This window comes from Bemisia tabaci, chromosome 3, assembly GCF_918797505.1.
Source record: "Bemisia tabaci chromosome 3, PGI_BMITA_v3".
NCBI lineage: Eukaryota > Metazoa > Arthropoda > Insecta > Hemiptera > Aleyrodidae > Bemisia > Bemisia tabaci.
In genome coordinates this window covers 15239131-15294292 of record NC_092795.1, presented here as the reverse complement: position 1 = coordinate 15294292, position 55162 = coordinate 15239131, and the positions used below count along the sequence as shown (strand labels likewise).

The window sequence follows — 55162 nt, the reverse complement described above, 5'->3', positions numbered from 1 at the left end:
GAAGTTACCTTTAACTGGTAGTTCGTCAACTAGCAGTTGAGACCCGATTTGACAGGAACGGCCCTTAGTGGGCCATATTCTGCTGCATCAGCAGGAGGATCATCTGAACCGTTTCCGAGGCTTAGTAACAATATTTCTTTGAAAAATCAACAAATTTCAATTTTTTTGAAATTTATTTGGGCCTTGTGAAATTTCATGAAATTTCACGTGAAATTTCATGAAATTTCAAAACGTGAAATTTCACTTTCCATCTCTGCAGACATCGCAGGATTCCTGATCCTTTTCCCTCAATATCGTTCATTCGGGTGCACTCGTTTCGGCCTCCATGGCCAGCCAAGGCCGGCTGCCAGTCAGCTGATAATCGAGTTGTCTTAACTCTGGGTATAAAGGGACTCTACACCACACCAACTAACTGCACTAATACACTTTAGTTCACTGCAAGCAGCCCAGATGTTTTCTAACCTCCAAATGAATCTTCAGAGGTATAGTCTGGTCGGTCTTGGAGGTATTGTTTACATCCCAAATTGTAAAATGGCGACGAATAACAGTTAAAGCAGCGAGTGGAACAACGTCAAATTTTAATGTAACTTAATTACCAAGCGAACTTTTCTTTAGTTATGCTTTCGAGTGCTTAATAAGTGCAGTAATCCACTTAATTAATTATCCTATCAGGATGGATGTCACCGAGACGATGAAAGAAGCCGGGTAATGTTATCATTTGCTCTGTACCATCTTCGACTCTTTTCAGTCGCTTTTTTTGTATCTATACATCATTTTTACCTCAGTCACAACTGGATTGAATCCAATAGAAAGGAACCAAGTCACATCTTGAAAAGGAAGTGAGTCAAGGCGGATGAAGAATGGTGGTCGCATTTCGTACCCTCTTGTTATCACATGGCATCCTGCATTCGGCACGTTTCGGGTACATCCTGCTCGCATGGCAAAGCATGTACCCTCTGGGCGTCATAGCCTTTAAAATGGCGGCTCAACTCGAAATGCCACAACCTTACTTCATCTGCCTTGGAAGCGAGTTATGAACAGTTCTAAGCTTATAGTGTGTTCACACGTCTTGCGGAACTGCTCATCAGGCCGTCTGACGAGTAGCTTGACGAGCCCTCCATCGTAGCGCTTTCTATCATCAGTGTGATATGGATCAACACTTCGTATCAAATACAATTAGTAAGAATAAATAGCAGAATAAATATTCTTTCTCTTGGTCCATGACTGTAGAGCACCTTTGGCAGAGGAGTCTTGAGCGGTTAGCCAAGTGAACGCGCCTAATGATGTTTCGTCCTGAATTCTGGCGTGGTTAAATTGGTGTGTGATATAATGCATCAATCAAAGAAAAAACAGATCATGACAGATTTTGACCTCCTGAGGGTTTTTTTTTATTGCGGAACAGGGTGGTACGAAATGGAATGGAATCCTGAGCGATCCGAACCGATATCAAGTGTTCCAAGTGAAAAAAAATTCAAACTTGGTGGTAGGTTTCATTTGTTAAGGACGGAAAATTTTATAAGTAGGTTAGGATCACATTGGAACATGATCTCAACCCAATTCGGAAGAGCGATCCATCCGTTCCATCCCAATCCACTGGAACGCTTGGATCGCAGCTGAGGAACGGTATATGAAAATACCAATGTTCATCGCGTTCCACTGTGTTCTGGATAAGGAAAAAGCCCTTTAGTCAACAAAAGGATGAGCTGCGCATGAGCCTGACAAATCATTCTCAACCAATAAATTCGGAGCAATGAAAGCAGAAACTTTTTTTTCGAAAAAACCTTGCACTTGAGACAATAACCAACTTCTGTAATGAATGCAAATTTTTCTTTTTCAAACAGAATCATGACTTTATCTTTCTGAATATTGCATTTTTCAAGTGAAGATGATTCTCTTAGCTCTTGTGCAGGGGCTATCGACCTCATGAATCTTCTCAACTAACACCCTAGTGTCCCTGTTCAAAAATTTGTAATCCAGAAAAAATATTTTGCATGTACATACGCACTGAAAGCAAAAATTGAACCCTTTTAGTCTCTAAAAACCTTTGAGAAATAAAACTTTCAACCTCTTCTTTTCGGTTCAATCCTCATGTGACATGGTATCTCTCCATTAAACTTAGTTGAAATACTGTTCATAAGAAGAGGCTGAAAATTGATTATTGCATCCTTTACAATAGCCTTAGTGAAGAAAAAACCACTCGACCATGTTGACAATACCCATGTTCACTTGAGCGTTTCAAACCTAGTTGAATACTTACTATTAGTATCAAGAGATGCACATTGAAAACTTCCAAGTGAACACTTTTGAAACATGCGTATTTAACTCCAAACAACTTTGATACAATTGTAGAAACAAACATGTATAAACAAAATAGGGCAACGCTCTTCTCCCATGGAGCATCATGTATTTTATGAACAGCCCCCAATGAAAAGTTTTCCAATACAAAGCATATTCATGATGTAGTCATTTTAGAATTTCAGAGCTCGTGTGTTTTCATTCCTCTATTTTCATGCATTTATTTTGTTCTTTTAATTTTATATCGTCACAGCTCGGAAAATGACACAGTTCGAAAATCTGAAAGGAAGCCAGTGAAAAAGAAATTTGACGATTTTGAGATTGACGTAAGAAAAAAAGCTAGACTCGAAAATGATGAAGGGAATGACAGCAGCATGATAGAATATCAAAATGTGGACAAAGAGCAGGAAATTTCATCAGAAAATCAATTTGACATTGATCCAACTCAAAATGAAAGTATTGTTTTCACCATTGAGGAACGGATTGGGGAGAGTAATATATTAGAAAAGTTGAAGACTTTGGAATCTTCAGAGTCAGACAATAATAATCACTGCAGCGAACCCAGAAGACTAACGGTGAAAGAATTACTGGAAATAGTTGAACCGAAAATGTCCGTCAGTGAGTTCCAGAATCTGGTTCAGTCGAAATCATTGAATGACTCTCCTGTGAAGAAACCCCCAAGCACCAAACGATTTCGCAACGAGTGGCTAAAGATGAGTGAATTTAAAGAATGGCTACAACCGCATTCATTACGTGACAAAGCTTTTTGTACCATTTGTAATAAAGTTCTGAACGCAGGAAAGAGTGAGTTAGAAAAACATGGAGCCACACGGAAACATTATACTCTATTGGAACAGTGGCGGAGCTCATCAAATGATTTTCTTGAAAGACCTAGATCATCAATCACCGGTAGTCCCGTTTCGAACAGTATGTTCAATGCTGTACCTTTTCGTCGGAAACATTCTAGTGAATCATCAAACGATGGTGGACCTGCTATTCAGGTGCCTGATTCTCGACCCCAACTTGAGATTGTTATTCCTTCAGGTTGGTCTAGCATTTACGTTCATGGAACAAAATGTTTGCTCCTTGGTTTTCTTAAGCTGAGCTCACTGCTGAATTAACTGTCTTTCAATCCTTAGTTTTATTGTACCTAATTCAGGTGAAGAGAAAGAAAAGTAATTATCCTAGGTAAGTTGTCAAAATAAGTAAAAGGCCATCTATTTTCTTGTCTTGTAGGGTAAAATAATGTTCGGTTTTTTGTGTATTTTTTTTGTTTTGTTTTTTTACATAGGAATTTTTTCCATATCCCTCCTCTTTGAACTGGGTTGCAAGTTTCATTTTGCTCCTGGGTATGGAAAAGTTTGAGCATATTTCTGTCAAATTAAACAATTGTATAATACAACTTCATGGATTGTAGTTTTCGGTGTATCCGGGAATTCAAGTGGTGTGAATCCGTTGATCCTTTTCTCACATTCCTTGGAATCCCTCAGATGCCTCCTCCACCAATTTTTCGTATGACGAAACTTTTTTGCCAGCTTTGGTTTTTCTTCTCTTGTCACCCACTTTACCTCGGAAATCTTCCCTTTAAATTGTTTTTTTAGAAAAAAGCAATGTCTTTTATATCCATTGGATTGGATCTGTGGCTTTTTAATCATCGCGCGTGTTGACTCATTATTAATTTCTTGTCTTGTCATCACTCTCGGCAGGTCTGAAAATTCAACTTAGCTGATTAGATTTGGCAAAACGCTAAACATTTGCAAGACAATTTAACTAGCAGAGGCAAATGTCAAATGCTTCTCGGACTATTTTGGAGTGTCCTTAGTCGAAGCAGCTCTTTATTCTTCAAACCCTTATATAAACGTGTAAATATTTACTGCACACCATGGATGAGGATAGATTGTTTCATATGAAGTTCAAGCCCTCCACACAATCTTTACCGACAGTGCGTAAATTAATGAAAATTGACCATGTGGGTGCCTCGGGCAAGCAACTGGCAGAACTGCAAGAAGACAATTTCAAGTTAACTCCGAATATTTTGCAGCGTGCTACTGCAGCCATCAATTCACCCTCGGATAGCACAGCTAGTAATCAAGACAATTTAAAGTTAACTCCGAATATTTTGTACCGTGCTAATGCAGCCATCAATTCACCCTTGGATGTAAATGACAAACGAAGTAACTTTGTCGTTGTGCAGTTGCCAAAATTACCCACCTCTAAGAAATCTAAAGAGCCTGCTGTGCCTGTTTCTGAGGCAGCTGCTGTTCAGATTTCCTCAGAAGGAGAAGAAATGAAGGTCATCATCGATGCTGAGGATGGGACTGAACAACAGTATATGACAATCCTCAGTGAGGAAGAGTTACCTGGTTAGTCTATTCTCTCCCCTCACCCGGTCAGAGCCTTTGTATTTTCAACTCTCGTAGCCTCCTAACCATCTCAATCCTAAACTTAATTTTTTTCTCGGATTTTCAAATAGCCCATTGAGCTAACCCTTACACCCTGACAGATAATTTTATAAGGTATAGATAGAGAAGAGGCAATTTTGCACCAAATGGGTCAGTAATTACTATGGGGAGTCCGGAATAGTGTTATTTTTGTTCAAAAATTCTAAAACTTCGAAATAAGTCTTCTTAAAGAGGAGCTGTAATAAGTAGGTACTCTTTGAAAATTAGTTTAACTCAACTTTCTTCTTTCTTTTTAAGTAAATGCCAAGATATTTTGTAACTAGGAAAGGCAGTAATTATTTTATTCTATGATTCAGGCTTTTGGTCACCTTTGAAGAGAGTGCTGAACAAGACATGAATGCACCCAGAAGAAGTTATAATATCATTCAAACTCCTATCAATACAGTAGACTTGAGCTCTATTAATGCAATTTCCTCAAGCCCCGAGGCAAAAGTGAGCAGTAAAAGAAGAACACAAAAGTATCGCAAAGCTTGGGAAGACTTACCTGAATGTCGTGGTTGGTTAGAGCCACTAGATGATAATGTGTATAAAGCAAAGTGTATTGCCTGTGACAAAGAAATGATGGCTGACGTAACAGTGATAAGAAATCATGCTCAAGCCAAGAAGCACCTTAAAAATTGCGAAAATATGCAAGATGAGAAATTAAGCGCCGTCTGTAAAAAATCGTTTGAAGCAGCCAAGAAAAGCAGAAAAGCGACTGGAAAAGCAGCCTCTTGGTCAACCTCAGACGCAAAAGTTAGCACTGACAATGATGATATTCAGATAATAGATTTCGACTCATTATCAATTAAAGGTACTTGGATTTTTTGTTTCAAATCAGCCTGTTTCCTAGATTTTATTTCTCTCTGTTTGCCTACCAAGTACCTAATGGCTTCTCAAACATCACCTTTCGTTTCATTATCTTTTCTTTGCCATTTTTGTCTCTAGAATATTTTCCCAACTTTCCTCTAACCACCAAAAAATCGGTCAGAGCTACATGTGTACAAAATTATTAGCTTTTTGTAATATTTTTAAAATCAATTCGTCATGTTTGTATGTCCCTGTCTAAGTCTTTCGAAACCACTAAGATATGGAATTCAATTCATGCAAAATTTCACTCTCTGTTTATATTTGTCGATTATTGGAGATACTTACCTCTAGGTAACACATTGCTCTCAAAAAAAAGGAGTAAAAAAGAGAAACCTAAAGGAACTTTCTTTAATTTTAAGAAGTATCCCTAACTTCCGTTTATTCCTGCCATTGTTTCCACTTTGGTTTTTTTCTTGTTACAACTTTTTAAACTTCAACTGTTCTTGAATAAAAATATTAAGTCTAGTAGTCATTCCTGCTCAATGAGTGTCATTTTTTTTGACATGTCCTTTTATCTTTACAAAAATTTCAAATTCTATTCAAATTAGATGGATTAATGGACTAATAAATTATTTGTCTTGATTTCAACTGTGAAACTACAAAATATTTAGAACTGCATCCATCGGTGTGTAAACTACTCCAATGCTGTGAGCCCATCTCCATGCGAGAGAGGAAAAATAATCGCCTAGATTTTGTATGAGTGTTTAAATTGGAAATTTAATATTTTAAGGTATCTAGGTACTCTGCTCAAGAAAAGACATAAGTTTCTCTTGCGCAGATGGAAACAATGACCATCATTTTCTTTCATATTGAGCTGGGCAAGCTGTGGGTGGAATTTACAAGAGTACTCCTTTGAATAAGAATCTCTCGAAAATCTTCTTAAAAGAAGCATTTCAGTGTGATGATTTGACACTGAAAGTCCATTAGTAAAATTCTGAAAGTGTGTGTATGTCATAAATTATCAGACAGTCTTTACCTACCAACTCTTTGGACGTACCTACCTATCATAGCAACGAAATGTATACTTGTTATGGTAGTTCCCTTGGAAATTCAATATTTTCGAAGTGAAAGGAATCATTTCTCTTCTCAGAACTCTATTTTCAAATTAGATGACCTGAAAGCTGAGGTTTTTTCCTCGTCACCTATTTTTTTTTTCAATTTCTCTGCATTCAACAAAGTTTTTTTTTATTTTGGGGTACAAGAATTGGTTGACATGCTGCTCTTCGTTTCTAGTAATCTTCTCTTGTCCATAAATAAGTTATTGCGAACAAAACAAAAAATCCTTCTTGCCACATTTCTCCCTCCTTATTTCTCCAATGATCCCGCATGAGAGACTGCCTCATTTCTTCTTGGTAAAATAAGGTTGGGTTGATTATAATTTTTGACTATTCCTTAGGTATGATACTTCTAGGTCAATATGGTGCTGATTTTCATTACAAAAGGCCTCGAAAAGAATAAAGAGTTTTTTTCCTTTCTTTCTTAGGTTGAAGGACAGTTTCTTATCAGCTTGAGTTAAAAATTTTACTAAAAATCGGTCAGGGTCTCTCTCCGAAATTTATTGTTCCTCCATTTTCTGTTCATTCTCAACCCTCTGACTCAAGGCACTTTCTCAAACCATATCCTAAAAAATTCAGTCAATAACTCAGAATTTGGAAGGAAATATTGTTTTATTTTATTTTTTATTAAATATCCTTAAGTTTGAACACATTTTTATTATCGTTTTTCATAATTCCTTTTTCTCTACTGTTTCATAGTTGGAATAATTTTTCACAGTGCAGCTCTCACCGATTTAAGTTCCTCAATTTACTCATTTTTTAAGTATGTAGGTAACACCTGCCGTCATCATTGTTTGAGTATTTGTGTGAATTCTTGTTATACAAAAAATACCTGTATTTTTGTCCATTTTTTTCTTCTTTTTTTCTTAAAAAACGAAAGACAATTCAAGGATTCAAAAGTATTTTTGAAGCAAAAAATCTTATTACCTTCTCATTTCTCTTAGATCTGCTTAGAAGTTCAAGACCGAAAACAATGAATTCATGTAAGGAACAAATCTCAGGGCATTTCTAGAGCACAAGTAATTTTATATCTGCCTCTTTTGATCTTCTCACCTCACATTCCCCCTCCCCCATGTTTACTGCCGTAAAGAATGGACTAGTGATCATTCATTCCATTTTACCCATTGTTGAAATACTCGTGGCTCTGACCGATTTTTACTTTTAATTCTAAGTTTAACTTTATCAATTCATGGTATTTTTTCAACTTGACAAAGTTTTGAGAAAGAAGCAGACTTTGCTCTACTATCCCAGAGGGTAAAAAATGAGGTGTTTGCATTTTGGGCATCTCGGATGTTTTTGATGACATCGATATGGACAGTTTTTACCATCGATTTTCTTGGAAATGGTGTACTTAGTTTATGGAAAAAATTCATTCTATATCAAGTGTTTGAAATTACATCATGAGTTGATTCAAGCAAAAAAAATTGGACGTTATGGTCCATTTTTAATACTTCGAATTCCGGATTTTGCTCTAGTACCTGCACCAACCTACGTCACGGAGTAAACAATCCTCAAGATGCAAACACCTCCTTTTTTTCCCTACCCTACTATTCATGTCAAGTCTTGTACTATTCATGCATAGAACTTTTTAAAAATCAAATCTCCGGCGTATGTTCTGGTGAAAAATATCCAAGTTTTAGTATACATTTTTAAGTCCAATGCCCGTCTCATTATATTTCTTGGAAATTTCAGTGTAACCCTATGTGGCCAACTGGCCAATTTCTGGATCAAAATTTTGTCTCGCTATTGCTTTCATTTTCGTATCTCTAATTACGAAAATTACATTTATTGCAAAAAATCCATTATTTTTCCTAATAAGTATGTAAAGACAATGGCCCTTCTTTAGAAATTACTATCAGAAACACCAAAAGTCTGAAATAACTTTTAATGCAGGAGCAATTTCAGAAGATTTTACCTCTAAAACTCTTGTAGCAATGCACCCTTTTTAGTACGTGTCCTAGTTTTTTGTTCAACTTTGGCCTTTATTGTTTAAAAAAGTAAGCAAATTCTGAAGAACCAGCCTGCCAAAAAAAGCCAGAGAAGTGAGGAATAAATGAACTCTGCTCCCTCATATTCCAAATGATCTTCAGGAATAAAATGTTTTTGGACTGACATGGTATCATTTGGACACAATACACCCTGCATAAAATGTAAAAAATTTACAGCTGGTCCAGATAAAAATGTATTTTCACCCTTAAATGGCGTTTTTAAGGTCTCTCATTCTAACATAATGCTTTTGATTCTAAAATTCAATATTTATAATAAATCATTTGATCTTAAAACTCTCATTGAATATTACGCTATGCTATTGCTTTTACCTAGCTAATATTTCTTGCTATTGCGGCTTTTTTATCTCGCTAAAAAACTTTCATTTCTCTTTTCGACAGGCGATGAAGAAACAGAAGAGTATGACTATGAATTAGAAGAAAATGATGGGAAACGCTATTCAAATCATAGCTTTGCGCAACCTGTTAAACATAAGGAAAAAGATAACAGTTCCCAATCTAAAGCGGCGGGTAAGTGTTCATCTTCATGTATTCCTTTAAACAGAATGTTTTCGAAAAAACTGTATAATTTGAATTGTTAGGTAAGAGACCACTTATTCGTTTGGAGAAAATGCTATAGAGTTTTCCTAGTCCCACCTGAAGTTTGCTGAACTCCTTTTTGTGCATTTTCTTAGTTGACCTGGCAAGCTCAAGCCTAATCCATTCCATTCTCCGGCTGAGGTCATGTTCAGTTTTCTGCTACATCCCTAAAATAATTCTCAACGGTAGCTTCTCGAGGGTGAAACTCCCAAACCATGTATCTCTGTTTGCGACGTTGCAGACTTTATGTCATATTTTATTTTTCCAATAAAGAACTACTCAAAGTCAATGCTTAAAAACCTCCGTGATTTTTTTTCCTCTCCATGAGCAGCAAATTCTGAAAAAACTTCAAGGAATCATGTTGATTTGTTCTTTCTTAAATAAATAAAATTGGAGCGGTAATTTTTGAACACCGCAAATAAGGTATATGATTTGGGAGTTTCACCATCGTTCTACAGATCGTCTCAATTTTGATTCAGTGGTAGGCTAGGCCTCTCTCTTGTTGCAGTTCATGAGTTCTCTGTCAAAAGATTTGAGAAGGTGCTCTCAGTTCTTTAAAACCGGTTTTCATTGTTCATTTTTTTGGAGATATGAAAAGACTGAGAAATGCTCATATTACACTAGCAATCCGTTTTTCGTTGTAATCTTGCAAGAACTGTTTTGAAATTGTAATGGGGGGGGGTATGAAATGATCCAAAAGCCATCAGTTTCGCAAGTGCAGGCTCGGGCGAGCATGTTGATGTTCAGAGCATCTATCTTGTAGCGCCGATCACCTCGCAATCACGCCTCCGACGTCATAGCTCGGTCGGACGTTACAAGATATATCGACTGTGTAAGTCAGCAATCACATAACTCGGTTTGCGACGTCGCAGACTTCCTGTCATACTTTATTTTTTTAAACGGGAAACTACTCTACAGCAACTCTTTAAAACTGCCTTGATTTTTCTTCTGGGTGCGAAGAAAATTCTGCAATAACTTCAAGGAATGATGTCAATTTGTTTTCCTTTTAAAAAATAACATAGAGGTGGAGATTATCAGACAATGCCAACGAGTTATGTGATTGCCGACTTACACCGTCGATATACTCTCGATCCTCGCGGCGCGCCGTCGTATCTTCGAGGCAGCGATTAGAGGTGTCGCCTAGCCAGTGTATCTAGTGTATATAGTTTGTATTTCATCGAGATATAGATCAGTCTCTACCATTTGACTACGTGCGTTGGATCTTTTCATCCCCCCCATTACAAAATTATATCCAGAAACCAATTTTTCCTCTCATGAATTGGAAGACTGTAGTTGTGAAGGAAAGATGTAACGTACTCTTTTTTCTTTTCTTCAACATCCTCGATATGTCCTTTGTTGCAAATTTCTCCTCTAAAAAGGAATTTTTGTCTTTTTTTCCAAGCAGTGTCCAAGGCCGCGCCATTTTGGAAAGCCAGTGCTATTGTAAACGGTCATGTAACCGAATTGAAACTGTCAGACTACAAAGGTCGTTATATTGTTCTCATTTTCTACCCTCAAGACTTGTAAGTAGCACATCATTCCATTTTGTCTTTAGTTTGATCTAGTGTTAATGAATACGTACTATAATAATTTTTTTTCTATGATGCCGCATCAAATTAGGTTGGATGTCATTTCAGCGATAAACCTTAGAATTCCGGTCAAAGAATACAGCTGAAAGAAAAGAAATGCTTTAGCTTACCTGTGAATGCTCTTGCAAAATTGCATCCACTGGCCCACTCCTTCAATCTATTAATGAAATACTAGATGCAGTATGTGCTCCCTCAGAATTCTTTTAAGTCAATGACTCTAGCTGGGAATAGCTGACAGTGAGCCATAATGCGCTTAAACACAGCGACCTTTGACCTCTCAAAGCCATTCTGGCTCACCGTCAGTTTTTCCCAGCTAGAGTCATTGACTTAAAATAATTTCTGAAGGAGCACACATTGCAAATAGTATTTCATGAAGAAGTTGAAGGAATAGGCAAAAAAATGCAATTTTGAAGGCGTTTACTATAAAACTAAATGCATTTTGATCCAACAGAACGTACAAGTCAAACAGTGTACTACAAAGACTAAGTAAATAAAGTTAGAGTAAGATATAGTCAGCTGAGGAACCATGTTAAGTTAATTAAGTAATGTGAAAACAACATCAAAGCATAAAGAGCCATTAGTCGAGAATGTAAAATGATCAAAATTAGGTCAGGTAAATTGGAAATGAACAAGGAAGAATCAACTATCGATGCTGCCACAAACAGTGGCGTGGCGTGAATTGCGATATATCGATCGTTATGCCATTTAAACCTATGAAAAAAGATCGATTATCAGGGTGTTCGCAGCGAAGACCTCAGTAATCGATTCTTTACCATAGCTTCAAATGGCGAGATATCAATAATCGATTATTCACGCCACGCCACTGGCCACAAACATTAATATTTGGTGTGGTGTCAAAGATCAAATCCACTTTCTTGCTTACCAAGTTGATATTATTGCAAGCTGCTTTTCTGATTTCAAAAGATTCAAGAATTTTCATTTGCTTTTTCTTTGTGGACTGAAGCAAGGTTTCTATATTTTTCTCAGCATCATGAATTTTGTGATTACTACTGGTAAGATGTTGATGCACATTTTAATTAGGATCTTTGTGGTGCTCGAGATTTGCTTGAAATTTCTTCCAGTTTTCTCAGTGTATACAGGATCACAATATTTGCCTTTAATCTATAACACTCCAGATTGATTTTATCAGTTGAAATGCTACTGTTTTAATGGGTGAAACTTTATTTATTTATTTTTTTCCTTTTAATGTGTTTTTCTTAACTGGTGTTACTTCATTTTTAAACCCTCATTCTTATAAATTTGCAGCTCTAGAGTTTGTCAATCGGAGCTCCTTGCAATAAGTGATCGTATCTCAGAATTTAGAGCATTGAATGCAGAAGTTGTTGCGTGTTCAGTGGACTCCTTCCTTGCTCATCAGGTTTGGTGTCGAACTCCACGTTCAGAAGGAGGGCTTGCCAATCCCAAGATAGCACTTCTGTCTGATCCTACGCATTCCATATCAAAGGACTATGGTTGTTTCATGCCTGAACTAGGTCATACATTAAGGTAATGATAATTAACTATCTATCATTAAAGGATCTGGTTCATGTTCACTTCATATGTGTATATCCCAATAATATGTCAAATGTGCCAGTCATAGAATCAAGTTCTGATAATTTCGGGCTTTTGGTCAGTGAGAAATGATAAGATCTGGCCGAACGCCTAGTTTCTACAACCAGTATGAACAGGAATATGTATTTCCTTCCAAAAACATAGTTAATGACATTATCCACTGCAGTAGTACGTACCATGCCACAGAACTGTCCTTTTCTATGTATTCATCAGTCAGTGATCCACACATTTGCACTGGTTACCCAACAAGAAGCATGAATGAAAAAAGGTGGAAGAAACCATGGTGTGCACCACCGCAAAAGATGACGTCATAAACCATGTTTTCAGAAGGGCGATACATACCTCTGTTAATATTGGTTCTGGAAACTAAGCAGGTAACAGATCCTCTTATTTTTTGCCGTTCAGTGGTCTGAAATTATCAAGAAACGATTCTGTGACTAGCTTAACTGACCCTGGGTCAGTTTTGAATATGTGGTTTCACGACATTCTATCAACGATTTTTTGTCCGCACACCTCTTTTGTCCAGAATTTTACGTCTATGCATAAAATAAGCAACAGTGTCTTGGTCCAAGCATTATATTTTAGTCAGTATGTAAAATTATATTGACTATATCAAAATGAGAGAATTGAGGGAGAAGGTGTTCTTATGGTAACTCATTTTTTAAATGAAATGTTACTTTCTTCTTTTGATTTATCTTTTCGAATTGTCACTGGTGAATATTTGGTTTTATTTCTATCCTTAAAATTTTCGAAGTAAAATATACCTTATATATATGTAGATTTTATTTTGTAAATGAAAATAATACTTCATTTTAAAAACATTTACGTTTTTAAAACGTTGCAAATATTTGGAAAACCTTTTCCAAGCGATGGTAATGCTATTAATTACGCTGAGCCTTAGTTATGTTGAAAAAAACTACAAAAATGAATAAAAGAGGTAAAAAACCAAGAAGCTTGCAATCTTTGGTTTAAATCAATTCGTTCATCGATCTTATAGAGTCAAATACCCCTAATTTTGAGCATTTGGTTGCACATACATCACGCTGCAGCATAGTAAAAGCAAAATATAAAAGAAAAAATAAAAAAACTTTGGAAATCATTTAATTTGACATGGAACCACTTTAATATTTACAAAATACACACTATTCCTTTAACACATAGTTTTTCCCATCAATTTAAATGGGAATAATCCATGCAGAGTGTGCAAACATTTCAAAATCATGGGATGAAAAATGCTGACTCCACAAGTTTAAATATTAGAACCTAACACAGAGCTGAGTGGGATGCTGCCAGCACGAAACGTACCGTGGTGCCTGCAAACCTAACAGGAATACTTCACGCATTGCGCAATGCGTGAAGTATCCCTGTTAGGTTCGTAGGCGCCAATGCGCGTTTCGCGCTGGCCGCCCGCCCGCCGCGCCGCAGTGTAACACGGCGACGCCTCAAGCAACTATTTCACAACAGAGGTGTTGCACAGTATCCTACGAAATTGAAGGCGCTCCAACATATTAAGAATGACAGGCATCCTTGAAGAGTGCGGAGCTTTCCTTGCAAAATAAATCAAAATACTACAGCACAAAAAGAGAGCGGTAGTCCAAATACTCACTAAATTCTAGCATCCGTATTCAATAACGCGTGCGCCGCGGCACGCCGGCACCGTCGCGGTAATGAAAACTTATTTGTCTTCAAAAAATTGGTGTAACTTTAACTCATCGATTTTTTTTACTAAAAGAACTCATCTCAGGCTCATTTGTGAGCTAAGAATTTAGACCACAGCCTCCTGCAAGCTGCGTTTGGAATAGCCCTTTGCATGTGCATGCATCCATGCCAAATTGTGTTTGTCGTTTTAATAATTCTCATCATTATTAACCACCTGTCTCTCTTTTGTTTCTTGGCAGAGCTTACTACATAATTGATCACCGGGGTATCATTAGGCAAATCACAATCAATGATATTTCTGTTGGTCGCAGTACAGACGAACTTCTGCGGTTGGTCGAAGCTTTCCAGCAAACTGACGAAACAGAAGCATCTGCTCCTGCTGATTGGAAATCAGGCCAGCCACTGTATTCCTAAAAAAAAAACAAAAAAAAAACATGATATTAGTCCTTAAATTAAGGGCCTGTACGTCTGATGTTCTTTCATGATCGATAATGCATGATGTATGTATTTGTTATTTTTTTTTGTTTACCAGTAAGGATCAAATTAATTTGTAAATAGGTACAAAATGTTTAATTTTTGTATACAGTTATCCTCTTGTAATTCACAGACTTGTCCAGATTCCTGAAGTTTGAAGTCTAAGAAAAAATTAAAATACTTGAATCGGCTCTGATTCACAGTATCCAAATTTTATTTTTCCTTTTTTTATTATTGCATCATCATTCACTAGTTCTAGCTTTTGTTAATGCTTTTAGTTTTTGTTATCTCTATTGCAGGCATGCTTCTCTAAAAGAAGAGAAATATCACTAAAGCCTGTTAAAGTTACTTGTTGGTGATCTGTATCTTCTTCTCTATGACTTGATGCACCGCACTAAAGTCCCATGCAGTTTATGTCCTACCAATAAATTGCAATAGCAAGCTGTATTTTTAAAGTCAGAGATTACCAGTGCGGGTATAGTAACTCCTGGCCAATCCTGACCATACACCAAAAAACTAAGCTGGACTTGTAAAAGTGTTTTGGTTAGAAACGGATGGTCATCATTGAGATGACAGGTCAAAGGTGATCTATTGAGATCACCTTTGACCTTTCAAATTGATCTCCTGTATTCCTCTTGATTTAACAGTGGTTTAAAATTTAGGGCTGAAAAATTCATTTTTTATGATTTATTTCCTACCTCAGTTTTAAACTTCCATTCTAGAATAGAAAAACGTAAGATTGCATTGCTAGACAAGGTACGAATTTAAGCATCTTGATGTATGTACCTTCGTAATCTCTCCTGGATTTCATGTAAAATACGATTCACCCAACGACAATTCTCTCATGTACTCAAGTATTTTACATGCAAGATCTCCAGGACAAAAATCATCATTTAAAATAACAATGTTGACAAATGTCTGAAGATCCTCTCCTAGAACAATCCCTTTCCCAAAAATCTAAGGAAATTATAAATTTTCATTATTGTGATAGTCAGAATTCTGATATAAGCATACCTACATAATGAACAACTGTTCCATTTTTCTTCAGTTTTTTTTTTTTTTTTATTTGATCCTTTTGTTTTTGTATGGAATAAATTGTAAGAATATTTTGCCAATACTGGTTGTATTACATCATTCTCTGCCTGCAACACTTTAAATCGCTCAAATCTGTGAAAACGGTTATCGTTGAAAAGAATAATCATTACGCCTTCAGCCCATTTTAAAAGATCTGTATGAACATGATTTTTGTACTAAAACGTTTAAGTTAGTTTTTACCCCTTAAGGTGAATCCAGGCTTCAAACTTCGCGATTTGGCCACCACGTTGCGCTGCTCAGAATTGCCATATATATTTGCCAAAATAATAAAAACCGTAATACTTGTTCAAGATTGGGGATCCAGGGGATAAAGCAACCTACCTAAGGAACACTCAGTAAAAAAATCTTCTCAAAATTCCCAAGAATAAAGTCGATACTACGGCGGGAAGTAATTCTCATTATGGCAATTGGGGAGAGAGACAGAACATGAGGTTCAGTTGCGCGCTCACCGGCCGCCGCTGAGCCGAAAGTTTCAGCTGTACTTTCTCTGCGCTTGTAATTCTAATTGCCAATATTTTTGGCTCAAAAAATCAAGCAAAAAATAATCTATATCTTGTGGATCTGCTTTTTGTAATTTGAACATTATTTCAGTGATCGTTGAAGGAAAGTGAGATTCTCAGTGGTGACTGGTGGCGCTATCTCTAATCTTGAATTATCCTTAATTGAACCCTGGATTCACCTTAAGCATGATCAAGAAAATACATTTTTTTCCCGATCGTGAGTGCAGCAGTAACTTTGTTTCAGAACTATAGAAAGAGGTGTGTAGAAATAATCCCAACAAAAAATGTAGAAAATGGAGTAACATACAGTTTATTGCGTAAAAATGATAGAGAACAATACAGGTAACATTCGCTACACTCAACATAGAAAGAAATAATAACAAAAGCAGGAACTTCTAAAATTTAAAGTTCGTCTCAATCTGATGATTTGAACCTAAGAGACACACATCTGTTGAATTACTGTTTGCATAATTAAAGTGACATTAAACACTGAATGAGAATACACATTGAGCACAGAAAAGCTGATGGTTTGGAAAAAGCATTGAAGCAGCATAATCAATGGTCTATTACCTATGTTATTGATGTGATGGTTTCTCAAGAGTATGGACGTTTTTAATATTCTCTTGATGAATATCAGGTATAAGAAATAAAAGTAACTATTATTACAATGGAATAAGGAATGAAAAAATTGGACAAGAATTTACAGAAATATGTTGTAAAAATTGAAAGTCTGAAGTGCTGATTCGGTTTTTTTAATTAATCTAAATTTGCGTATTCTGAGAAAAAGATATCTGAAAGATGAAAAGATGTTGTCGAAGTAAACTTTTCCAATACCGTTTGGTTCCTCTGTTCACAAAATGCAACTCAACAATCTCATCAACCTCCGGAGATGGTTGAGCATTTGATAGAGACATTGGATAATACATTGCATGACAGATGTAAAAACTCAGGTCATCAGGAAAATCAAACTGAGTTAAGAAACGCCGACTGTCGTACATCAGGTGATTTCATTTCCAAACGATTCCGAACAGTTTACTTCAACAACGCACCTTAGATGAATTTGACCAATCTATCTCTAAAAGTAAATGAGTTTTCAGGAGTTAAACTAAGAACTTTATCAATTCTGATCATTGCACATCTCGATTTTACACAATCCTATAAAACGGTATGTTGTCACTTAAGTAAAAAATCACTATCCTAGGGGTTAATCCAAATGGATGACAAGATTTTTGTTGGATAGATGCAGTTATCTGGATCAATCCAGCATCCACAGGAAAGTCAAAAATTAAATCCTATCGAAAAAAAGTCAATTCTCGTTTCATTACTATAGCACCTACAGACATCAAGCATCACAAAGGGAATTTAATAATCAGACAAAAAATATGAATATGCATCAAATAATTTAAAAGATAGCCTCTTTAGCCTTTCATGGTGCAAAGTACTTTTTTAGAGTAAGAATAAAACCAAGTTAAACCCTAAATTATTACGATTCAAAAATGGGAACACAGTTCCAACTATGATATGCTCAACTTTCGGATTCTGATAAGGCTCAAAAATCACATTAGAAAAAAGGTCGGAGAATGCGCTTTATCAGAATAGGGCATTCGAAAGACAAAAATTTCACTTTAAATGTATCTCTCATTGCAAAGAAGGTCTCACTCATAGAGGCCCATAAATGTATAATAAAGGTTCATTTCAGCAGAGAAACGTAAGACTTTAATTTTAACTTTGGATAACAATTGCTGCAGCAAAACTGACCACTTAATGAATACCAGAGAAATTATAGTACAAAAATGATAGCACTGAGGTTGAGAGCCCTTATAGAAGTGCAAAAATATCACTAAATCTAACTAAATAAAGGTTTAACTAAAGCAGGATTTTAACATTAAGTTTCAAACTAAAACTTACAGAAACTTATGAATTTACACAGAACAACAAACTTTTTGAGGAAACATTCTACATAATAACATTGTGCACAAAGGAAAATTATGTGTATGCACAATTGCACAAAGCATGATAAACTAAGGAAATGAAAGCATTTAAAAAAAAATTAAGGACATAATTTGAAAAAAGTAAAATTAGGGCAGTGAGGACATACTATTAATTAGCTTTGCAATGTGTTCGGTTGAGGCTAATTATGTCATATGAGACTACTATCAGATGCAAACAGGATTTATCTTCCATGTAACTTCTGTTGGAAGTTTGTTTTTTCTTTCATCAATCACAATTTCCCCTGTTTTTGATTCATGTTAACTTAAAAGTTTTCAGCAATAAATTCAACTAGACGAATATGAAGTGACGAAAATTGTGTACCAGAAATGTTGCCCACATAGAAATTCACACTGTGCCTCATTACCACGGCTTCTGAGGGTAGATTATAACAATAATTTCTCCCAAACCCATCATCAACTACAATTTTTTCTATTTCAATGCAGAGAAATGAATTAAAATGCATAATTAAATACAACTTGGACAAGTTATACACATTAAAATCAAAGCATTTTTCAGTCTCTGATGAGCTAGAATGCATTAGGTTTATTGCTCGGTACATGGAGATTTCTTGAAGAATGATTAGTAGATGGTGTCGAAATTCTCAATTAATTTCAGGTTAATAGATTTTTCCCACAAAAATGATTGGACCCCATCGATTTTTCAGAGATGGATATTTTGAGGGAGTTAAAAGATTTTCAAACCGTATCAAGCAACACCTACACACAATAATCTCACCTAAATTTGGAGGAATGCAGATTTTATAGCTTTATAAAACTGCCCAGAAAAAATTGGCCATTTTGGAGAAAATTCCGAACAAAGGCATCGGAAATGCGGGAAATTTTAAAACTGTTGGCTAAACTTATAGCAAACTTCATTAGTTACAGTCTGTCAAGAGGGATTTGACAAAGGAGCACTAATTTCACACTAAATTTTATATTTGGCTCAAATACTAATCGTCATTATATATACCGAATCAGGATTATGGAAAATGGCAGAACCATTTGACCATCCAACACCACAAAATGCTTGGCGTTTCAAAATACAGGACAATATTTCCCATCTTAAAGTTCCATGAGGCAGAACTCACAAGGGAGCGGATGAAATGAGATCAAATTAAAGATTGCATCGTCTCTTCTGACAATGGCTTGGAAGCTCAACTGGACTGCTGATTTTGAGTAAGAAGACAAAAAAACTTGTTGTGAGGAACCAGTTGACTTTATCGACTCCTTCCAAATGTTTGATAGTTCTGGCTAAGCCGTATGATCGATTCGTGCGCTAGAGGATGCATCAGCCAATTTCTGAAGAAGTCCATGATTTCCCATCGTATTTACTACAATGTATTTAATTTAATTGCAGAAGAGTACGGAGAAAATGAGGCTGGAACAATATTTATGACCATGGTTAATCCAATGATAAAAAGTTCCATACATTCGAAATAAGAACTCATTAAGAGGTTCAGGATTTTTTGGATTGAGTAACAGTAAATATGTTACAGTAACTTTTATTATATTTGCGTTCATTCCCCTTTATACCTATAACTTCGTAGGAAAAGACTAGAGAGAATATCCATTTTACTGATTACCTACATCATCTCAAATTTCTTTTTGGGTGAGTGTTCAATGCAACGCAACGTGAAATTCTCCAAGTTTTATTATTTGATGAGTCAATTTTCGACCAGCAGGCTGATTGTTGAAATGGACTAAGAAGAAAAGGATTCCAAAGATAAAAAGGAGCAATCCTATTGGTGGAAACGTATGGTTGCAATGGGCAAAGGAGGTAAGTAATAAACTACGCGATGGGACCCCACCAGAGACCCTGTGGTTAGTCCATCATTTTCCCCCTTAATGTCTGACGCTTTGTCTGTAAATTTCAACTATTAGCCTCCTGGAAGTCCAGTAAATCAAATAAACAAAATCTCGGCACATGATGGGTTGAAAGTAAGTGTTAGGCATGAAGAGTAATGTTTGACGTAATTGTACATAAAGAAGTACTTTCTTTTAATTGGTTTTGAAGCAGACTTCTCAGGGTAAAATGTTTTTACAGCTTTGACCGCGTTTTCCTCGAAATTACGATTTTTTCATCCCACACTCTGAAATGCTCAAGAAAAGCCAATTTTTGGAATTTTTGGGTGTTCTCCTAGCTTATGGAGTGGAATTGTCCACTCTAAGCAGTGGTTTACTCATCTCAAATTTTGTCTTATTCACATCACATCACGTCCCTGTTCCTGTGCCTCATCGCTTATCGTTGTCTCCCGCACGAAAGATCGTTTCTTGTCTGCACAGTTTTAGTATTTTTTCAGTCAGAACATTCCATTCTTCATAGGAGAACTTTTGCAGGAATCAGTATGAAAATTTCAAAGTCTTTTCTCGTGAGGATAAAGAAAAGGCAATAGAAATTTGTGGAAAATTCATACGACTTCTCCTACAAACGAATAAAATGTAAGAAAGAAATATTGCAAAGGCGCAATTGGCACAGCTGCTTTGGGTGGGAAACGACAATAAAAGCAATAATATTGTTTCTTGACTGATCATATGCAAAAATGCATGAGACTGTGTCGCAAAGTCAAAAAAAGGAGGCAAGATCCTAAGACTATTTTTTTATATTGACTTTTTTCTTTTCTCCTCAAACTGGAACAATGGAGATCAGGTCCAATTGACCCAAACTCAGAGGGTCACACAAAAACAAGTCTTTAAGACTGTTGAAACTGTTGAGGAAAAGTTCAAATTAGGGTGAATATATCACTCCAATGAAAGAAATGCTCTTACTTACCTGCAAATATACTGTGTTTAAACTGAGGAACTACTTCAATCTTTGAGTTTTATTAGCTAAAGCTACTGCAAAAGCTTGAACAGCGGAGAAAGGATACTGAAAATCTAACGTAAAAGCATTTCCATCAATCCTTCCAAATTGCAAGACCTGAAAGAAGAAATGTAATGTGTTATCTGGAGAGACAAGAGAGTTTTCCATACTTATGTTGCTGTTGGACTGTTCCCAAAGAAAACTTCTTGGAGCTTCATCATTATTTAAGTATACCTAAATTACTTCTTATCTCTTCTTTAGTATCCTTACTTAGGAGAATATTCCTAAAATATCCTTACTTGTTAATTTGATAAGAAATAAGAATTGATGTGATAGTCCACACGTCCTCGCTATTATCAATTTGCCAAGTAGCTTTCATTTTGATGTGGGCAGTGTTTTTCGAGAGAAAACGGAGTGACATCAGCTGTTGCCAAATTTCAGTATATAATTCAGTTCTTTACAAAAGAAGGATAGTACCGATCTGTTTAAAAGTTTTGAGAAATTTCTAAAACTTTCCGGAGAATCCGTGCAATTTTTCACACTCGATAAGTTATAAAAGCATAGTAAAAAAGGACTCATCAGTGGCCAAAGAAGCTGACTTACGAATTAAAGTAAATTGAAGGTGCATACCTGTTTACCGCGAAATTCCACCTGGAAATTTTTGGCCGATTCTTGAGTCACTCGACCACCAAAATCCAGCTGATACACTTGACTATTTTCATTCCAAAATGGTGCTTTATTATACATGATAAATTCCCTTCTCTTGGAGGCAATTTCAATCTGAAAATAAAAAAGTTAGAGGATTACAAACGTTTACATATTAGAGAGCATTCTAGAAATTAGGTTTTAATATTTAATCTTCCTTCAAACACTAAATTCTCAGCAAAAACACAAAGAAATCCAATAGTGAAAAAATAAAACGGTAAAGTCGGGTTGACAAAATTCCTAACTGTGATGCAAATACTAAGATTCACTTATTTCTGCTTTGCACGTAAGAGATGCTCTGAAAGTTTAAGCCCCTTCAGATGTTAATGAGACTTTCTGGCGCGACATCTGTGACTGACATGATGAGAAGTCTGATGTAAACTATCTTAAGATTCCAAACTCTCTTGATTTACACAGCCAGTGGCATATATTTAGCTACTTTCTCTTCTTACTTTGAAAAGAAGTAGATATTTGGTAATGTTGACAGTCTTTGACAGAGGAGAAAGAAGAAGAAATATCTTTTTTAAAGGATCCTTGCGGTGCAAATAGGAAAAAAAACCAAACTATGATTACTTACTTTATTCCTAAGTTGAGCTTTTTGAAAACTTTCTAAATCTTGATAATCATTATCTGCGCGAGCCCTTCTAACTTTCCTCATCAACAGAGGAGAATTTAACAGCCTCTTCCTGAAATCAAATAATCAGACATGCAGAAAGGGTGTTTTAAAGCAATGACATAGTTATAGGTCCTCAAATCGTTTCCAGCAAATTTGTCATTAATGCCGGCTTTTGTTCTAACGATTCTTGATTCCATGCCGCTTTAAATGTTTACATTCATTTTGACAGCAAAGGCACAGATCCAATCATCCGTTTAAAATTTTTTAAATTCAGCTGTTGTTCTACAATTGGGCAATATCATCTGATTCTCTTCCCTTTCAACTCTTTCTATCTGAGAATGTAAATACATGTGAGTGGAACAGAAAGAGGAAACAAACGTCAAAATTGGAGAAAAGAATAAGGCTTGACTTTTATAGTTGGAAAGAATTGTTAAAGTAGAGTAATGTCAGTATGAGAACTTCATTTTACTCAAGGAGCACTTGATACTATATTATTTCAATATATTAATACCTCTATTTTTGCCCAGAATAGGTGTGGGGGGGGGGGGGGTAGCTAATGACTGTAATGCACAAGAAATAAATTTAATAATATATACTTAATTGTGTGTTACCTTAATGCAGATGCTGATAGATTTTTCTTTTTCTTCACTATTGGACTAGTAGGAGAGCTGTGCGGAGCAGTAATTTTTTTGATCGCTGGTAATTTTGGAAGCTCTGATTCACCAAGTCTGACATCTGACGAATCCAAACTTCTGCTCTTTCCACAGTGTATCAGCCTCGGAGATTTGACGTTGCGAGTGAGCACCAGCCTGTTATTGTGAGCACCACCAGATTCAACGAGATCCAAATAACCAACCGAACAGCTTCGGACGACGCCACGCCTTGATTTGTCTCCCTGTTCATCCACCTCATTGACACACTCGCAGTCTTTGAACGAGCTTCGTGTCATGAAACCATCTGGATGATTGTGATGCGAAGTGGCATTTGCACGTGGACCAGGACTGTTTGGACATGACAGATTGCCGGAGGCTCTTCGAGAATCTGAATCACTCTCATGATACCTGTTGCTCGTTGTGGAGCATGACTGCCTCTGATTGCGACAGTTAACGTTTCTGCTTTCCAAATGCCTGCACCGTGCATGACTGAAAGGTGCAATGGGTGGAATATTCTGAACAGGTTCCTGCTCATCCTCATCGTCCAACAATACTGAACTCAGCAGGGCATCAGACGGTCCTTGTGTGGTGTCACTTGCTATTAATAATGTCATTTGTCGTGGTTGTAAATGAAGCAAAGATGTTTTAAAAGTTATCTGTCCTAAATTTGATGCAAGATAATTAGATACACCATGAATCCGAAACTTGGTGCCCCAAATGTTTGATGTTAGCTCTGCTAATCTAAAATCCTGAGAAATGAGAAAAATGAATTTATAAAGCAAAAGAAAAATTTAAAACCGATAGCAAATTGAGATTGTACGCATATTATTCCGGCAAACAACAAATTGTTAAAGAACTGCCACCTTAATCCCAAATATTTAGGGGCTCCTTTAAATTGTTCACAATCTTGCCTTATATATAAAACAAAATTTGAAACAGATTCTTGACTTAACTTTCGGAGAAAAGCCTTGGACAGGTACTTCCTTTTCAGAAGACCTGCCGTTAAAAATGTTTTATTTTATTATTGTCACACAAGAATCATCCGTAAATTAAGGTTCCTTTGTTTATCGTAAATTTAGGTTCCCTTGTTTATACCTTCCAAACGGATCAAGATAAACCAATTAAGAGTTATGAGTCGGGCATACTCATAGATTTACAATACTTATGCTCAAATATTTGAAAATCCGGCTAAGGAATAACGAGAAAACTTACTTTTACTGTGAAAGCCTCCCGCCATGGCATGCTCCTTCCTGATGCACTGGCACATTGTGCCAAAGTTTCTTAATTTTATCCTCAACATTGTTCAACTAATTTTAATCCTCTTACTTTGAGCTTTAATTTGGTACATTGGTTTGTTATTTTTAATAGACTGATAGGCAAGAAATCAGATTTTTTTAAAAAAACATCTGCATCCACAGCTTGTATTCACCACTTCATAAGGTATCAGATTGCATCCACTGCAAAAGTGCCTATCTCTACCACTATTATTATGTTCACAGATTTTCAAAATGCGAATGAAAGTATATGAACAGGTAAGTTTTCAAAAAGTCTAATCTTCGATAAAAAAGTTAAGTAATGGTAGATTTGTACAAGAAAATTACAGTCAGCCTCAGTGGTGTAGTGGTCAAGGCAGTTCGCTGCCAACACTGAGGTCCCGGGTTCAATCCCCGGAGGTGACTGATATTTGAGGACACTCAAATATCAGTCATCGTGACTGTGGATGACTATGCCACTCCAATACCCTGACCCTTCGAGGTTACAGGGTGCGGGAGGGACATAGTCACCCAGTAAGTAATCCGTCTGCACTGTTCGACTGGGTTGTGAAATATCGGTAATCACTCGTAGTGTGCGCGACTGCCAGCGCTACCTATCAGTGTAGATTGCAACAACACAGTCCAACTCGGTGGAGGCATGGCCGTGCTCCGAAAGTCCGTGCTCTGCAGCGTCTGCCACAGTCTTTGATAAGACCTTCCGTTGGCTATCAGACGGCCGCTGAGCCTTGCGGGAATATAGATGATACTCAATGTGTCAATAGTACGAAGATATGTTAAGGAGTACGGTCCAACTTCGGGGTGCACGACGGCAGTTGCCAGTTGCCTTGGCCCCTTGAGGGCGCCTCGCCGGCCAGCCCGGCCTTACTTACTTACTTACTTACTTACAAGAAAATTACTAGGTCTATAGAAATAAATAAAAAAAGATACACTTAAAAATTGGACTTACTTCAGGTAAGGTATCTAGATAGCCAGGCACAGGGGAGGAGTGTATCTGGTGCCTGAATAAGCGGTGCTTCCTATGAGGTCTTGGACTTGAAAAGATAAGCATTTCTTCAGGATCGGACTCATCTTTGTCATGCCAATGGTGTAATGCTGATAAGTTGAGATTTTCACAATTGACGTCTGAAATTGGTCAATTCAGTAAAATCACATTAGAGGAGCAGGACGAGGAAAAAAAGTATCAAAGGAAGATCACAAGAACCCTTAAGGGGTAAAGATGTCCAACTGGTTGAAGTTATTCATTTGTTTAAAAAACCTTTGCTCTGCTGACATGCATAACTTACTATGCGGGTTTGTTAAATCCAAGATTGGGTTTCTTGAACACAAGAGGTTAAGTAAACTGACTTTTTTTCTTAATCTTTCGAAACTTTTTGAAGGTTAATTTGCACATAAGTGCTGTTGCTCCCATCAGGAACTTCTAATATCCAGTCTGAAATTAAAGGTGTGCTTAGTCCGTATCTTACATTTCTAATATTACCACGTACACTAGCCATGAGTTGACATCTTAGTTTCCGACTGGTTTGCCTTGAAAGAAAGGTAAGAAAACCCAACTTGAATAGCTGAATATTTCATGTTATCAGTCTTACTGACAAATGATTTCAATTATTTTTAAACCATTGTTTTTGTATTTTTCTGAATATTGAGAATACAAATGCAATAAAATGATTAAAATTAAAAGGAGGAAAGATTCACAAAAGTTTGTGAGGTCAATTGTTTGTTGGGATTAGGTTCCAATATCACAACTATCATGGGCAGAAAAATCATAAACTAAACTCTTAAGTGAATCTGGTAAGGAAAAATGCTTGTAATATTTTCACCTTCGACCAAAGTATCACAGTCGCTATTTGCACTTAGACACTGTGCTGCCAGACAATTCAATATTGTTTTAATTTTTTCTTTAAGACTTTTGCACATACTTTCATGCAAATTTCAGGGATTAATCTTAACGACAGAAGAAATATTAGTTAAATGTCCAATTGATTCTATTGATTAGTTTTTCTGTAAAAAATTGGGCGGATTTAAGAAGTTTGGCAACTTTGTGCCTAAGCAGAAATGGCCCTCTTAATAATTTCAACGGGGGAGAGCGATATTTCCTTAACTAAAACCGACTGTAACTCACCTTTTGCTTCAGGATCAAAAATAACAAATTCCGGTTTGATTTTGCTGGTGCGTTTGCCTTTCAGTAAAGGAACTAGGCCACCCAGATACTCTAAATATAAAGTGTAGCAGTTGGCAGCTAAATCATCATCATGCCTCAACATAGTACAGTGTAAGTAGACCTTTGGAGCTTTGCTAACAAACTGCCGTAAACTTGAGCCTTCAGGGATGCAACACTGCAGAGAAAGAGAAGGGAAATATTGATGATTTAAGTACAAGAAGGAAGTCAAAAGGAATCAAGTGGGGGAAATAGGACTAAACCAATGGTGAGTTTTGGAAACAAAACAAACAGAGATTAAATATGTTGATTAGGAGTTATTTTCAGTGGTTTTCGTTGCACAGAGTGTGTTTGAAGCGAAATTTTGATGAGAAAACATAAATCATATTGCTTTAACCCATTGACTTACAATGACGGCTCCCAGCCGTCATCGCAGCGCTGGGCCAGCTCTGAAATGACGGCTCAGAGCCGTCCGCTGATTGTTTGCGTTATTTCGGCAATTCTCCGGTAGATTGCGTTCTCATCAATGTTTAAATGAGTAGTGTGGCCACCCTATGACTTATTGAGTACGGTAATTTCTTGTTTTGATACGGTATTTTCATATTACTGTGCGTTTGCACATGAAATAACCTCAAAATTTTCTGATTTTCGCTGATCTTGCGATTTTTGCGATTTTGACAGCTATAAACCTCATAAAAAAATCATTGTGTTCAAAGTTTTCACCATTTTTCTCAAACGTTGTATTGTGAATGCTTATTTTGTCAATTTTCACCCTTTGAGAAATAATTTCTGGATTATTTTGAAGGGTTCAAAGTTGCTGATTTTCGCCAAATTAAATCGTAATTCCTGGCCCGGCAGGGTCAAATTAAATCATAAGTCAATGGGTTAATTGATGATCAGGATTTATGAACCTGATTTATGTGCACAACGTTCATAACAAGTTAAAATTTGATTCCCAAATCCAAGTATAATAATCAAATTTGAACTGTCTGTAATTTTAGTAATTAAATTGAGATAGAAATTTGCATTCCTCTGAACCGGAGGATCTTGAAACACAGTTGAGAAAAGAGCGCATTGACTTCTCACACAATTATACTTAATATGTAGATATGTTGAGATGATATATATGCTTATATTTAAATTTAACTGGAGATTTTTTGAGGATCAATATTAAGGAATTTAAATTCTTGATACACATGTCACCATACAACATCACTTACCTTGATAGTATGGGAAAAAAGCTTAGAAACTATTTGCTGGATACGGACTGGTAACGACAGAGACGGTAGTTGAGACACTGAATTGAGACGCTCGTAAATTTTAAGACTGGCTAGCAACTGTAATGATGCTATCCGCATTGACACCCATGCAATGTGTATCACCAGACCGGTGGCGATGAATATTCGTTTATCGTTATGACCCCAGGTTAAAGCTGTCACTGGAGACTAAAACAATGAAAAATTCAGCATTAAACACGGGGAAAATAATATTCAACTTTTTTTCCACTATCGGGACAACAAGAACGAAAGTGGCAAGAAAGAGCCAGATACATTTCAAAGATACTAAAATTGTGTAGGATATTTTACTTTGGGAGAGAGCTTTGAAAAGCTTGAGCCAATGCCGTTATTACATTTAAGGAAAGAAAATAAAAGAATTTTTAATATAATAATAATAATAAAATAAATTAAGAATATTAAATAAGAAGATGATTTGGTAAATTTCACCTCATGTTCTATTTTTTTTTTCATGCCAATTCTACAGCCACTTTTCCTCTTTCCACATTTATAAGGGCATTTTCACATTTCAGTGCGCCTACTCTTGACAGGTCATTAGACATTTCAAGGCATCTCTGGCTTAAACTAAAAAATCCGACAGGAAGTGCCAATTTCTTTTTTCTTCTGTCATTTTAAATCATGAGCCTGAAACCTTTAATTACATGGCTTACCCCTGAGTGAGGAATCAACGATGCATATAATAATTGACCAGTATCAGTATATATTTTGACCATATTAGTGTATTCTGTGTTTGGTACAGTCCCAGCAACACAAAGAAGTTCTTGGGAATTTGACCACTCCAAGCATAAAGAGGTGAGCCCAGTGTGTATCTGTATCGGAGCTATGTCATCGAAGTGCTTCATTAAGAATAGAACTCCATTCTCAAGACTGACGGCTAAAACACAGTTAGAGTTGTCTGAAAGCAAAAAAGAAAAATATGTGATAATATAATTACTATACGGTTAATTTACACTTTGAACTTCTTACAGCTCTGACTAACTCAAAGTCAATAGATACCTGATTAATGAAAGCAAGACATGATTATCGATTGGACTTAATATCATTGACTCAGGAGAATAACATGATTAGTAAAAGCAGATGCTGCATACCAATCTACAAAATGTTCGAACAGGATGACAGCAAACTTCAAGAGTAAATTCTGCCCGTCAGTTTAAAAAACAAACAAACGAACAAAAAAAAAACCCCAAAAAAAAAAAAATTAAACTAGAAATGTATGCTAAAAAATTAAAGATTTTCATCTGTTGCAGACAGCACAGAAAAGGAGAGAAAAACAAAAATCAATCTAACTAAATAGTATTATTACAAGGCAATATACAGCAAAGAGCCACCGTTTCTTGCCTAAAAGAGTTAAGAAATGGAGGCTGATTTTTACAAAAATAGGTCAAAGAAGTTACAGATATTAGACAGATCCTAAGTACTTATTTGAGAGGAGCTGTTAATTTTATCATGACTAAAGCGCGTAAAAGCAACAATCAAAGATCTCTCCAGGAAAGAAATTGATCAAACTTGAAGAACTTACTCCTTTAAATGAGGATTATATTAAATATTGGAGAAGATACAAGTTCATGCAGGATTTTAAAAATTCCGGTACCTTTAGAATCATCTCCCTCTTCCATTTTGAACTTCTCACAAGACCAGGCCATGTTAAGCACAGGGATTTGATGAGCGATGGTAACTTGAGAGACCATAGCACCATGCACGTCCATTACAATTATCTGCCCATTACTCGTTCCAAAATAAACCTGGTGAAAATATGAAAATAGGGTCATTTTAAAATATTCTTTAATTTGTCCAGTTTGCAAAAAATGCACCTATTTGTTGTTGATTCCTTCACAGCCTTGAAGACAATTACCATCATTCTTACACTGGATAAAATAGAATATTTATGTTACAATAGTGAATGCCTTTGAATATTTACATATATTCAAGCCATTCGAATTTCACCACTTATGAACAACTAAAAAAATTCTGAGAATGTTCGGCCTTGTCCACACGAGCCTGGTTCGCGGAACTTTGTTTGGGAAACTTCTTCCCGGAACAAGTTTTAGCTGGTCTAAAACTTATTCCTCCAAACCTCGGAACTTCCCCTGTAGATACTCCGAGCTTCTATATTTCTTTAGATGTGAATTCGTTTGTTTTTGTTTTTTACGTCCTGAATTATGTCTTGACGTTTATTTTTGCTACTCTCGCGGCCGTAGTAATATATTATTTTCCAATAATTGTGTAGCTTTATTGAAGGTCCGATTCAAATTCGGGCAAACTCGTGTGGACAGCATTCCACGTTTCGAGAAACAAGTTCGGCAAACTGAGCAGTTCGAGGAATAAGTTCCGCGAACTGCGCTTGTGTGGACAGGGCCTTAAGTATTGTCTTCAAGGATTATATCTTCTTTTTCTGAACTTTTAACAGACAAATTCAAATGCAAGAGGAACTTACTTGCTGATCATCAGGTGCCCATATTCCGCAAACGATAGTGCAATCTAAGCTGAGCATTGAGGACCAATACCGCTGACCCGCCACAGATCCCACCAGCACAAATCCATCCTTAAAATGGTATACAAAGGAACAATTAGAATGAAGTGGCTAAAAAGAATCAACAATTTTCGAAATTGGAAGTCAGAGGCTCGTATAATGAGACGCAAGTGTTAAGGGTATGAAATGATCAAATAGAAAGCCTCTTCAAAAATCTAACTAGGTATGTAAACGCTTGACTTTGGGGTGCAGACCATGAAATTTTACCCAGAATATATTTCTTCAAATTTTCCTCAAGTAGAAGATTTTCTTAGTTTTAAATGGTTGTAAGGCACTCAGCATGGGGGTAACTCTAATAGGATATGTGGGCTTGCGATATGAAATAATATCATCTGACCACTGCTCCCTTTTGAAAATCTGTCAAATAAAAAAAAAACCTAGAAAGCTTTTAAATTTCCCTGCTTTGGTGCATGATGAGATGAGATGAAGGACAAACTTTGGAATAGTTTTCAAATATTATTGATAGAGTTGAGCTGTGAGCTTCCACAACCGGATTTTACAACAAGGCAAATCTTAAGTCTGAAACATCGTGCTTTGAATACCTATGTGAAAAGAAAAATAATCAAGGTGAAAATGTTAAAGACAAGTTTCTGAAATTGATAAAATTGTAAAAATTTAAGAGATCTTAACCTGATAACAAATAAGAGCCATTCGCCCATCATGAGACCAACTGAAATGAGTGACACGCGTGTTGCGGTCATTGATCAGCTCAATACTCCATCTTCCCTCGTACTTGATCCAGACAAATATGATGCCTGAACTATCACACGATGCTAATTTTTGATACGGCTCATTCCACTTTACAAGTATGACCTGAAATAAAAGAATCAGGATTGAGACACAGGGGTGCAGAATCTTACAATCTTCCAAATTGTCAGGTGCCCATTTGCTGGATTTCCAAATTTTTTTTCTTGTCAGCTTTCCACAAACTTTCTTATTTTAAAAGTGATGAACTTTCCCTTCTTACTTTCTTCGATTCTCGACTTTTGATCCTTTCTACATTTTCATGCAGGACGCGCGAGATCAAGCATTGTCTGCACACCTGGAGACAATATTGATGGTTTGGCAGGAAATAAGAACCTCAGGTCTTCCTCATGCTTTGTAATTCAATCTAAAGATGGCCTCTTCTTTTTTCTGGCACACACCTGTTTCCATTAGAGAGCTGGGATCTGAGGGGTAACCAGGAAAACTGACCCATGAGTGCTCCGGCAGACCAGTTTTCAGATTGTTTCATTTGCACTGTGAAAGATAAACCAGCCAACAATAACCAAAATGGAGGAGAGGGAGGTCCCAGGTTCGATTCCCGGCCAGGCGACCTAAGTTAGATGGTCCCAAACAATGGTTGCCTGGGACTGCTTGTAGGAACGAAAGGGGGACGGGAATAAAGTGCAAAGATTAGCCCTTGTGGGCTACTTGCAGTAAAAAAAAAAAAAAAAAAAAAAAAAATCACCGGGAACATGTGCGTTCCTGCCAGTTATGGGGAGTTTCTTTCTCAAAAAACTACCAATTGCTAGCAAAAAGTAGGACCATCAAGAAATTTGGAGAAAACCAAATTCCTGCTTGAGATTGAAAAAATCTTACCTCAGAACGATGGCCTCGTAAATTGTAGTTTGTTCTGGCTGGGCATTCTACAGCTTTATTACAATGTGATGTGGTAAAAGTTACTCCTACAATACCTCGAACATTCCCAATAGCTATCCAACCCTCCTCGTAATAGTTGGTTCTGTTCAATTTCCATCCTTCATCCTGAAAAAAAAAGTACATTTTAAATATCATGCTTCTGAAGAAAACTCAAACATAGGTACTCTAACACACATAGGTACCTGAAAGTTACTAAATATTATAATGAAAAGGATGTCAGGGACCATCATTTTTCATAGATCCAAAGTAGGATAAAGAGTGAAAAGAGATGAACATTTCACTGAAATAAATAGATAATGTAGGTGAATCCTGCAATTGAGTCATTGAAGATCAGCAAAAGCTACTTTCTGAAGGACTTCTTTCCACCCTGATACTTTCATTACTACCAAGCAGTCTCTTATTCTATTATTTTGAAAAGAATCATGATCATCCTTATAATCAAAACTGCTAGATTTGATAGTGAATGGAAACAGCAGTGGTTTCAAATCTGACTACGGTTGGGTTGCAGAAGGTGTAGCAAAAACAAAACGGAAAATGGTGCGTAAAGTGACATGTCATCGAACGACACCAACAGATCCTGTTGAAAGGCCAGATCAAAATGATCAAATTAAATAGAGAAGCAATCCATCCCACAACTAAGATGAGAAATCAAGATTATTTTGATAGCCTTGACCTGATAAGAACTAAGTGATGTGTGTCAATGTAAACACATCAACAATGAAAAAGGCCAGGGTTAGGGTGCTTAGCTAAATTGCGGTTGTGTACCTCAGGTAATTCGTCCGGAACTTTCCCCATCCATGACAGAGAAAGAATCGTGCAATCACAAGTTGTGTTTGCATTTTTCTCGAAATGGAGATGCATATCTCCCTCGGAGCCGCGGACACACGAGTTGAAGACGAACAAGCACAGTACGGGGCTGATATCATTACACTATCACAAGTTTATGGAAATCATTTTGATGATTTCGCACGATGGAGTCACTGTCCAACTGCTCGAATGAAGCAGTCGGGGTAGAGGAAGTTGCTGAACGCCGTGGAGCGATAGAATTCAGGATTCACGCATGAAATTCAACTTTTCGAACGGTATTGATTTTGATTGAACTCGTAATCGAAGAGCAGCACGGCACGCGAACGCGAACACCTTGAAAATGCAAAATTGCACATCATAATACGGTAATGCCAACCTTGCCTTCCCAATGGCCCTTTGACCAAGCTAATTACATCAAAAGTCCAGACGAAATAGAACATTAATTTACTCCAAATGGTGTATAAAATTATACTGTAGTGAAATACATTTTTTTCTTGATCAAACAGAGTGAAGTATATTTTATTTGAAATGAAATTTTAAACATGTAATCGCCACTGTAATTTTCCAGTGTTGGTAAAACCGAAATGTTTGCTATGTTGCCGGCTTCTTTTTTACAATAAGCATACTATAACAATGTTAATAAAAACTAATATATTTACGAAAAGTGGCTACGTTGTCAGCGTTGTTATCTACGAGTGCTAGCGCGGGATTTTTCGAAAAAACGGACGTGCCTCAAAATGAGCGACAGAGGACAGAGCACAGGGGGGAATTTCATGAGCCGCGCCGCTGAAGCGCGCTTGGCGCACTGCCTTATTCATCTAGAGTTGAGAGTTCACTTTTTCTTCACACGACCAGTGTGTAATTTTAAAATTCAAAAATTTAAAAAAAAAAAAAAAAAATTACACGATTTACGAGTTTATCCGCCAGGGAGCTCTCCCCGCAAACCGTTCACCACCGGCCGCGTCGGGGGCTCCGCGGCGCGGCATGCTGCTAGCGCAAAACGCGCACTGACGCCTACAAACCTAAAGGGCTACTTCACGCATTGCGCAATGCATGAAGTATCCGTTTAGGTTTGTAGGCGTCAGTGTGAATTTCGAGCTGGGGAATTCCGCTGCGGTAGCACGCCGCGCCGCAGCATGCCATGAAGTTGCCCACAATTAATAGGTCAGGGTGTTAAAATGTAGGCAATTTGACATCAAATTAAAAAGTTAGAGACCCAAAAAAATATCAGTTACGAAACTTTCGTGATCTTTCAGTCATTATCCGACTTATTTCTTCCTATTCTTGAGTTTTGGACCACAGTGCGTCGCGGGCGGCGGCGCTCATGAAATTCTCCCCTGAGCTCAATCGCAAAACGAAATCATTCACTGGCCCCGTTTTAAATGGAATATGAGTTTCCAAACAAAATGGCAAAAAAGGAAATACGTAAAAATATGTTTTACTTACTTTTTTAACTGCATCTATCAATCAAAGAAAAAAAAAGAATGTTGAAATAAACCTCTGCATACCGATTATTAAAAGTTTAAAGCTGCTGAATAAGACATCAAAGTGTGATATATTGCAAGTTTCAGATAGGGCAATGTCTCACCATGTCGTGTCGACATAGTTTCAATTACCAGGCTACCGAAGTGTTCAAAATTTGAGGGACACTATCACATGTTGATATGACTGTTTAAGTATGTATCATCCAAACTTGGATAATACATTCATATAGCTGCGCTAGCAGGTTTGCCTATTGTCGTAAAATTAATAGCTTAGGGCTGATTATTGAAATTTTATGTCAGGGCAATGAAATACTGAAATACAGGTCATTGCATGGTAAAGGCAGCGCTTTATCTTTTCTTGTCATGCCAAAATATATTTTCAATGATTGGCTCCCTGGAGCCTTTACATAAACATTTGGGAGCTATCCTGCAGCATTATAACACTTCAGAATGTTGATGAAAGCATGTTTTCTTTCTGTGTCCAGTAGCGGCGTGTGAATGGGGCAAGTGATGCGGGCGCCCACCCAAAGTCTGAGGTTTTTTTTCTTTTAAAAATGGTAGAATTTAATCGTGAAAATAACCAAAACCTGTGCTTAAGGAGTACCTAATTTTCAAAAGAACCCTGCACAGAGCATGGGCTCAGCGGCTCTTTATGAAAGTCGATGAAACTTTAATAGATTGATATAAAGTTCATAATTAAGGGAAAGCCAAAAAATTAGCTCATTTTTGCGAGTAGAAGCCGAGATATTCGCAATTGAATCCGGACTATTTTCTATCATGCCGCAGCATGACGGAGGAATTCCGAGTCCCCTTTCCTCTCGTTGTTCGGCGTTCTCGATCAGACCTCACGTCACTCACGTGAAGATAGGTGCTTATGCGCTCGGCTGGTGCGAATGCCGTACTCCCTCCCTCTCCCCGCATCTGTCAATTCTGTTTCAGCAACTACATTTCAGATTAAACCGGCCGGCGGCGCCGGCACGGGAGAGGTGCGAGAAGGAGGGAACTCCATATCGCACAGCCCGAACGGAGCGTCCTAATGAAAGGAGTGAAATGAAAACAATGCGACATCGTAGTTACCTGGTGGGGAGGGGAGGTTTCCTGACCAAAGTGTTCAAGCAAGGTAAGGCGACGCGGAGAATTTACGTCCGCCGCACAGAAAATAGTCCGGGTTCAATCGCGAATATCTCGGCTTCTACTCGCAGAAGTGAGCTAATTTTTTGGCTTTCCCTTAATTATGAACTTTATATCAATCTATTAAAGTTTCATCGACTTTCATAGAGAGCCGCTGAGCCCATGCTCTGTGCGGGGTTCTTTCTCCTGTAAAGGATCCTCTCTTGTTTTTCAAAATTTGGTGTCCTAAAAATTTCAGCTCCTGCGCCGTAACTGACTGCATCGCAACAAATTTACAAGAAGAGGAGCAAAACGAAAAAAATGCGATTGACAGGTTAAGAAGGATAAAGCAATTTAAATATTAGATTACGAAATAAGAAGGCTTTTAAATGAAGGATTTTAACCGGATAGTTTTATTGAATTCTTAACATTTTTTGTAGTTCTTTGGTGACACTGGACTTTCAGAAAATATCTGTAAGTAAGAGTATTGTATAGATACATCACTTAATGGTACTTTCCATCTAAATTGTGTTTAAGTGTCTAATAGGATTTTCACTTCTATCATTATTAAATGTAAGTGTGTATCTTAATCCGATTAAAAAATGCCTCCCATCAATTTACTTGGTAATTTCAATTTACATAAATACAAAATTTATCAACTGTCATTCCTTGTATACGCCCTATTACAGTATTATATGGACAATAGGGCTCTACTCAAAGATCAGTTACGCCCTTACATCAGAAAAGTGACAATACGTGTGAATATATATATTGCGATGACAAAGCTCAATTTTTCATGAGAGTAAAATCATCAACAGATCGGATTTTCAGAATGTTATCTATATGGCAATGCATAATAATATTAGATAGCATTAATGACTAGGCCAGTCAGAAAGGTCAAAATTGTTGTTTTTATCCATTGAGAAGATTAAAAAGACAAATGAATTCATGATTACCCAGTGGAAGACTTCATTTAGGACAGTTTTCTGATACTTATACCCAAATAAGCAATCAATGATGGCTAGGCAGGAATATTTATTTTCTGAGTGCTATTATACTCCTATTTTAAAAAGTGAAAACTCAAGTGAGATCCCCGATTACATACAAATTTTTACAATAAGAATAAAAAATTAAAACATTTTGGCAACACTTGATATTGAGCTGTCAAATCATAGAAAGCACATAATCATGGACTTGGTCAAATTGATTATCAAAAATTCTTATCACAGTTATGAAATTATGGTAATGGACACAATTATGCTACAGACATTTTCTTTTCCACTCCTGATTCATCCTCTCCTTGGACAAAAGGAATTCCCAACTCGTTGTCGGCAAAAGTGATGATCGAGCAATATCCGTCTGTGGAGGAAATTACCAGAATCTTGCCATCAGATGACCTGTAAAAACATGCAAGCTAGGATGAAGGCTTCTATGAAAGGTTCAATGTGATCCTTGCTGATGAAACAATGGGTCAGTTGTGTTGGTCACAGAGTCGAGGTTTTGATGATTTCAGATAATAGATCAGCAAAAATCATAAGATCTGTTCAAATACCAAGTTTAAACGTTCAATATTAATGGAAATATTGGTCTTGAAAAACCTTAGTGTATGATGTCATCCACCAGTAGTGCGTACTTTGGTTTCTTCCAACTTGGTTTCATTCCTGTTTTAGGTCGAGCAACAAGTGCTATTGTGTGCATCAACAATTGATGACTCCAAACTCCAAGTCGGAATAAACCATGGTATGTACTGCCGCAGTGAATGACATCTATCATGAGATATTTTCTGAAAGCTTTTGTCGTGCTGTAAATGAGAGCGCAAACCATGGTCTGCTAAAATTATTTTTTCTCCAGTGATAAATTTGCAAGTATTTCTCTCATTTGAAATTTTAATGCCTTACCGTACAGATCCAAAATTTTTGGGGAGGTCACAACTTTGGCCAAAGACAGGGGCCTACTTGTTGAATGCACAAGACAAGTCTCAAAAATAACCACTACAACCAGGTTTGGACCTGTTTCGCACATTATCATTAGAGAGCTTCTTTTTAAAAGTCCTTAACAAATTGGAAGAATAAAAACAATTTCTGCTTTACTCGCTTTTTACTGATTGGTTCTAATCACAAAATAGAACATTGGCTGAAAAAACTTAATCAATCTTACTCGCAGGTCTCCACTTCAAAAGCATCGAGGAAACAAAGCCTGATCTAAAACTTTAAATTTTTTCTCAGTTGTCATTTATATTAATATATTAGAGGTGTCGATTTCATAATTGCGTAAGGAGGGGAGTAAAGTTCAAAAGAATACGTTTCAAACTGAAACCATTGACTTACCAGGTAAGATCAGTGAGCCTAGTAAAATGGATATTGGCAATGAACGCAAATGGTGAAGCATGTTGCGTATCATACAAAAGGACACTTTTCTGAGTTGCCACTGCAATTACTATTCGGTACGGTAATGCAAAGACAGGCGCTCCACCGCTCATGTCTCTCAGTTGGAACAAAACAGGACAACAGCGTACGGCTACTGTGTATTGGTTAAAAGTTGGAAAATATAAGACAGGCCTGAAAAAGAAAGAATAATTATGTATTTATTTTCTGTGAAAGACAAAATAAAAAATAAGTAATACTTTGAAGTGCGAATAAAATTTTCTGACATTCTTTTGTAGTAGAAACTGATATTTAATAAGTTCCTTCATAAGAGATATTGAAAGAAACCCTACAAGCTTACTTCTGAAATTGCTTAGATGCTCCCACATATCGCCACTCCTCGAACGTAAGGATTTATCCCCAATTCCACTTGGGCCCTGGAAAGCATGGAGTTATAGGGACAACTGGGCTCACTTGTAAATGAAGACACACTCTTACCTCAGAGGAGCGACGATATCTGGTTTAGTATTGCAATTGAGTGTAATCAGTCTGATTACTTTAAGAATTTTGTTAATTTCTGGTATTCCGTTTAAGGCCTTTGAAAATCAGTCATTTAAGATTTCTCGCTAGACCAGCTGGCACTAGATTACTCCCCAATTGCTTTTAATACAATAAAACTCTACATGTTACTAATTAAATTGTTGAAGTAGAAACAATACAGCATATTTAACAAAAAGGAGAGGAGCATACTAAAAGTCAACTATGTCACCGATCTAACACATTGCAGAAAGTGAAAGTTTTGAATTTTTTGTATTGTTCAGACCCAGTAAAATCAACCAGCACCAAAACCATGGTATGCCAATGTAGAAATTGCGCAAGGTGTGCTCGCATGGATGCGGTAATGACATTTTCAGTTGCATCAATCATAAATATAAACATCCTATATAAGATGCACTGACAGACTACAGGACGGAACATATAGGAGTCTATACTGAGAGACTGATCAGAGAAGTAGCGGCAAAGACTCACAGGAGCGCCTGCTTTCAAAGAGGTCAAAGTCTACAAATCAATCTTGAATCATAGATGTATCTAATTCCAGTGACGTCACAGCATCTTATATGGGCAGCGCTGTTGGAGAGCATTAATCATTGTGTGCATCAGAGGCAACCCTAAAGAATACCCCACATGTCAGCTCAGCATCCAGCCTACCGTCCGTGACCTACCAACCCTATCCTTTACAATATGGACATTAAAAATAGTTCAACCTGTTAAAAAGGATTTTAGTTACCTGCTTAGATTATTCCTGGTGAATACTAGTGTTGTATTGACACGCTTTTCTCCTTGTTGGGCTGGTTCTAATATCCCTGCAGGAGCGATTAAAAGCTCACCATCTGGTGAGAAAGTTAGCCGCCTGAAGAAAGATTTCAATGTATCATCGTGGAATAATCGTTGCACGTTACCTTCCATAGGATGATTTTCAGGGACAGATAATTTTGATTTATATGCACGATTCACAACGCGCCGCGTTGCTAAATTATAGACTCTCATTACCCTGAAACAAAGTTACGTAAGGTTAGAGTATTGCAATTGAATGAAGTGTTTTTGCTGGCCTTCATAAAGTTTTAAATCCATCAATGAATTTTAAGTATGTTCAAAGCGCCACTGAAAATTAGCTAAAGGGAAACATTGAGGCATTGTTCAAGAAAACCTATGTAAAAATCATGAAATATTTTGTATAAAAGGTATAATACTCTCTTTCTATGCTAACACCCATTATAACGTAAACTTCTCTATAACAAAGGTAGCCTATGGTTCGCATGCCTGGGTATTTTTATTGACTACCGCTCGTTGTGACAAAAAATTCTCTTTAACAAAAATTCTATCGGTTCACTGCCAATACACTGCAGAGAGTGTGGAGCACTTGTTAATTTTTTTGGAAAAACTGAACTGAGGTTTCATGGAGAACTTCATGAGAGGATCAACATCTAGGAATGGATGATTGGATGGAATACAACCATCAAATGGGCCTGTTGCATGCAAGAGATACAGCCGTGCAAATAGACTATTTAGAGGTTAAATGACACGAAAATTACGATGGTCACATTAAAAAAGTCTGAAATACACTCCTTACTGCGCAATTTGCGTTATTAGGAACGCGCTTTTTCAAATTTCCCGCGTCTGGGGGCAGTTTCCTAACGGAAACAATTAACGGCAATTCGCGGCTATTTCCGGTCAACTAAAACTGACGACATAGGTAACCTAAAAATCGGAGCTCGTGATATCGTGAAATGAAATGTAGAAGGATTGCGTTGGATATTTAAAAGTTGATCGATTTGGTTACCGCATAAACGTATATGGACTACTATAAGAGATCACGTTGGGTTTGTAAACAAACTGAAGGAAAAAATAACAACAACAACAACGACTCGGCATCTTCCGGAAATCACCGAGCCCGCCATTTGCTCGTTTCCGGTGATTCGAAAACTGCCCCCAGACGCGGGAAATTTGAAAAAGCGCGTTCCTAACAACGCAAATTGCGCAGTAAGGAGTGTATTTCAGACTGTTTTAATGTGACCATCGTAATTTTCGTGTCATTTAACCGCTAAAAAGTCTATTTGCGCGGCTGTATCTCTTGCATGCAACAGGCCCATTGAAGTCAAGGAGGGCATTATGCCATTTTGTTTTAGAGAGTCAAAGAATAGGGGCCTACAACACAAAAGTATTTTGAGGGAAAAGGGGTTGAAAAATACAAAATTTAGCGTTACCTTTTTTAGGAACAATCCCTAATCACATGTAATGCAGACTATCAGTGTCAGATTTCAACTGAATACAAAAGCTCTATTCAAAGTTAGAAATTGATAAAATGAGACAAACCTATCGCTGCTTAAAGTTGCTGCTAATTTGTTTTTGGGATCCCACGCAACACCCTGCACAAAACTTTTATGTTCTCCCAGACTTGCGATTTTTTGACCTGAAAAATAAACAATGAAAAGATTAACACGAAAGCAAACTTGAGCTTCATAAACCGCTGAATAAATCCCAAGAACAACTGACTGATTTACCATGAAGGGAGCTCAAAAAAATACATACCACCATAGCGACTGAAGAGTTTAAATACACATTTTAAGTTTAATCCAAGTACCAATTGTAGCAAAGCACATGGTCAGAGCATTATAAATTTGACTAAACCCTTTCACTTTTTAAGCTCTTTGAACCAAAATAAAGAATCTTGAGGAAAATTCATTCGTTCAAAATGGCTCCTTTGAACAGATTCAAAATTTCTTTACAGCATCCTTAAATGGTTGGAAAGATTGAAATTAAAATTTCTGGCTACCAGGTCACCTCTTTCATAGTTAATTGTTGATATGAGGGTGAAAAAAACACTAAGTATTGAAAAGACTCAAAATTTATGTTTGAAATCATTGCTCAGTCAGTTCAGAGGGGTCAAAAACCCAAAATTTGATGTACTAGCCTTCAGTAAAACTCCAAAGTATTTCAATGAATAAAATGAATATTACAGGTCCAGTGAGAAAATCTGCACAACTTATCAATACATGAACGAATAAATTTTCGGAAGCACCCTCACAAGAAGCATCCACTGTGAAGACGCGAATGATATATGTAAAAAGACTGATATTTTTTCCTGAGGACACTACTGATCATTTATTTTAACCTTCTTTCTTTCGTAATTTTCAGTGAGTCTTATGAACACCTTAATAAATACTTAAAATTTGGCTTTGCGTTGGACATCAATCACCCAGTCATGCAACAGCGAAAGGATGAATCAGCCAACAGCTTCAATTTTTTACACTAATCCTGAGGCAAAAAGAAAATAAAAGAATATCCAGAGATCACATGGAGAGCTTGTGAAAATAATTCAGCCTGATCAGCGGTGAAAGCTTCGGGGGTTCTCCTTTTTAACCGCAGATTGCAGAAAGGATTTCACCTCCATGTGTCATTTGATCCAATCTGTCCCTGCAATTTGGCTCCTTAGGGATGTTTGTGCCTTTAAATTTTGAAAATGTCAACAATTTCGAAAAGATTCTTATTCGTCAGCCAATTACTGAATCTTACTTGACAGCTTCTCAAACAACTATTGTCAATGAAGAACTACGAGACAGCGCTTCATCAACTAAAAAGGTGAATTATTTGATTATAAAGCGATTTAATGTCAACTAGCCTAAATGCCGATTTTATTTTAACCAGTAATCCTTGCAACAAAGTTTTTCAGTTGATAATCATTGAGGCAACATGTTTTTTTTCTTTGTATGGGCTTTAAGACGCTAAAAATTGTAAATGATACTTTCCATACCTTTTTCCACATCCCAGACAACTGCTGTGTTATCAACAGAACCGGATATCAATTGTTTGGAATTGGGAGCCCAGCTCAAATCATAAATATCGTCAAGATGCCCTCTTAAAACTTTCCATACAAGCCACTGTTCTTTGAAACCTTCATCATTGTCTTCTGGAAAATCTGCTTCAGTTTTGGGTTTCCAGAGGATGATTGATGCCTCTGTAACAAGAAAGATAACACTTTCTCATCTATGATGTTGCATTGACATTATGTCATTTAATGTAAAAAAAAACAAAATTCAAGGACTATAAGGAGTTTTCTGGACTTTTCAGCAAGTTTATGGAGGACAAGAAGAATTTTAGTCGCAAAAAATTGTTAAGCATTAAAAATTATTTTTATCCATTGTGTCTCTATTCTGATTGTGTTTGAACTACACATGTCAGAACGTTTAAAGTTCTATAATAATCGGCAACTCTTCAGGATAATTTGAGGGGCACAGAAATCATCAAAGAAATAATGCCTATGTTAGAAGATGTGGCTCAGAAATTAAGAAACATTAAGGGCAACAATTCGGAGCCACTTGACAGAATCATTTAGAGAATCATTGACAGTATTTTGCCTTCCCCAAAAATTTTAGAAGCCACCTCGGCTGAAAAGCCAGTTTTTAGGAGCCATCTATAATTTTTTGTTAGTTACTTGAATTTACTTCTTTCATATACATCATGGCGTAAGAGATTTCGCAAAAGGTACAAATGAGGAGTTGCTACAAAGGTTGGTGTAAGGGCTGCACCTGCCGCAAAAGGTACCTACATTAAGAGCGCTATCGCTGCTTCACGATAGTGAGTTCGAAATAATCGATCGAGTGTGCCAACTTTTGGAGGCGCTACAATGCAAACCCCCCCCCCCCCTCCCCAGAGTTGGGCGAAAAATTGATGCAAATGAATTGACTAACATTTCGAATGATCTCATGACTTATAGGCATATGTCTATGAACACTTTTTTAGAAGCGAAGTGTGTTTCAATGTTGAAAAGTCTTTTGATGATATTTTTCTTTGGCGTTTTCCTCTTTTTTCATTATATTTTTACTTTTTGTGTACTGCCTTGACAGCAGTGTTCATAACTTTGTTAGAACTTTAAGACCTGACTTTTTTTGATGATGAATTTCCCATCTTGCCTCATGTTAGTCATCTAACTAAACAAGGTGGAGAAATGGGGTGCTGGATCCACACCATTTCGCGGGAAATCAAAGCCAAGAAATTCCAAAAATTATAATTGAAGTTAAAAATGAATCACCACCTTGTCTCCACCTTGTTACATACAGTATTTGGGCCACTTCTTAGTGTTTTTTTTTTCTCATTTGTACCTAAACACATCAGACACCTGAAAAAGTAACCCTTCTATTAAAAAAAAAAAGGTAGGAGAGGTGAATATCTTTTACCATCATCTCCAGAGGCAAGGTATTCTTCTGTGGGGGCAAATCTGACGCAATTGACAGCTTTTTGGTGCCTGGAGAGATCAGAGGCAAACTCAATTCTGGAATTTCCATTCTCTTCTATAACAATATGCCAAATCTGTAAAAAAGAGGAGAAAAAAAAATTGATAGCGTGATGAAATGATAATTGATTATGTTCATTGACTGTACACACAACTACAACCATGACCACTCCTTATGCCTCACTCCACCACTCTCAATTTGATGCTCAAACTCGGAGGACAACACTTAAGAAATAAAACTTTACTTAGTAACAAAGCAGGATCTCTTCCTAAGCCTCTTTAAATATCTGTCAACTTTGAGTTGAATCTAAATGAAACTAAACAACTTTATGATCATTTTAAAATATTAAAAAAAAAAAAAAATACTTTAATTTGCCATTGCTGAAGTGCAATCTCAAATTGTTTTAATTCTTAATTGTGTTCAATTACGACTGCTATTATTAACAGAAAAGCACTAAAAAGGATGTGAAAAAAGAGCTTACTTATTATTCCTGTCTTCTTTTAAACAGACTATTCCTCATTAGAGAAATGGACGAAAAATTTTTGGGTTTCTCTAACCTCAAAATTTAAAAATTTTCTGTGATTAATGGACTGGCCCTTCTTCATTCTTCATCTGCTGTTTCAGTGATTAATTTCTTACTCAGTACTTTTATTTTTTCACATTTGTCGTAATACCTTCAATGCATGAAAAAATCAGAAAGTAAGTAATTGTGTGATGGTTTTCTTAACCATGGTAGGTACTTATTAACTATGATCTGCTTTTTAAAGATCTATCCTAAATTCACATCGTGTTGACACCGTCAGATGGATGGAAAATTGTGATGAAATCTTCCCATCAAAATTAAACGAAGCTGTATTTTCGCAATCTGGAAGCCAGTGGAGATACCCAAATCTTATTTGACAGTGTCACAGGGAAAAGCCACTTGAATCAAATTTGATTGCATTCAATTTTCTTTTCAACTTTTTATCTGCTAAGGTCAGATGACAAGTTGAACTGTGTAATTTGGGCTTAAAATGCCACCCATAGGAATCTACTGAATGGTAAGGCTTCGTAGCCAAGTTCCGTAGATAGAATTCTAACGGATATTAAGGGGGGACATTTGGAAAAAATAAGTTACTATCTCACCAAAACATGTGAATCCGTTCCGCCCGAGGCCAGTCTGTAAAAGTTGGTAGAAGAACGCTGAATATCAACACTGAGAACAGGATCTCGATTATGCCATGAAATTTCAGGGCTCGAGTATTTCATTTCTAAAAAGTGGAGTTCAGAGTTGAAAGTAAAAATGGGGATTAAAACACATAAATTTCGATAATAAGGGTAGCTAGTTTACAAAGAGAACAGAGGTATCAGTAATCTGCGAGTGCGAGGTTAGGTTTGCCGCTTTCAGATATGATTTCGCGGCAAAATTCCAACCAATCCGAGCTTCCCATCTTCCTTACCTTACACTGCGCTCTAGCGTGAAAGCTTTGGACTAACAGTGCTTGGTTTGTTTTTGTTTTGTTTGGTTAGAAAGCTCTTCAAAGTTCTTTGAGCCCCTAATTTCACCCGAAAGTTAAGTTCTAGCGTTCAACTTTCAGTTATTCGCAGGTTTTCAGATAAATCCAACTGATAGTATTTTATGAGTGATATTTTTAGTCTTTTTTGACTTGTGTTCTTAACTGATTTTTTTCCTCGTCATGTGCCAACTCCGTACAGCGAATATGTAACCTACTTTTTGTATTTCATTTGTTAACTGGTAAGTTTCTTATTGCGGAATCTCATGCATTCTAATTTTTGTCATCTATACTTAATGCTGACAAGAAGATATTGTATTCTATCAGTAACAGTTCTTAAGCACCACTGCTAATAAATTGGCGATAAAAGTGTGCAATTCGCAAGTATGTAAATTTTGGCCTATTGTGATAATAGTCGAAGCAACATTTGGGGGTATGGTACTTTTCATTTGTCTCCAATTCTTAATTCACTCACACTTACGGGTATTTACCACATTCTAGGGTGACTTGTTCGAGTCCAACATCATTTTTTTCACCTTAATATACTACTCACGAGGTGGCAAATTAAATAGCACATGAGTGCAGAGAATACTACATTGCACTATTAGCAGAAAGTCTTCCACCAGGAGCACTTATAAAATCTATTTGCGCTCCGTGTTTCATTTCTGGTTAAAGCAAGTTTAGCTCATCACCTAGAAATGTGAAAAATATCCATGGAGCATAAACATCTTTAATAAGAATTTGGTGACTGCTAATCCACTTAGATTGACATTTCTTACGGCTAGTTCTTAAATAGAATTTATCTTTCTTCATCAATTGTAAATGGTGGTTACCGAAGGTAATTTGCACCAGCTACAACCATTCAATGTTCTGACGAGTGTCTTCTTATTTATGAAGTCAAGAAAACTTGCACTTGCATTAAAAAACCCTAACCCAACACAATTCTTACATAGATACACTCAACATGAGTATAGGTTGGAAAAGTTTGTCGGTTTCAGCCAGAAAGTCAAATGACTAACTCCAAGCAAGTCTAAAACAGCAAAACTCTTCATGGATTATAACCATTCAAATGAGTAGTGACAGCGAAGTTCCATCACATGTCGGTTTCTATTTTACTGTAAAATTCACCTTTTGATTCCTCTTATATGTTACATACATTATTTTCTTCTTTATTTGCAGTTTTTTTGAAGCCGTTCCTGTCAACTGTCAAAGTGACTGAAATGCCGGCCGTTGTGGTTGGGCAGCCACAGCGGAATGAAGCCATGTGGCCAGCCCTAAAAGCCCACATAACCAGAGAACGTCAAAAGAAAAAACAAGAGCAAGAAGCCGATGCAGAAGAGGAAAGACAGCGGAAAGCTCGAGAGAAGCAGGCAATGAAAGATGGAATGACGTTGGCAGAAACACGTGAGGAAATCACATTACTCGAAAATAAACTCGCCAGATTAAAAGATGAAAAACACCAGCTGTTTTTACAGCTCAAAAAAGTTCTGAATGAAGATGATAATCGGCGACGACAGATTGTGAAAGAAACTAATGCAATGATGGGTATTCAAGGGTATCCAGTCGCTCATCCTCCACCACTTTTCCTCCAACAAAATATAGCCCAAAACCAGCTGTACAAAGTACCAGCATCTCATTCCCTTCTGCAACCGAGTACCTTGAAACGACCGAGGAGTCCTTCGCCACCGCCATCTGCATACCGTCAAGGTTACTCTTTCAAGCCAGCACCCGGCGCTAATTATCAGAAAGTTACAGAGGACACTCGACACGGTCAAGAATATGTAAGAGCTGTATTGTGGAACAAGGGAAGTGCCCAGCAGTATGGTGGCTTTTATGGTCCAACAACAACTAGCAGTGCAGTTTACACTTATGGCGGAGCTCAATTTGCTCAACCTCCTACTGAAGCAGCCAAGCCCGTGTATATTCCTCGAGCGCCAATGAATCAAAGTTATATTCCACAAACTCCTGGAATTTTCCCAGATGACAAAACCTATTATGCTGTCAGGCCGCCTATCTCGGTGCAACAAGGAATTTCTGTTCCACAAGCCGCAAAATCAGGAGCAATAAGTGGGTACCCTGTTAGACCTCCGAATCCTCCTGCTTCATCCTCTGCTCATGGTGTCTATGCAAGTCAAGCAGGACCTCCTAGTGGCCATCTTGTTTACACTCAAGCAGGGCCCATTCCGCAAGTTCAGTTTCATGTTCCAAAACTTCAGTAGGCAGTCTACTTGAAGTTTATGTTTCTCATTTTTTGTGAAAAGACCATGATGCTAAAAACTTTCTGTCAAATTCCTAACATGATCTACAAATTCACGCTTCACTGCTCAAAATGTGTCAGGCATTTAGTGTAGAATGGGCTCTGCATTTTGAACCATCTTCTTATTTCAATCCATTGCAGTTCTTTCTTCAAATAGATCGCACGCTATTAATGACTTGAAAGTTTTGAACTAATAATCCAAGACAAAGCAGCTTACAAGACATAACCTAAAGTGGGCCCTCATGTTTTATCTCTGACTTTTTATTATGGTTCAATGAACAGTGAACACTTAAGCCACAAGATAAAGCTGTGTAAAATTATGCCAACTTTGGTTAACTCTTAATTTTTTCTTTTCTTCTTCTCTCTCTTCAGAAATTCATTTTGTAACTCCTCAATAATTCATAATTATTGTAGAATATTGGGTGAAGCTTGAATTTCTAATTTCCTCCCTGGATAAGAAGTGCTATTTTAATAAATGACAGAAATTGAAAATGATAGTGAAAATTAGAACTTATGAATTTTTGTACATTGCTTATTCTTAAAAAGTTTGCATAATCTTGTATATACATATTATCTGTTACCTACTGTAAGCAGGTATGATTATTAAAATGAATTTTTTATTAATATTAATTATAGTGCATTTTTAAAGAACTTGTTCTCACTCATCAAATTGGTTCAATGGGCAAGATAACGATGGATGGCCAAAGTGCGCAACCTTATTTCTCCACTGCCATGTTTCAATATTTCTGCCCCCTTTTTATTTTTCAAGGATGATTGAGCCAATTTTATAGCCCGAAATTTATACAGACTATTTTGCAAACATCAAAAAAAAGTGAAGGAAGTTTTCAAGAAATTATGTTGACTAATTTTATACATAAATATAAGTCGCTTCACAGCACTCCCTCGCGCCCTACGACTCCTAACCTCCTAACCTAGGTGACTAATTTTCCGCCCAATAAAAAAAAAAAAAAAAACAAAACAAAAAAACAAAAAAAAAACAATGAAGTATGATTGGAAGTTTGCAGTGTGACAAACAAAGATATGTTGTTTTGCTCTTCAGCCATCGATATCTAAGTATTCTCAATCAAACAAAATGGGTCCTGAATATAACCAGATACCCTAGTTGCACGTTTTAATAACACATTGATGCAAATTTTAAAACTAGGCAACAATTATTTTGCCAAAAAAAATTTTCAAAACAGAACTATCAAAATATCCATGGTGAGATTTATTGACATTAACTCCCTTTGCTCCTGATCACTCAAGGTTCTTGGACAAATTTTCAGGGACAGATCTAAGTGAATGGAAAGAAAAGAGAATATGTAAAAGTAACAAAATATTTTAATTGTACTTTAAAAAAGGAACAGAGAAATAAAAACATAGAAGAGTCATAGTAATGTACAATAAAATGTAAATAAGGTTAAAGCTTTACTATCACATAATTTTTTTTTGGAGTATTTTAAGTTAGAAAGAATATTAGTGGCTGTTCACAAGAAAAGGAATACTTACGTCTTCAGTCCACTAAGACCCGAAATTGAATTGTTCATGCCACAGCAGAGAGGTTGTCTGTAAATATCATGGAACAGAATAATACCAGAAATGTCAAACAGATCTGGAGTTACAGCAGTTTGATGATCAAAACTGGAGGGTAAAGAATGTAGATCTAAAAAAAAGCTCATTAATATTTTAATCTGCCATGGCCAGGGTCCAAAATTGTTAGATGTTTTTGCCCTTAATGAGTCAATGGGAACGAAAATGAAGAAGACAACTTGCAATTATTGTTTGAGACACCAGGGTGAGTCTTCCATCAAAATCTCTGCGTACAATTTTTGGGACCAACTCATTAAAAACGGCTCTACTGAGAAATTTGTTCCTATGAACTAAGGTCCCTTCTTCTATGGATCGACATTTTTAAAGTGTTTAGGAAAAGGAAAATTCATTCTTAGCCTAAAAATGGGAGATGGTTTTCCACTATTATAAGAAGACTGCGGTCACAAAGGTCTCCAATTTTTACTTCATCGTAGTCAAGCATGTTGAATTGATAATTTTGTTCTTAAAAACCTTAGAGCAGTGTGAGACAGGCCACAGACGTGCAAGGGCCCATTCTGACTTCCCAAGTTAACACTGCTAAACCATAAAAAAATGTCCTAAAAATCAGGACACCAAGACCAAAAGAATCAATTTTGAAGGCTGGAAAAATGTAGAATATCAATGTTAATTTGTACGGGGCAAAAGAAAATACGAAGATCATTTTAGAATACACAGGACGGGATGGTAAAATGGTGCTGGCTCAACAATTTTCTGATCAAAAATCGAAGTCACAAACACCAAAAATTACAAGTAGCAAAACAAAAAATGAACTTGAGTGAGTTCCATTACAAAACTGAGAGGAGAGAGAGGTACAGAGCTCTCTCTGCGTTTCTAGAACTAAGCGATTCTGCAGTTGAGAGCAAAAGAATCATGAACATATTTTCAACAATTTTAAACATCAAAGGAAAATTGCACAACATGCTTGAAATTGGGTTGGCAATCTTTGGAACTCAGTATGCCGTTATTTGGCCGTTAACTATAGAATTAAGTTACGACTTCTAAAAATATCATCACTAAATTTTGAATGTTTTAATTAATTGAAACTTGAGCCTGCTACAGAAAAAACTTTTTGATTACGACACAACCTTTTCTTGAAAAGCAAAAACTTTGTTAAAAAATTACTTGTCATTTACCTCCAATTGAGGTTTTTGGATTCTGCTTATTCTAACAGTACGCAATTCAAATGGTATCGCAATTTTTGGAATTACTCTATAATTCCAAATAATAAAGAAACTACGAAATACTTTCCATTCCTGATCCATAGCCAAGAGGTATGGTTGATTCTGCAGTCAACTTCTGGGCAAAATTTCTTGGGCGGATGAAAAGGCACCTCATTCAAGGATCATCAAGTATAGTTCCATCAAGCTTGACGAGTTGACGGTTTACGTAATTGTGGTAGAAAGGATTTGATGCTATCCATGGAGAATTGGTACAGTTTATCTTGAGCTTGAACGTCACACGCAATAGGATCGAAAGGTTGGATGGTGCAATTAGAGTAATACTTTCCCCCTCCTCCCTCTGATGAGCTAGCTATTGCAGCATAGACAATCCCAGTTGCTCCTTGTTCTGGTGTCTGAAATTGAAGATCAATTGTTTTAAAAAATAAATTTATGGACGTCATAAAATCTATTCTATGTCAAGATTGAATTACAGAATTAAATATACAATAATACAAAATTACAATTCAAACGAAAAATAGGTGGTCAAGCCGAATTTGGGCTGACCGATTCTGTATGGGTTTTGCTTGGAGCAAACATTTAACTTCACCAGGGATGCAAAAAATTCTTGCAGGCCTTCCCACTTTTAATGGAGTTTATATATGTGTCAGAAATTTGCAATTTAAATACTTTTCCTTTCCTAAAATTTCGCGAAAGGAAAATGGAAAATTTAAAAATTATTCTTAGTCTATCTGCCAATAATTGACAGGGTGGTAGAAGTGCTGGGTTCACACAACTCTGTGGGGAAATCAAGGCCAAGAAAATTTCAAAAATTTTCTTCAGATTCAAAGATTTTAAACCTAGTAAGCATCAGTGTAAGACCGAGGGAAAAGAGTGTTCAGCTTGGGCAGATCAATTGGAATATTATACATACTTATTGCACTGATACTCATTAGATTTCAAATTTGTTAATACATTGCAAATTTTTGAAATTTTTTGGCCACAGAACATTGTGAATTCAGCACTGTTGTAGGTACCACCATGTTACTTACAGTTTGGGCCACATTTTTTGTGTTTTATACTTATCTGCTAATTGACCAGAATCAAAAACATTTCTAAATTTTTAATGAACAGAGGATAATTAAGTACCTTTGATAGTTTTGACAATATCCAGGGAGTTGCAACTTTGAGAAGAGTTCCGTCAAATAAATCTGTGTCAACTATACCAGGATGAACAGCCATCACTTGAACCGGGGAGTTTCTTTCTCGCATTTTTGCTTCTAAGCTGATAGTAGACATCACTTGAGCAAGCTTGGATCGAGCATATGCAGCATGAGGAATGTACTGTTCCCTAGGAAGAAAGGTTTGAAAGTTTTGCATTGAATAAAAACTGATAACTAATGAAAGGTTGAGTGATTGAGGATGTTGAGAGGCTCAAACACAACATTAGCAGCAAAGCTCAGTTTTACTAGAGTCCAACTCCGATAATAACTGGTAAGATTCTTCTTGAATATCAAACGTGTTTTGGAAGCTTCCTTAAAGTTAACGCCAAGTAATTTTACACACTTTTAGAATGCAACAAAAAAATCCACCATCTTGCTTCTTACATTTATTTCCAATGCTAAGCTAAATATAACTGATCTTTTGTTGCACTCTAAAAGTGCTTGCTCAAACTTACCTGGCGTGGGCTCTACCAAAAACTATTAGCACACTCATATGTAGTATTACACAAAGGAGGCTTTCTATTGTCAAATTAATAAGATTATAGCCTCCCTTGGATAAGCTGTGGCGGCAAACTTCAGGTTGATGTTCTCGAATTAACGTCAATGAGGCACTCTTCAAACGCACAATTCACAGCTATATGTATGCTTTCCCTGCAACCACAAGGTTCCTTGAACACTCTCTCTTCAATCCTATTATACGACGCAAACCTCCTAGCCTCCCTTAGGCTTCTTTGATTTTCATGTAAAACATGTAACAACATGCCTTGTTTAATTTCATATAATAAATACCTCTTTATTCTGCACAACTCTTGTTCAATTGAATGACGAGTATGAACTAATCATGTAGATTCACTGAGACTCCTATGAAATTTCTTTGGTCTTCTTGTTTTTCCCAAGATCATCCAATATTCTACACTGATATAAATTCAGCCTTGATCTATTTAGCCAGGGGTTATCATTAGTAGAGACTTCAAAAATAAAGAATGAATCTTACTTCATGTTGATATCACTGAAATCAAGAGGCGGCGATAAATTATAAGCGCAGGATGTGACATTCACAATGCGCCGATTTATTCTTGGAGATCCAGATTCCAAATTTGGTAATAGGAGCTGCGTTAGAAGGAAATGTCCCAAATAGTTGACCATGAAATGACTTTCAAAACCGCTTTCTGTCTCTTCAAAAGGCACAAACATTATGCCAGCTAGAAAAAAAATGAAGGAGACAAATAATGACGCATTTGCAAAAAATTACATTAATATTGCTCGAAAGCTTGCCAGTGATATTCATGAAAAAGTATGAATTTTGGTAACGACCATCAGACATATCAACGAAAGAAATTCATTCGCATGAATTAGTTATTTGATTGCGATATACTTAGGGAAGATCAGTTAAAATTTCTCCAGAACATATCTGGAAGCTTCAAGAGCCCCAAAATTTCAAAAGTGCATTTTGATGTTATTATTTAACTATAGATAAAATATGAAAGTTTGAGCTTTTCTGACTAGTCACAAAGACATTAGTCTATTATATTTTATTTTTGGTGTTTGTAGAGGGTTAATTGGTACTTCTATTTGAGTGCTTATTCGTTCTGAGCTTATGGATGTAACTAATATTACTAGCAACTTTAACTTGAGGTTATTTCATTTTGTTTAACTAAATTATATTGTTTATCAAATAAAAAAAAAAAAAAATTAAAAAAAAATTTTTAAAATTGGGGAATTAGTAGGATACCTATACTAAATGATTGACTGATAATTACCATTATTGATTAAGATGTGGATTTGAGCATGGTTTTCTAGTACACTTTCTGCAAACTGTTTTACAGATGTAAGAGACTTCAAATTTAAAGGATAAATACTGGTGGTACCAGTCAGCACACCAAAACTTCTGATCTTCTGAACAGCCTGCTCTCCTTTTTCTGGATTTCGGCATCCTGAACATAAGGAATAAATTGCTTGATTAATAAGCCATTTACGTTTGACATACATAGAACATTGGTCAATATTGAAATATCAATCAATTTGTCTGAAGTAAACAATTCCTTTCTGACCCTTGTCCATCTACTTACTATTCAGACTGTGCCTCAAAGCATTGGACTGCGAACCGGACTGAGCTACAGTTCCATTGTGAGGACAAGGCTGATGCTAAGTGTTTCTGATTCCAAATTTTAAGTTCTCCTAGTTTCCAGTTTTTAACATAAAAAATAACAACTTAATTTGGGGAGAAGGCTGCAAAAGTACAAGAAAGGATAAACAAAAGCCCGGAACGTTTAAAAGTATTAACAATTTCATTTTCAACCGTAAAAAAATAAAAATGAGCCGTCGATTTGCTGTTGTTGCGAGACAGGGACTTTTAACATAGAATTCCCTGAGCTGATGAAATTTCCTGACAATTCTCAGTTCTCCTGATCTGTGGACGCCTTGAGTAGGTTTTAAAATTAAGGGGTCTTGAAATTGAAAAGACCAGCTCAAGTCAGCATGAAAATCGCATGTACGGTAAATGCAAAATCTCAGCAATTCATTGCTGAAGAGCAATAAAGGGGGGAAAACAGATGGATGAAAAAGTCATAAAACTATGAAAATTCTGAGGGAAAAAAATTTTCAAAAGGGGAGGATTTGATGAATGGAAAGGCTAAAAAAAAAATTCTGTATCCCAGCTAATTAGTACAGATGCAACTAAGTAAGTGTTTCTAGTCTCTCCTTTAATATGAACATTTGTCTCTGCAATTTCTACTTAATATCTCTGTTGCAACTCTTGATGGTAATCATGCATACATTAAGGTAACTGCGCCAATGAATGGCACCTTAGTGGTGGAGGTTGACTTTGATTAGTTCTCATAATTTCAAAACTTGATGAATCTTTAAGTTTTTGCAATCAATCTTCAGCAAATCTTTTCTAATTTGTGAATAAAACCAAAATTCGTTTTAATCTTAAAAATAAATGTTAAAATAACTGGTTTTAATGAAAAAATTCATGATGCACCAGTGAATGACACCTATGCACCAGTGATTGACATCCAACTGCCCCAGTTCATGGCACCCCCTGAAAATTTTTACTTTCACTCGAAAAAGGGCCCTAAGTCATGGAACCCAGATTGTTTTTTTCCATTGAAATTTTACAGTTAGGCAATGAATTCGGTCGTGAAATTCAAAACAAAACAGGTTGTTTTAAATGTATCTTAAAACTCTTTCTTCACCTGAGTTTGTACGTTCTGCATGAATTAACTTTCCCTCAGAATGGATTTTTTTAGGAGGTAGGACATTTTAAATCGAAGAAAATTGAATTTGTTTAAAACTTTTTAATGTATCAAAAATAAGAAACAGCAAAAAAATTAAATGAAATGCACAGTGGAACAGAATAAACTCTTTGAATACAAAAATCCTGAAGTAAACCATGAGTAATTCATTACTTTCAACAATCTCATATCAAAAGGAACATTGAAACTTCTTAAAATAAACCAACTAAGTAAACATATTCATCAAGAATTTTCTATAATATTGCAGTTTTACTACCTACTTAGCTTTTAAAAATATACTTGCAATCAGTCTCAGGTGCATTATTTAGTTATAACCTTTCTTAAATGTAATGACTGGAACATATAGAACCAAAATAATAAGTGTATTTGGCAAAATTACTTTTTAACAGAACTCAGTAAGTAAGTTATGAGAGACCATTATGGTAACTTAAATATCACAAAAAAACCAAAAAAAAGTTAGACCTACTTAGGAAAAAATTAAACGCGATATTTCCTCATTTCTGGAACGCAACTAACACCTCTGCTGTTGCGAATAGTTGGGGGTTCAATAACTTCTTTAATGTCTGTTAGATCATAATGAAACGTATCCTCTTTCTCGGGCCATTGCCATCCATCTGGACCAGCCATGGTCATAGCACTGACCTTCGCTCCAGTTTGAGTTGTTTCCAAAATAACGCCCGGAAAATATTCACCTTCATAAACAAATATGACATATACATTTTTCTTCAAGTCACTAAGCGCTAATGTTTCAACAGCTTCTGGAACAGTTGAAGGAGAATCAGGTGAATCTATGGTGTCCGAATTTTCATTGCTAGAACTTGATTCGATAAATAA

General features: G+C 36.5%; 5 protein-coding genes across 10 annotated transcripts; 2 read left to right on the top strand and 3 right to left on the bottom strand.

Moving 5' to 3' along the window:
- Positions 1–500: 500 nt before the first annotated feature.
- On the top strand, positions 501–15655 carry LOC109041941 (uncharacterized). 6 transcript variants are annotated; one of them, XM_019058457.2, is made up of 6 exons: positions 501–705; positions 5054–5550; positions 9049–9177; positions 10649–10769; positions 12102–12341; positions 14306–15655. In XM_019058457.2, the coding sequence occupies exons 1-6, from the start codon at positions 674–676 to the stop codon at positions 14478–14480; spliced, it is 1194 nt and encodes a 397-aa protein (XP_018914002.1). In that variant the 5' UTR covers positions 501–673; the 3' UTR covers positions 14481–15655. The 6 variants fall into 6 exon arrangements, with proteins under 6 accessions (XP_018914002.1, XP_018914003.1, XP_018914000.2 ...); XM_019058458.2 differs by lacking the exon at positions 5054–5550 and adding an exon at positions 4002–4658 and having other exon boundaries at positions 502–705; XM_019058455.2 differs by lacking the exon at positions 5054–5550 and adding an exon at positions 2549–3339 and having other exon boundaries at positions 502–705.
- Positions 15656–16422: 767 nt separating this feature from the next.
- On the bottom strand, positions 16423–33262 carry Tusp (WD40 superfamily protein Tusp). Its single transcript, XM_019058448.2, has 14 exons — positions 32561–33262; positions 31736–31900; positions 30785–30967; positions 30059–30166; positions 29216–29366; positions 28275–28519; positions 27550–27774; positions 26294–26507; positions 25121–25296; positions 22859–23649; positions 22209–22317; positions 21557–21706; positions 20897–21043; positions 16423–19504 (listed from the first exon to the last, which is right to left on the bottom strand). Exons 1-13 carry the CDS (start codon positions 32654–32656, stop codon positions 20927–20929), a joined length of 2730 nt encoding a protein of 909 aa, XP_018913993.2. The 5' UTR covers positions 32657–33262; the 3' UTR covers positions 16423–19504; positions 20897–20926.
- A 2324-nt stretch (positions 33263–35586) lies between these two features.
- Caf1-105 (chromatin assembly factor 1, p105 subunit) lies at positions 35587–44726 on the bottom strand. Its single transcript, XM_019058471.2, has 7 exons — positions 44477–44726; positions 43295–43427; positions 41872–42075; positions 40434–40530; positions 38848–39111; positions 37524–37754; positions 35587–36593 (listed from the first exon to the last, which is right to left on the bottom strand). Exons 1-7 carry the CDS (start codon positions 44597–44599, stop codon positions 36452–36454), a joined length of 1194 nt encoding a protein of 397 aa, XP_018914016.1. The 5' UTR covers positions 44600–44726; the 3' UTR covers positions 35587–36451.
- A 117-nt stretch (positions 44727–44843) lies between these two features.
- Positions 44844–47731, top strand: LOC109041949 (uncharacterized). Its single transcript, XM_019058470.2, has 2 exons — positions 44844–45086; positions 46024–47731. The coding sequence occupies exon 2, from the start codon at positions 46065–46067 to the stop codon at positions 47061–47063; it is 999 nt and encodes a 332-aa protein (XP_018914015.1). The 5' UTR covers positions 44844–45086; positions 46024–46064; the 3' UTR covers positions 47064–47731.
- A 693-nt stretch (positions 47732–48424) lies between these two features.
- On the bottom strand, positions 48425–53005 carry LOC109041948 (polyprenol dehydrogenase; the record flags this gene model as incomplete). Its single annotated transcript, XM_072297899.1, is given in 4 exon segments — positions 48425–50264; positions 50998–51199; positions 52066–52273; positions 52832–53005. Coding segments are annotated over 4 exon segments (797 nt in total), but the record flags the coding sequence as incomplete, so codon positions are not given.
- Between the last annotated feature and the right edge of the window lie 2157 nt (positions 53006–55162).

What these genes read in the sequence shown, in the direction of transcription:
- LOC109041941 (XM_019058455.2), top strand. Translation starts at nt 674, where the DNA reads ATGGATGTCACCGAGACGATGAAAGAAGCCGG. An exon ending in TTCCCAATCTAAAGCGGCGG is followed by an intron (nt 9,178 to 10,648) that starts GTAAGTGTTCAT and finishes TTTTTTTCCAAG; the next exon opens with CAGTGTCCAAGGCCGCGCCA. An exon ending in GAACTAGGTCATACATTAAG is followed by an intron (nt 12,342 to 14,305) that starts GTAATGATAATT and finishes GTTTCTTGGCAG; the next exon opens with AGCTTACTACATAATTGATC.
- Tusp (XM_019058448.2), bottom strand. Translation starts at nt 32,656, where the DNA reads ATGCATCTCCATTTCGAGAAAAATGCAAACACAACTTGTGATTGCACG. An exon ending in TTCCGGACGAATTACCTGAG is followed by an intron (nt 31,901 to 32,560) that starts GTACACAACCGC and finishes TTTTTTTTTCAG; the next exon opens with GATGAAGGATGGAAATTGAA. An exon ending in CTATCAGCATCTGCATTAAG is followed by an intron (nt 22,318 to 22,858) that starts GTAACACACAAT and finishes ATTTGATTTCAG; the next exon opens with GAAGAGGCTGTTAAATTCTC.
- Caf1-105 (XM_019058471.2), bottom strand. Translation starts at nt 44,599, where the DNA reads ATGAAATACTCGAGCCCTGAAATTTCATGGCATAATCGAGATCCTGTT. An exon ending in TGTCTGGGATGTGGAAAAAG is followed by an intron (nt 40,531 to 41,871) that starts GTATGGAAAGTA and finishes TTTATTTTTCAG; the next exon opens with GTCAAAAAATCGCAAGTCTG. An exon ending in ACCAGGAATAATCTAAGCAG is followed by an intron (nt 37,755 to 38,847) that starts GTAACTAAAATC and finishes TTTCTTTTTCAG; the next exon opens with GCCTGTCTTATATTTTCCAA.
- LOC109041949 (XM_019058470.2), top strand. Translation starts at nt 46,065, where the DNA reads ATGCCGGCCGTTGTGGTTGGGCAGCCACAGCGGAATGAAGCCATGTGG.